At 44.8% G+C, this 68,455-nt stretch overlaps 1 protein-coding gene across 2 annotated transcripts; it reads left to right on the top strand.

Annotated features, from left to right (window-relative positions):
• Positions 1-17,315: 17,315 nt before the first annotated feature.
• Positions 17,316-47,069, top strand: LOC138663320 (zinc finger protein 84-like). Of its 2 annotated transcripts, XM_069749496.1 has the most exons (7): positions 17,321-17,368; positions 34,532-34,686; positions 34,816-34,995; positions 35,078-35,201; positions 35,285-35,382; positions 35,581-35,671; positions 45,433-47,069. In XM_069749496.1, exons 2-7 carry the CDS (start codon positions 34,609-34,611, stop codon positions 46,872-46,874), a joined length of 2,013 nt encoding a protein of 670 aa, XP_069605597.1. In that variant the 5' UTR covers positions 17,321-17,368; positions 34,532-34,608; the 3' UTR covers positions 46,875-47,069. The 2 variants fall into 2 exon arrangements, with proteins under 2 accessions (XP_069605598.1, XP_069605597.1); XM_069749497.1 differs by lacking the exons at positions 34,532-34,686; positions 34,816-34,995; positions 35,078-35,201 and having other exon boundaries at positions 17,316-17,368.
• Positions 47,070-68,455: the final 21,386 nt, after the last annotated feature.

Here is a 68,455-nt window from a genome sequence, read left to right as displayed (position 1 = left end):
AATCACAAAAATAGGAAGGCTCCTGTCTTTTGGGTGGTTGTTCTAAAAAAAATTTACTCTTAAAGGTCACATCTAGGATGCTGCTCCTAAATTCATAGGTTCTTATAAAATGATTAACATTTTGAATCCTATAATGGTTAAGTTGCTACTTCATATTGCCTCTAGGATAAATAATTTCTTCCATTCATCCTTGTGACACCCCGGGTAACTAGTTGTTACAGTGGCATTACTTTCCTCATGGGGAGGGAGAGTGATGCCACGCTTGGAAATGAGGAAGGATCCCTTTAACAGGTAACCAGCACATACAACACTGTTCTGATTCTAGGCCAGAAGGGGGAGCTCTGAACCCGGTTTCAGAGGAGCTTCCCTAGATATATATATTCTGGCCTGGGGGAGGAGTTAGTTAGATTGTGAGAATTGCAGCGCCATGTGGTGTGCAGGAGGAGTGGGGTGTGTTATCATGGGCGGAGCTTGGAAAAACTCACCAAAACTATTGTGTCTGAGAGATCAGTCCATCAACAAGAGAAGTCTGCCTCCTAGTCTGGGATGGCCGGAAGCATGGGAAAAGGAACTGCCCACAGAGGAGAATGCAGGAAGAGCAGCAGGAAGGTGTGTAACACCCCAGGTTCCTGGTTGTTACAGTGGCATTGCTTTCCTCACGGGAAGAGTGATGTCATGATTGGAAGAGAGGAAGGATCCCTTTATCAGGTATTCACAAACATGCAACATGTTCTTTCTCCAGGCCAGAAGGGGGAGCTCTGATCCAGTTTGTGGGTGGCTCCCCTAGATATATTCTGGCTGGAGGGTAAGTAGTCAGTCAGTCTGTGAGAGAGACAGAGGAAAGGAGCTGTGCAGACGAGAAGATCTACAGCTCCTGTGAGGAAAGTGTGGGGCCGTGCAGCCACATGAAGTGCTGCAGCTCCTGGAAAGGAGAGAGAAAAGGATGGAACAAGCTGTAGAGAGCGTGAAGGAGGAAAAGGAGCAAGGAGAGTTGAGAGCTGGAGAGAAGCTGCGACTGAGCTTCCTCCACGCTGAGCGCAGATTCTGGTAGCTGGCAGACTGAGGTTGTGGGGATAACTCTATGCCCCACGGCAGAAAACGGCAGACAGCAGATTGCAAGTCACCTGTCCACCATTAACACCCAAAGACACAGTAGTAGATTGAGCCCGGATCATGATAGAGATCCTGTAAAAAGGCTCGAGTTACCTTTGATGCAGGTAGTGTCCAACCTAAAGGGGGACAGATAGAAAATGTGAGGACCTTGTGTGAGGCCTAAGGCAGCAAGGGACTACAACACAGAGCTAGAAGGAAGGCTTCCAACCCCACCTGGTTTTGGGGATTCTAGACTCACTTCCAAGCCGGCCGTACCATACAAGAACCTGTGATCCGATACCCTGGACTGTGGCTGTCTACCATCTGTAAACCATTTAAAGATACTGCAACCCTGTGTCCTCCGTTTATTTTCCTGCACCGCACCATCCTTGCCAAACACATCGGGGGCCCTGGGGACCCAGCTTCACCTGTGGGAAGCCATACCATCCCTACTGCCATAACATCACCCCAGAGGACCCCTTTAAGCAGCATTGGTCATCCCTAACCGAGTACCACAGGTGGCATCACAAACTTTTATTATTTCACAAACCCCTTTAAAGACCTTTCACTTTAACATGGGCACACAGTGCCACGGACTGGGTCTCCACCGCCATGAAACCTTCCCTTTAAGTACTGGACCCGATACCGAATACCACACGGCCCTGGCGGGCGTTCCAACTTGGCGTCACGAACAGGATGGACCGACCCCTTTAAAATGGGTCTTGTGCACCTCAGACTGTGCTTAACTGTGAGACTATTAGAATGTAAACTGTGACCAAAACTGCAGCCATTACAGCACCATGTGATATGCAGGAGGAGAAGGTCATGTTGTCGTGGACGGCACCTGGAGGAACGGTGTGAAAACCATGGCCGCCCCTCATCAATACTACTATGTGAGAGAAGTATACCCATCAACGAGAGAAGTCCGCCTCCTGGTCTGGGATGGCGGGAAGAAGAGAAAGAACCGCCCATGAAGACAGGTGTGGTGGAGTGAAATCGTGGGAAACCAGACCGAGTAGGAAATGCCGGAAAGCAGCATGGCGGAGGGAGGTGAGCGAGCACTGGACCATGGGGTAGAGCAGGAGGGCTCCCCAAGCCTGGACCCACAACAACTGTACCAGCCACCGACATTGTATCCGGACCACCTGCGGAAAGAAGTGGAGGAACAAACCCGGCAGCTCATGCGGATGCAGCAGGAGGCTGTGGCCGGGTGGAAAGAGGCTTTCCTTGGGAACCTTACCAGATGATCGCTGTTATGATGCGGTGGTTTAGGAGCAACATGGAACGAGCTCTGAAGGAAGTGGTAACTGTACTGACCGCAGTCCCTAAGCTCAACACAACACTAGAAGTAGCCGTGGGATGCTCCTAACTCTCCCTATGCACCTCGTCACAGCCTAAGAGCTAACTACCCCTAAAGATAGAAGCAGGAAAACTATCTTGCCTCAGAGAAAATCCCCAAAGGAACGATTAGCCCCCCACAAATAATGACTGTGAGTGGAGAGGAAAAAGACATACACAGAATGAAGCTAGGATGAGCACAGGAGGCCAGTCTAGCTTGATAGATAGGACAGGATGGAATACTGTGCGGTCAGTATAAAACACTACAAAAATCCACGCAGAGTTTACAAAAAATCTCCATACCTGACTAAAGGTGTGGAGGGTAAATCTGCTTCCCAGAGCTTCCAGCAAGACAGAATTAATTCATACTGATAACGCTGGACAAACATAGAAAGCACAGAACGGATAAGTCCACAATCTGTGAACAGAAAAGTGCAAGCAAGAACTTAGCTTTGCTGAACTGGTCAGGATAACAGGGAAATCCAAAGAGATGTGAATCCAACCAGAAACCATTTACAAGTGGCACTGGCTGAAGGAAAGAGCCAGGCAGAAAAGACGATCAGTGGAAGCAGCTGAAGACAGCTAACTCCAAGGAGCAGCCATACCACTTGAAACCACAAGAGGGAGCCCAAGAGCAGAACTCACAAAAGTGCCACTTACAACCACCGGAGGGAGCCCAAGAACGGAATTCACAACAGTACCCCCCCTTGAGGAGGGGTCACCGAACCCTCACCAGAGCCCCCAGGCCGATCAGGACGAGCCAAGTGAAAAGCACGAACCAAATCAGCGGCATGGACATCGGAGGCAACAACCCAAGAATTATCCTCCTGGCCATAACCCTTCCACTTGGCAAGATACTGAAGCCTCCGCCTCGAAAAACGAGAATCCAAAATCTTCTCAACCTCATATTCCAACTCTCCCTCAACCAACACCGGGGCAGGAGGGTCAACCAAGGGAACAACGGGCACCACATATCTCCGCAACAAAGATCTATGGAAAACATTATGAATGGCAAAAGAGGCTGGAAGAGCCAAACGAAAAGACACCGGATTAATAATTTCAGAAATTTTATAAGGACCAATAAACCGAGGCTTAAACATAGGGGACGAAACCTTCATAGGAACATGACGAGAAGACAACCAAACCAAATCCCCCACACGAAGCCAGGGACCAACACACCGACGGCGGTTAGCAAAACGTTGAGCCCTTTCCTGAGACAACGTCAAATTATCCACCACATGAGTCCAAATCTGCTGCAGCCTGTCCACCACAGAATCAACACCAGGACAATCAGAAGGCTCAACCTGCCCAGAAGAAAAGCGAGGATGAAAACCAAAATTACAAAAGAAAGGTGAAACCAAAGTAGCTGAACTAGCCCGATTATTAAGGGCAAACTCGGCCAATGGCAAGAAAGACACCCAATCATCCTGATCAACAGACACAAAGCATCTCAAATAGGTCTCCAAGGTCTGATTAGTTCGCTCAGTTTGGCCATTAGTCTGAGGATGAAACGCCGAAGAAAAAGACAAATCAATGCCCATCCTAGCACAAAAGGCCTGTCAAAATCTAGAGACAAACTGAGAACCTCTGTCAGACACAATATTCTCCGGAATGCCATGCAAACGAACCACATGCTGAAAAAACAATTGAACCAGATCTGAGGAGGAAGGCAACTTAGGCAAAGGTACCAGATGGACCATTTTAGAGAACCGGTCACAAACAACCCAGATAACAGACATCTTCTGGGAAACAGGAAGATCCGAAATAAAATCCATGGAAATATGCATCCAGGGCCTCTCAGGGACCGGCAAAGGCAAAAGCAACCCACTAGCGCGGGAACAGCAAGGCTTGGCTCGGGCGCAAGTCCCACAGGACTGCACAAAAGCACGGACATCGCGCGACAAGGAAGGCCAACAAAAGGACCTAGCAACCAAATCTCTGGTACCAAAAATCCCAGGATGACCAGCCAACACTGAACAATGAACCTCAGAAATCACCTTACTTGTCCATCTATCAGGAACAAACAGCTTCCCCACAGGACAGCGGTCAGGCTTATCAGCCTGAAATTCCTGAAGCACCTGCCGCAAATCAGGGGAGATGGCAGAAAGAATCACCCCTTCCTTAAGAATGCCAACCGGCTCAAGGACTCCAGGAGAATCAGGCGAAAAACTCCTAGAGAGGGCATCAGCCTTAACATTCTTAGATCCCGGAAGATACGAGACCACAAAATCAAAACGGGAGAAAAACAGGGACCATCGAGCCTGTCTAGGATTCAGCCGCTTGGCCGACTCGAGGTAAATCAGATTCTTATGATCGGTCAGGACCACAACGCGGTGCTTAGCTCCCTCAAGCCAATGTCGCTACTCCTCAAACGCCCACTTCATAGCCAGCAACTCCCGATTGCCGACATCATAATTGCGTTCCGCAGGCGAAAACTTTCTGGAAAAAAAAGCACACGGTTTCATCAAAGAACCATCAGACTCCCTCTGAGACAAAATGGCCCCTGCCCCAATCTCAGAAGCGTCGACCTCAACCTGAAAAGGAAGAGAAACATCCGGCTGACGCAACACAGGGGCAGAAGTAAATCGGCGTTTAAGCTCCTGAAAGGCCTCAACAGCCGCAGAGGACCAATTCGTCACATCAGCGCCTTTCTTCGTCAAATCAGTAAGGGGCTTAACCACACTGGAAAAGTTGGCAATGAAACGGCGATAGAAATTAGCAAAGCCCAAAAACTTTTGAAGGCCCTTCACAGATGTGGGTTGAATCCAGTCATGAATAGCTTGGACCTTAACAGGATCCATTTCTATAGACGAGGGAGAAAAAATAAAACCCAAAAAAGAGACCTTCTGAACTCCGAATAGGCACTTAGACCCCTTCACAAACAAAGCATTATCACGAAGGATCTGGAACACCATCCTGACCTGCTTCACATGAGACTCCCAATCATCGGAAAAAATCTAAATATCATCCAAATATACGACCATGAATTTATCAAGATAATTGCGGAAAATATCATGCATGAAAGACTGGAACACAGATGGAGCATTAGAGAGCCCAAATGGATTCAAAATGGCCTTCGGGCATATTAAATGCAGTTTTCCATTCGTCACCCTGTTTAATACGAACAAGATTATATGCCCCTCGGAGGTCAATCTTAGTAAACCAACTAGCCCCCTTAATCTGAGCAAACAAATCAGTAAGCAAAGGCAAGGGGTATTGGAATTTGACCGTGATTTTATTAAGAAGACGATAATCAATACAGGGTCTCAAGGAGCCATCCTTCTTAGCAACAAAAAAGAAACCCGCTCCCAATGGTGACGAAGAGGGCCGAATATGCCCCTTCTCCAAAGACTCCTTAACATAACTCCGCATGGCGGCATGCTCTGGCACAGACAGATTGAAAAGTCGGCCCTTAGGGAACTTGCAACCAGGAATCAAGTTAATAGCACAATCACAGTCCCTGTGCGGTCGAAAGGAACTGGACTTGAGCTCATCAAATACATCCTGGAAATCCGACAAAAACTCAGGGACGTCAGAAGAGAGGGAAGAGGAAATTGACATCAAAGGAACGTCACTATGTACCCCTTGACAACCCCAACTAGTCACAGACATAGTTTTCCAATCCAGTACCGGATTATGTTCCTGTAACCATGGAAAACCCAGTACAACAACATCATGCAGGTTATGCAACCAGAAAACGGCAATCTTCCTGATGTGCTGGAGCCATGTACATAGTCATCTGCGTCCAGTACTGAGGTTTATCCTTGGCCAAGGGTGTAGCATCAATACCCCTCAAAGGAATAGGGCTCTGCAAAGGCTGCAAGGAAAAACCACAGCGCCTGGCGAATTCTAAGTCCATTAAGTTCAGGGCAGCGCCTGAATCCACAAATGCCATGACAGAAAAGGACGACAATGAGCAAATCAGGGTCACAGATAAGAGAAATTTAGGCTGTATAGTACTAATGGTAACAGACCTAGCGACTCTCTTAGTACGCTTAGGGCAATCAGAGATAACATGAGCCGAATCACCACAGTAAAAACACAGCCTATTCTGACGTCTGAATTCCTGCCGTTCTGTTCTAGTCAAAATCCTATCACATTGCATAGGTTCTGGACTCTGCTCAGAGGACACTGCCATATGGTGCACAGCTTTGCGCTCGCGCAGACGCCGATCAATCTGAATGGCTAGAGACATAGATTCGCTCAAACCGGCAGGCGTAGGAAAACCTACCATAACATCTTTAAGGGCTTCAGAAAGACCTTTTCTGAAAATAGCAGCCATTCCATTTAGTGAGCACAGACCTTTTTCTAAATTTCTGGCAGTATAGTTCTGCCGCCTCCTGACCTTGACACAAGGCCAACAGGGTTTTTTCTGCATGATCCACAGAATTAGGTTCGTCATACAATAATCTGAGCGCTTGAAAAAATGCGTCTACATTCAATAATGCCGGATCCCCTGTTTCAAGAGACAAAGCCCAGTCTTGAGGGTCACCACGTAGCAAGGATATGATGATTTTTACTTGCTGAATGGGATCACCAGAAGAACAGGGTTTCAAAGCAAAAAAAACAATTTGCAGTTATTTTTAAAGTTCCAAAACTTGGATCTGTCCCCAAAAAACAAATCAGGAGTAGGAATTCTAGGCTCTAAAGCCGGAGTCAGGACAATATAATCTTGGATATTCTGTACTCTTGCAGCAAGTTGACCCACACGAGAAAACAAACCCTGAACATCCATGCCAGAGCATATATCCTGAACTACCCAGATATCAAGAGGAAAAAAAAGACAAACCAGAGCACAGGAAAAAAAAATGGTTCAGAACTTTCTTTTCCTTCTTTTGAGATGCATTTAATTCATTTTTGGGCCACTTGTACTGTTATGATGCAGTGGTTTAGGAGCAACATGGAACGAGCTCTGAAGGAAGTGGTAACTGTACTGACCGCAGTCCCTAAGCTCAACACAACACTAGAAGTAGCCGTGGGATGCTCCTAACTCTCCCTATGCACCTCGTCACAGCCTAAGAGCTAACTACCCCTAAAGATAGAAGCAGGAAAACTATCTTGCCTCAGAGAAAATCCCCAAAGGAACGATTAGCCCCCCACAAATAATGACTGTGAGTGGAGAGGAAAAAGACATACACAGAATGAAGCTAGGATGAGCACAGGAGGCCAGTCTAGCTTGATAGATAGGACAGGATGGAATACTGTGCGGTCAGTATAAAACACTACAAAAATCCACGCAGAGTTTACAAAAAATCTCCATACCTGACTAAAGGTGTGGAGGGTAAATCTGCTTCCCAGAGCTTCCAGCAAGACAGAATTAATTCATACTGATAACGCTGGACAAACATAGAAAGCACAGAACGGATAAGTCCACAATCTGTGAACAGAAAAGTGCAAGCAAGAACTTAGCTTTGCTGAACTGGTCAGGATAACAGGGAAATCCAAAGAGATGTGAATCCAACCAGAAACCATTTACAAGTGGCACTGGCTGAAGGAAAGAGCCAGGCATAAATAGCCGAGCAGAAAAGACGATCAGTGGAAGCAGCTGAAGACAGCTAACCCCAACGAGCAGCCATACCACTTGAAACCACAAGAGGGAGCCCAAGAGCAGAACTCACAAAAGTGCCACTTACAACCACCGGAGGGAGCCCAAGAACGGAATTCACAACAGATCGCTAGCAACCTTGTCTGGCCCAGAGCAAGAAAGAATATCCAGAGCTTAGGAAGAAAAGGTAAGGGGTGAGACCCTGAACCTGGTGGCAGAAGGCCCAATGGCTAGGCCCGAGTCACTCCCACCGCTGTACACACCCGATCAGGGTTTTGGGTCCCTCGGTGAAATGTCACCATACGCCGAGGGTACCCCGGCCTCAAGTTCCGCTGCAACCCCTGCACCAGACGACACCCTGGTGGGCCCCTTACCGACCACGCCAACTCCATCGACTACACTGTGACCAGGGGGACGGCAGCCTGAACCAGATGACAGCTCCATTAGTTCCAGCCAGCGGGCCCTGGGCTAACTATACCAAACCCGTGGTCTTTAAAGAGGGACCCACAGTGGCGGATGTAATAGTGCTCCAAGGAGGAATCCCTATTATAACCTGGAGGAAGCACTGTAGACATCGGGAAAAGCAGGAGAGGCAGCAGTCCCTGGCCCGGCAGGCATAAGAGGAAGTAGAGTTTTAACTAAATGTTGCTAAGAGTTTAAAATGACTGCTAAAGTTTAAAATTTTGTTTGTTTAAAGAAACACTGAGACCATGGACTTTTAAACTTTAGCAGTCATTTTAAACTCTTAGCAACATTTAGTTAACTCTCTACTTCCTCTCATGCCTGCCCTGCCAGGGACTGCCGCATCTCCTGCTTTTACCGATGTCTACAGTACTCCTGCCAGGTTATAATGGGGATTTCTCCTTGGCGCGCTATCATGTCTGCCCCTGTGGGTCCCTCTTCAAACACCACGGGTTCGGTATAGTTAACCCAGGGCCTGCTGGCTGGAACTAACGGAGCTGTCATCTGGTCCAGGCTGCCATCTCCCTGGTCCCAGTGTAGTCGATGGCCTATCCCTCTGGGCCTTAGAGTCGGCGGGGTCGGTAAGGGGCCCACCAGGGTGTCGTCTGGCACAGGGGTTGCAGTGGAACTTGAGGCTGAGGTACCCTTGGCGTACGGTGATATTTCACCAAGGGACCAAAAACCTTGATTGGGTGTGTACAGCAGTGGGGGTGATTCAGACCTAGCTGTTGGGCCTTCCGCCACCGGGGTCAGGGTCGCACCCCTTACCTTTTCTCCGGAGTGCCGGATATTCTTTCCTGCTCCGGGACGGACAAGGTTGCTGGCGGTCATCCATTAAGGTACCCGAGAAAGGCCTCTTTCCACCCGGCATCAGTCTCCAGCTGCATCCACACGAGCTGCCGGGTTTGTTCCTCCACTTCTTTCTGCAGGAGGTCCAGATCCAACGTAGGTGGCTGGTACAGTTCTTGCGGGTCCAGGCTGGGGGAGTCCTTCTGCTCCACCCCACGCTCCGGTGCTCGCTCACCTCCCTCCGCCATGCTGCTTTCTGGTACTTCCTCCTTGGTCTGGTTTCCCACGGTTTCACTCCACCACACCTGTCTTCGTGGGCGGTTCTTTCTCTTCTTCCCGCGATCCCAGACCAGGAGGCGGACTTCTCTCATTGATGGGCATACTTCTCTCACATAGTAGTATTGATGAGGGGCGATCATGGTTTTCACGCCTTTCCTCCAGGTGCCGCCCACAACAACACGCCCTTCTCCTCCTGTGTGCCACATGATGCTGTAATAGTGACAGTTTTGGTGGCAATTTACAGTCCAATAGTGTCACAGTTAAGTACAGTCTCTGAGGCCAGCAAGACCCATTTTAAAGTGGTCGGTCCATCCTGTTCGTGATCAAGTTGGAACGCCCACCAAGGCCGTGGGGTACTTGGTATCGGGTCTGATATTTAAAGGGATGTGTCATGGCAGCATTTACCTGGTCCATGGCCCTGGGGACCCATGTTAAAGGAAAAGGTCTTTAAAGGGGTTTGTGAAATAATAAAAGTTTGTGACGCCACCTGTGGTACTCAGTCAGGGGTGACTGACGCTGCTTAAAGGGGTCCTCTGGGGTGATGTTATGGCAGAAGGGATGGTATGGCTTCCAACAGGTGAAGCTAAGACCCCAGGGCTCCCAATGTGTTTGGCAAGGATGGTGCAGTGCCGGAAAATAAATGGAGGACACAGGGTTGCAGTCTCTTTAAATGGTTTACTGATGGTAGACAGCCACAGTCCGGGGTATCGGATCACAGGTGCTGGTAAGGTCCGGCCGGCTTGAAAGTGAGTCTGGAACCCTCCTAGCCAGGTGGGGTTGGAAGCCTTCCTTCTAGCGCTGTGTTGTAGTCCTTTGCTGCCTTAGGCCTCACACAAGGTCCTCACGTTTTCTCTCTGTCCCACTTTAGGTAGGACACTACCCGCATGACAAGTAACTCAAGACTGTTTACAGGATCTCTATCACGATCCGGGTTCTATCTGCTACTGTGTCTTCGGGTGTTAATGGTGGACAGGTGACTTGCAATCTGCTGTCCGCTGGTTTCTGCCATGGGGCATAGAGTTACCCCCACAACCTCGGTCTTCCGGCTACCGGTATCTGCGCTCAGCGTGGAGGAAGCTCAGACGCAGCTTCTCTCCAGCTCTCAATTCTCCTTTGCTTCTTTTCCTCCTTCTCGCTCTCTACAGCTTGTTCCATCCTTTTCTCTCTCCGTTCCAAGAGCTGCAGCACCTCACGTGGCTGCATGGCCCCACACTTTCCTCACAGCAGGGGCGTAGCTAGAGCTTTTGCCGCCCGGGGCTGCTCCCGAGTTTGGCGCCCCCCCCCCCCCCTCGGCTCAATACACACAAAGGTTACCAAAATTAGGTCAACACACATGATAGGGTCTGCAAAAAAAAAAAACAAGTTCTGCTTACCTGACCGCGCTCCTGCTCTCTCCACGCAGCTGAAGCGTGCACTCACCGGCGACTGACAATGACGTCAGAAGCCGTCGACGTGTGCGCTGCGGCCGACTTCAGCTGCCAGCCTCCAAATGGCTGGTGGCTGTTGTTAACTATTGACGTACGGGCGCGGGCCCGCACGTCAATAGCGTTAAACAGCTGCAGCGCCGGCCGCGGTTTTAGAGGGCCCCGGGCGAAAGAGTCTCAGTGGGCCCCCCCTTTAACACATAGCATGATTCATGATGCAGATACAGCAGAGAAATATAGCATAGCCACATAGCATATAACACAGCCCACGTAGCATATAGCACAGCCACGTAGTGTATAACACAGCCACGTAGTATATAACACAGCCATGTAGTATATAACACAGCCATGTAGTATATTGCACAGCCCACATAGCGTATAGCACAGCCACGTAGTATATAACACAGCCACGTAGTATATAACACAGCCATGTAGTATATTGCACAGCCCACGTAGCATATTGCCCAGCCACGTAGTATATAACACAGCCATGTAGTATATTGCACAGCCCACGTAGCATATTGCCCAGCCACGTAGTATATTGCCCAGCCACGTAGTATATTGCCCAGCCACGTAGTATATTGCCCAGCCACGTAGTATATTGCCCAGTCACGTAGTATATTGCCCAGCCACGTAGTATATTGCCCAGTGATGGAGTATACAGCACAGAGCCACGTAGTATACAGACTTAAAATAAAAAATAAACATATACTCACCCTCCGATGAATTCTGGCCCTGTATCGCACGAGGCAGCTTCCAGTCCCAGGGTTGGTATGAGCGCAGGACCTGCGATGACGTTGCGGTCACATGACCGTGACGTCATGGCAGGTCCTTCTCACATACCATCCTTGGCACCGGAAGCTGCCGCTTGCATGGAGCGGGCACTGGAGCGTTGCGAGGAGCGGGAAAGGCGACGGAGGGTGAGTATAGCAGGTTTTTTCATTTTTTTATTATTTTTAACATGACATATTTTTACTATTGATGCTGCATAGGTAGCATCAATAGTAAATAGTTGGGGACACACAGGGTTAATAGCAGCGGTAACGGAGTGCGTTACACCGCGGCCTGTTACCGCTGCTATTAACCCTGTGTGAGTGGTGACTGGAGGGGATTATGGAGCGGGCGCTGATTGTGGGGAGTATAGAGCAGGCGCCGGGCACTGACTGCAGCGGAGGGACTAATCGGACTGTGCCCGTCGCTGATTGGTCGCGGCAGCCATGACAGGCAGCTGCCGAGACCAATCAGCGACGACAGACAGAGGCCGCGACCAATGAATATCCGTGAAAGAAAGAAAGACAGAAGGACAGACAGAAAGACGGAAGTGTGACCCTTAGACAATGATATATATATATATTTATATATATATATATATATATTTATATATATATATACACATATATACTTCTCACCTGTGTCTTGCCTCTCTGTTGTTTTCTGTCTCTGTTCTCACATCTTTTCTGTCTCCCGCTCTGATTTTCATATTTCCTTCTGCCTCTTCTTCCTGCTTGTCCGTGGCTCCGCCCCCGACATTTAGCCCCGCCCCTCCATGGCTCTTCACATTGTGAGAGCTGTGACGCTGCTGGAGGGGCAGGATCGGAGCTTCTGCTGCTGACTGCAGGTGCCGGGGTGAGTCACAGCGTGTGTGACTGTGTGCCCCTGCTACACTGCAGCCAGCAACTCTGCACGGCCGCACGCACTGCCAGCGCTCTGCTCCAGTCCTCATAATGCTGGGAGGAAGGAGCAGAGAATGAGTGCGCGCAGCCGTGCTGATAGCCGCCCCCACATTGTGCCGCCCGGGGCGGCCCGCCCCCCCCCCGCACCCCCCTTCCTACGCCACTGCCTCACAGGAGCTGTAGATCTTCTCGTCTGCATGGCCCCTTTCCTCTGTCTCTCTTACAGACTGACTACTTTCCCTCCAGCCAGAATATATCTACGGGAGCCACCCAAAAACTGGATCAGAGCTCCCCCTTCTGGCCTGGAGTAAGAACATGTTGCATGTTTGTGAATACCTGATAAAGGGATCCTTCCTCGCTTCCAATCATGACATCACTCTCCCCGTGAGGAAAGCAATGCCACTGTAACAACCAGGAACCTGGGGTGTTACACACCTTCCTGCTGCTCTTCCTGCATTCTCCTCTGTGGGCAGTTCCTTCTTCCTTGCTTCCCCCATCCCAGACTAGGAGGCGGACTTCTCTTGTTGACGGACAGATCTCTCGGACATAATAGTTTCGGTGAGTTTTTCCAAGCTCCGCCCATGACAACACGCCCCACTCCTCCTGCACACCACATGGCACTGCAATGGTGGTGGTAATGGTGGCAATTAACAGTTCAATGGTTTCATTAAAGCACAGTCTCTGAGGTGCACAAGACACAGTTTGCTGGGTCGGTCCATCCTGTTCGTGATGCCAAGTTTTGGAGTGCACTGCTATGGCCTAGGGGTACTCAGTACCGGGTCCGGTCGTCATTAAAGGGGTGGTCACAGTGGCAGCGAGCCGGTCCATGGCCCTGGGTGTCCAAATTAAAGGAAAGGTCTTTAAAGGGGTTTTTAGGAATAAGAATGTTCATAACGCCACCTGTGTTATTTGGTCAGGGGTGACCGATGCTGCGTAAAGGGTTCCATTCGGGTAATGTTATGGCAGCAGGGATGGTATGGATTCCCACAGGTGTGGCTGACTCCCCAGGGCTCCCGGTGTGATGGTATAGTAAAAAACAGAGGACACAAGGTTGCAGTCTCTTTACCTCTTTTCTGGTTTAAGGCATCTTCAGACAGGGCACCTACTGGGACGGTCCAGCCTTTTTGGAAACGACTCAGGAATCCCCCTAGCCAGGTGGGGTTGAAAGCCTTCCCTTCTGCACTATGTTGTAGTCCCTTGCTGCCTTAGGCCTCACACAAGGTCCTCATGTTGTCTCTGTCCCCTTTGGTGATAGGATACTACCCGCATGGCAGGTAACTCGAGCCTTTTTACAGGGTCTCTCAGGATGACTCTTGGCTCTATATGTTACTGTGCCTCCGGGTGTTATTAGTGGACAGGCGACCTGCAATCTCCTGTCTGCCGGTTTCTGCCGTGGGTCATAGGTCATAGACGTACCCTCACAACCTCGGTCTTCCGGCTCCCGGAATTCTGCCCTACAGCGTGGAAGAAGCTCAGTTGCAGCTTCCCTCCAGCTCTTTACTCTCTTTTGCTTATCTTCCCTGTCAGTCTCCTACAGACTGCTCTGTTTTTCTTTCTCTTTACAGGAGCTGCAGATCCACAGGTCTGCACAGCCCCAGATTTCCTCTCTCAGACTCTGTCTGCTTCCTCCCTCCTCACTCTCCTCTCACAATCTAACTAACTCCTCCCCCAGGCCAGAATATATATATCTAGGGAAACTCCCCTGAAACCGGGTTCAGAGCTCCCCCTTCTGGCATGGAGTCAGAGCAGTGTTGTATGTGCTGGTTACCTGTTAAAGGGATCCTTCCTCACTTCCAAGCCTGGCATCACTCTCCCCGTGAAGAAAGCAATGCCACTGTAACAACCGGTTACTTGGGTTGTTATAGGGGTGCATGGAAGAAATTATTAATCCTAGAGGCAATATGAAGTAGCAACCTGTCACAGGATTCAAAATGTTAATCATTTTATAAGAACCTATGAATTTAGGAGCAAGTAGATTTTTTGAGGACAACCACCCAAAAGACAGGAGGCTTCCTATGTTTATGGTTAGCACATCTCTTGGCCTGATCAACAGCTACCAAAAAGACCCCTTTTGACCTTCTTCCAGACCTTAATTAATGTGGAAGATAATCCCTCTTCCTCTGGCATGGAGGATTGCACCCCAGAAAAGTTCCCAAACAGTGGATGAAAACCCCTGCAGCAAAAAAATGCGAGGTCCCAGTAGCTGTAAAGGAATGGTTTCTAAGAACAAACTCGGCAACGTACAGAAATTCCACCCAATCTTCCTATTTAGCAGAAACAAAGCCTGAGGAAAATGTCAGCTTGATACTCAATCTGGAGCAAAAACTAAGCCAAATGCTAAGAAATTTATTAAGAAATAATGTTTTTGGGAACACATTGCTAAGGTTATATGCCCCTCTCAAGTCAAGTTTGGAAAACCATTTAGCCTCAGATAACACTGGTCAATGTAATTTTTCTGGCAAAAGGTTTTAAAACATATTTTAAGTCAATTTTGGCTGCTGATTACGAATATGAACTCAGTTTTTGGCTATGACATCAGGATTTCGAGATATTTTCAATTTTTGATGAAAATTACTCCTAATGTTTTATGATAAAAACACATGATTTTCTGTACTACATTTTGTATATTTTTAATCAAGGGATAACAAAGATTACAAAGTTTATGTACAGCAAATCAAATATACTTACAGAATTAAACTACAAAATATAAAAACACATATATATGGCACACAGATGAATGACAAATGGCAGTTATTTGAACTTTCTTTTCTTGGTTGATCTGTGATGTGCAGCTTCTGGGTTGTCTCTCATCAAGCTCCAGCAATAGTCAGCCATCATATGAGAGTCCCATCGGCCTTGATACCGTTCTTCTATTGTTTTAATGTCCTGATGAAAATGCTCCCCTTGTTCCTCGCTCACATCCCCAAGGTTCTCTGAAAAAAAAGTCCAAATGGCTGTGCAAATAGTGAACCTTGATACTCATTCTACATCCAAGATTTCGTAGACTCACTAGCAGCTCTTCCACAATCTCTTCATAGTTGTCTGCTTTCTTATTCCCTAGAAAATTCTGCACCACATTACAAAATGCATTCCAAGCTCTTTCTTCTGTCTCATTCATTGATGTGATAAAATTTCAGTCTCTCATAAATCTTCTTATTTGAGGTCCATCAAATATTCCAGTCTTTTTCTTCTCTTCAGTAAGAGCAGGAAAAGTTGAACATATATAGTTAAAGTATTCTCCACTGTGATTGAGAGCTTTGACGAACTGCTTCATCAATTCAAGTTTTATGTGTAAGGGAGGAAAGACAATGTCCTTCCTATCCACTAGAGGATCATGGATGACATTTTTATCGCCAGATGCTAAACTCTGTCGCTGAGGCCATTCAGTTTTCACCCAATGCTCTGCTGTAGCTCTACTGTTCCAGTAGCACAGAAAACAAGGGTGTTATCATAACAAATGGGAATTATGCATGCTCAAAGAAAACAAAGATATTCTCACATTTATTGGGAGACTAAATGAAAACTAAATTTACCTTAGTGAACCGTATAAACCGGCACTTTTCATACACTACTTATATTTATCATGGAATTCTTTAAAATGGGCTATATACCTATAGCGCAAAAACGTGATGTGATAGAGAAATTATAAGACCAGATTTGAATTCAGCACTCTCAAATTAGTTTAAAACTGTTCTTAAAGTCCATCCCAGAAAATGTTTTATTTTTTTTGTAGACCAGTGTAATTGGTTAAGCAGGTCAGGTAGAAGACAGGGATTGTGAACCGTGATTTTATAAATCTCTTGCATGTACACAACCCTCCATCCTTTTTTTAAGAAAAAAAAAACCACGGCGACTGGAGAGGTGCATGGCCATATATGACCCTTAGCCGGACTCTTTTGAATATAGTCTGTTAAGACCGTCCTCCCTGGAAGGGGTTAAATAAATGAGATTTCGGCATTTTATCTCCTAGTATGGAGTTGATAGCACAATCAAATGCGCCATATACAGCTCTGGCAAAAATTAAGAGACCACTGCAAAATGTTCAGTATGTCGGATTTTTCTCTTTATTGGTATATTTTTGAGTAAAATGTAAATTGTTCTTTTGTTCTGTGAACGTCTGACAACATGTCTCCAAAGTTCCAAGCAATATATTTAGTATTTTTTTCTGACAAACAAAAATGGTCAAAATTACAAAAAAAAAACAGTGTTTTCAAACCGTAAATAATGCAAAAAAAACAAGTTCATAATCATTTAGAAACAACAATACTAATGATTTAACTCAGGAAGAGTTCAGAAATCAATATTTTGTGGAATAACCATGATTTTTAATCACAGCTTTCATCCGTCTTGACATGCTTTCCACCAGAGTTTTTTAATGGGGTTCAGGTCTGGGGAATGGGCTGCCCATGACAGGGTTTTGATGTGGTGGTCTCTTAATTTTTGTCAGAGCTGTAGTAGACGTCCGGTAACTGGTGATAATTCCTTCATGTGTGGGGTCTATTTGTCTCCCGAGAAATCACACGTTACAGTCCACACATAACACTGTGTAGAAAAGGCGGCGCGGGGTAATTGTGCCAGTAGTGAGGGGGAATAATGGCGGAAACGTCACTGACTGAGGAGAAGTTTCCATGTAGAGTCTACACTCCGGATATCATTCACTGAGGCCCCTGATCATGTGACCCCTGACTCCTCCCCTCCTGTGACCTCATCACAGGTCCTGTGCGCACAGAGCAGCCATATATGTGGAGTGGGCTCTGCAGGTGGAGGTAGGTGTTGGAGGCCACATTACTTTGGGGGGGGGGGGGGCATTAACCCCTTCAGCTCAAAGACACTTTTGGGGTCTCTGTGTTGTGTGAACAGTGACGTAACAGCTGTAGACAGAATTCGGCTTCGCCGGTTCCCAAGTCCTCAGACACCTGCAGGATGAGAGGACAGAAGCCCAGAGAAGTTCTCCCACAATGCGATGATTCCTCTCCTGGCTCCAGCACCATAATGTAGATACTAGTGATGAGTGAGCGCGCTCGGCACTTGATCAAGTATCGTGTGCTTTGGCGCTATGCTCAAGAACCCGCCCGTATGTTTCACGGCTGTTAGACAGCCAATAAATATAGTTACATGGCTTGAATAATGACCTAGGTCCATCAAGTTCAACCTTCACCAATTGTTCATTTTGTCACTAATTTAACTATAACCCACAGTGTTACTTGTACTGAGGAAATCATCCAGCCATTTTTTAAAAGCTGTTATAGTGTCTGTCGTGCTAGGTGCATTAATCTACATTTATCAATATTAAACCTCATTTGATCTTATCCAGATGATTTTTAATATTGTAATTTCAAGGTCAGATTTTAATATCCTACATAGCTTGGTGTCGTCAGCAAAGACTGACACTTTACTCTCAATCCCATCTGCAAGGTCATTAATGAAGAGGTTAAGAAGAATTGGTCCTAGCACAGATCCACTGCTGAGTATATCCCATTTAGAGAACGTACCATTTATGATAATAACTCTTTGTTTCCTGTCATTTAGCCAATTCCTTACCCATCTGCATATAGTTCCCCCAGTCCTTGCTTCCGTAGCTTCGGTATAAGGCTGTTATGTGGTACAGAATCAATGTCTTTGCAAAGTCCAGATAAATCACATCATTACCAACATCCAGATTTGCACTCACCTCCTTATAGAAACACAACATGTTAGTTAGACAAGACTTATCCTTCATGAGTCCATGCTGGTTGTCAGATATATTATTCTCTGCAATATATCTCTGCAGGTCATCTCTTATGATGCCCTAAAAAACTTTGCACACTATTGATGTCAGACTTACCAGACGGTAGTTACCTGGATCCACCTTCTTACCTTTCTTAAAGGGAACCTGTCACCCCGAAAATCGCGGGTGAGGTAAGCCCACCGGCATCAGGATTCTGTAATGCTGTAGATAAGCCCCCGATGTTACCTGAAAGAGGAGAAAAAGACGTTAGATTATACTTACCCAGGGGCGGTCCCGCTACTGGTCAGGTCAGATGGGCGTCTCTGGTCCGCTGCGGCACCTCCCATCTTCTTTCCATGACGTCCTCTTCTGATCTTCAGCCACGGCTCCGGCGCAGGCGTACTTTGTCTGCCCTATTGAGGGCACAACAAAGTACTGCAGAAAGGTCAGAGAGGCCCGGCGCCTAGATCCCAAACCTGGCTGGATTGCAAGGGATTCTATAAGTGCGGCACTACGTCTTGCACCACTTGCGCTCACAGCCTGACTGGCAAAACTTTTACCAATTACAATAATACAAAGGAATTTAACATAAAAGAATTTATCAACTGTCACTCTGAGAATGTAGTGTATAAAATTGGGTGTAAGGAATGTAAGGTTGCATATGTAGGGTGTACAACTAGGAAATTAAAAACAAGGATATCGGAACACCTGAGAGATATTACAAATTTTAATATCATTAACAGAAATACATCTATGGTTTCAAAACATTTTACAACGCACCATGAAGGTAATATCTCTGCTATGTTCATTCCGGGGATTAAGCTATTAACCCTTTTCTGACATTAGACGTACTATCCCGTCGAGGTGGGGTGGGCCCCTATGACCACCGACGGGATAGTACGTCATATGCGATTGGCCGCGCTCACGGGGGGAGCGCGGCCGATCGCGGCCGGGTGTCAGCTGCCTATCGCAGCTGACATCCAGCACTATGTGCCAGGCGCGGTCACGGACTGCTCCCGGCACATTAACCCCCGGCACACCGCGATCAAACATGATCACGATGTGCCGGCAGTATAGGGAAGCATCCCGCAGGGAGGGGGCTCCCTGCGGGCTTCCCTGAGCCCCCCGCAGCAACGCGATGTGATCGCGTTGCTGCGAGGGTCTCCTACCTCCTTCCTCGCTGCAGGCCCCGGATCCAAGATGGCCGCGGCATCCGGGTCCTGCAGGGATGGAGGTGGCTTACCAAGTGCCTGCTCAGAGCAGGGCTTGGTAAGCCTGCATAGCTCTCAGACAGATCGGTGATCTGACAGAGTGCTGTGCAAGCTGTCAGATCATCGATCTGTGATGTCCCCCCCTGGGACAAAGTAACAAAGTAAAAAAAAAAAATCCTAAATAATGAAAAAAATATATATATATTATTCCCATAAATACATTTCTTTATCTGAATAATAAAAAAAACAATAAAAGTACACATATTTAGTATCGCCGCGTCCGTAACGACCCGACCTATAAAACTGTCCCACTAGTTAACCCCTTCAGTAAACACCGAAAGAAAAAAAAAAAAACAAGTCAAAAAACAATGCTTTATTATCATACCGCCGAACAAAAAGTGGAATAAGACGCGATCAAAAATACGGATATAAATAACCATGGTACCGCTGAAAACGTCATCTTGTCCCGCAAAATACGAGCCACAATACAGCATCATCAGATAAAAAATAAAAAAGTTATAGTCCTGAGAATAAAGCGATGCAAAAATTATTATTTTTTCTATAAAATAGTTTTTATCGTATAAAAGCGCCAAAACATAAAAAAATGATATAAATGAGGTATCGCTGTAATCGTACTGACCCGAAGAATAAAACTGCTTCATCAATTTTACCAAACACGGAACGGTATAAACGCCTCCCCCAAAAGAAATTCATGAATAGCTGGTTTTTGGTCATTCTGCCTCACAAAAATCGGAATAAAAAGCGATCAAAAAATGTCATGTGCCCGAAAATGTTACCAATAAAAACCTCAACTCGTCCCGCAAAAAACAAGACCTCACATGACTCTGTGGACCAAAATATGGAAAAATTATAGCTCTCAAAATGTGGTAACGCAAAAAATATTTTTTGCAATAAAAAGCGTCTTTCAGTGTGTAACGGCTGCCAATCATAAAAATCCGCTAAAAAACCCGCTATAAAAGTAAATCAAACCCCCCTTCATCACCCCCTTAGTTACAGAAAAATTAAAAAAATGTATTTATTTCCATTTTCCCATTAGGGTTAGGGTTAGGGCTAGGGTTAGGGCTAGGGTTAGGTCTAGGGCTAGGGTTAGGGCTAGGGTTAGGGTTAGGGCTAGGGTTAGGGCTAGGGTTAGGGCTAAGGTTAGGGCTAGGGTTGGGGCTAGGGTTAGGGCTAGGGTTAGGGCTAGGGTTACGGTTAGGGTTAGGGCTAGGGTTAGGGCTAGGGTTAGGGCTAGGGTTGGGGCTAGGGTTAAGGCTACAATTAGGGTTGGGGCTAAAGTTACGGTTAGGGTTTAGATTACATTTACGGTTGGGAATAGGGTTGGGATTAGGGTTGTGATTAGGGTTAGGGGTGTGTCAGGGTTAGAGGTGTGGTTAGGGTTACTGTTGGGATTAGGGTTAGGGGTGTGTTTGGATTAGTGTTTCAGTTATAATTGGGGGGTTTCCACTGTTTAGGCACATCAGGGGCTCTCCAAACGCGACATGGCGTCTGATCTCAATTCCAGCCAATTCTGCGTTGATAAAGTAAAACAGTGCTCCTTCCCTTCCGAGCTCTCCCGTGTGCCCAAACAGGGGTTTACCCCAACATATGGGGTATCCGCATACTCAGGACAAATAGGACAACTTTTGGGGTCCAATTTCTCCTGTTACCCTTGGGAAAATACAAAACTGGGGGCTAAAAAATAATTTTTGTGGGAAAAAAAAAGATTTTTTATTTTCACGGCTCTGCATTATAAACTGTAGTGTAGCACTTGGGGGCTCAAAGTTCTCACAACACATCTAGATAAGTTCCTTGGGGGTCTAGTTTCCAATATGGGGTCACTTGTGGGGGGTTTCTACTGTTTAGGTACATTAGGGGCTCTGCAAACGCAATGTGATGCCTGCAGACCATTCCATCTAAGTCTGCATTCCAAATGGCGCTCCTTCTTTTCTGAGCCCTCCCATGCGCCCAAACAGCGGTTCCCCCCCACGTATGGGGTATCAGCGCACTCAGGACAAATTGAACAACAAATTTTGAGGTCCAATTTCTCCTGTTACCCTCGGGAAAATACAAAACTGGGGGCTAAAAAATAATTTGTGTGGGAAAAAATTTTTGTTTTATTTTTACGGCTCTGCATTATAAACTTCTGTGAAGCCCTTGGTGGGTCAAAGCGCTCACCACACATCTAGATAAGTTCCTTAGGGGGTCTACTTTCCAAAATGGTGTCACTTGTGGGGGGTTTCAACTGTTTAGGTACATTAGGGGCTCTGCAAATGCAATGTGACACCTGCAGACCATTCCATCTAAGTCTGCATTCCAAATGGCGCTCCTTCCCTTCCGAGCCCTCCCATGCGCCCAAACAGTGGTTTCCCCCCACGTATGGGGTATCGGCGCACTCAGGACAAATTGGACAACAAATTTTGGGGTCCAATTTCTCCTGTTACCCTCGGGAAAATACAAAACTGGGGGCTAAAAAATAATTTTTGTGGGAAAAAATTGTTTTATTTTTACGGCTCTGCATTATAAACTTCTGTGAAGCCCTTGGTGGGTCAAAGCGCTCACCACACATCTAGATAAGTTCCTTAGGGGGTCTACTTTCCAAAATGGTGTCACTTATGGGGGGTTTCAACTGTTTAGGTACATTAGGGGCTCTGCAAATGCAATGTGACACCTGCAGACCATTCCATCTAAGTCTGCATTCCAAATGGCGCTCCTTCCCTTCCGAGCTCTCCTATGCGCCCAAACAGTGGTTTACCCCCACATATGGGGTATCAGCGTACTCAGGACAAATTTTACAACAAATTTTGGGGTCCAATTTCTTCTCTTACTCTTGGGAAAATAAAAAATTGGGGGTGAAAAGATAATTTTTGTGAAAAAATATGATTTTTTATTTTTACGGTTCTGCATTATAAACTTCTGTGAAGCACTTGGTGGATCAAAGTGCTCACCACACCTCTAGATAAGTTCCTTAGGGGGTCTACTTTCCAAAATGGTGTCACTTGTGGGGGGTTTCAATGTTTAGGCACATCAGGGGCTCTCCAAACGCAACATGGCGTCCCATTTCAATTCCTGTCAATTTTCCATTGAAAAGTCAAACGGCGCTCCTTCCCTTCCGAGCTCTCCCATGCGCCCAAACAGTGGTTTACCCCCACATATGGGGTATCAGCGTACTCAGGACAAATTGTACAACAACTTTTGGGGTCCAATTTCTTCTCTAACTCTTGGGAAAATAAAAAATTGGGGGCGAAAAGATAATTTTTGTGAAAAAATATGATTTTTTATTTTTTCCGGTTCTGCATTATAAACTTCTGTAAAGCCCTTGGTGGGTCAAAGTGCTCACCACACATCTAGATAAGTTCCTTAGGGGGTCTACTTTCCAAAATGGTGTCACTTGTGGAGGGTTTCAATGTTTAGGCACATCAGGGGCTCTCCAAACGCAACATGGTGTCCCATCTCAATTCCAGTCAATTTTGCATTGAAAAGTCAAATGGCGCTCCTTCGCTTCCGAGCTCTGTCATGCGCCAAAACAGTGGTTTACCCCCACATATGGGGTATCGGTGTACTCAGGACAAATTGTACAACGACTTTTGGGGTCCATTTTCTCCTGTTACCCTTGGTAAAATAAAACAAATTGGAGCTGAAGTAAATTTTTTGTGAAAAAAAGTTAAATGTTCATTTTTATTTAAACATTCCAAAAATTCTGTGAAATACCTGAAGGGTTAATAAACTTCTTGAATGTGGTTTTGAGCACCTTGAGGGGTGCAGTTTTTAGAATGGTGTCACACTTGGGTATTTTCTATCATATAGACCCCTCAAAATGACTTCAAATGAGATGTGGTCCCTAAAAAAAATGGTGTTGTAAAAATGAGAAATTGGTGCGTCACATATGCCTCCCTCGCCGGAAACATGCTATGAAGTATTCCTATGATACGCAGAAACCGGATGTGCGGCATCGGAATCCCCGGTCAGATGGAAGTGCTCTGTGAGACGCTTAATGGAACGCAAACAGGAGAAGAAAGGAGGTGGTACAAGAGGCGGTTCTCATCGCTGGAGCTAATTGGATAGGTAAGTATCATAATATGAAGAATATATCATGAAGTGACCTAGGAGACATCAGAGAAGATCATGTTAGATAGGAATTAAAAAAGGAACAAAACCATAACAAAACAACGGTATCTTAGCAACCAGAGACATGTGGACAAATAGGATAGGTGTTACAGACAAACTATCTTGAAGTAAAAATTAGAAAATAATAGGAAATATAGGGAGATATTTTTAATATCTGTAAATAACTGAGTGATCCCTTACTATAGAAATATAATTTTCCCAGTGGCTAATTATTTAACAGTAAAAGGGATTACAATAAACTTGTAACATCAAAATCCATATTAAGTCCCTTTGGTTCCATACTTTGTAAAAAATGGATCCAGTATGCTTCTCTGGCTAATAATTTTTTAATTAAATTACTACATCCGAGTGGAGCGCTGTTCATCTGCTACTGACCCCTTGTGACCGTCACCTTTCTTGGTATAAACAGATCCTTGGAGAGATATTTGTATTGTACTGTCCCCTTATATACTTATACATGGTTATTACATCGCCCCTTAGTCATCTTTTTACTAGACTAAATAATCCTAATTTTGCTAATCTCTCTGGGTATTGTTGTTTCCCCATCCCCTTTATTAATTTTGTTGCCCTCCATTGTACTCGCTCTAGTTCCATTATATTCTTCCTGAGCACCGGTGCCCAAAACTGTACATAGTACTCCATGTGCGGTCTATCCAGCGATTTGTACAGAGGCAGTATAATGCTTTCTTAATTTTAAATACATCTGGACCTACAGTACATCTATTCAGCAGCCAGCACAGATTATATCCACATTAATCCATTCGTCTACAGCATGGTCACTTGCTGACCCATAGATCTGCTGCAGCGGATAACTTTATATGCTTTATCAAAAGCCCCACCTGATGAGTAGAATTTGATTATATCATTATACTTTGCATTGGATAAGACCCTATTTGCACTGATCTCTCCAACAGCATTCCTAAGCTTAGGAAGATGACAGTCCTTTGAAGTACAAGGTCAGTTAACCCGAGATTTAAAACCTGGCTTCTCAGAACATCTCCATGGAGTCAGATGACCAGTGGGCTTTCACAAATGTATCCATGGGGCTCAGGTGACCGCAGGGTCCAAATCCTGACTTTTCCCAAATGTATCCATGGTTCAGTGATGGTCAATGGAGCAAACCTGCATGGACTGGGGCCATGTTCCCCTAAGCTGGCATCCTGTAGAATGACAATTCTGTGTCCCTTGTGATGGAGCTATGATGTCTTCATTGCTCTCCTGTAGAGAGTCTCTGGTTCTTTGGATGTTTGGATGTCTTAGCTGAATATCTGTCTCATGTTACAGAGGCATCTAACCTCTTTTTTATTGTTAACAAGTGTTTTTCAAGCCAGCATTCACAGGTAAAGGGGAAGAATAGTGATGAAACCAACTCTCATTATTTGATTATTTAATCCATTTGCATAGTTTTTCCTCCTCTGTTTTGCAAGCCAACAAGCTAGCTGGCATGAACAATGTATAATCAAAATATCAGCAAACATCATTATTCAATTATCCTGTGTCTCTAGTCATCCAGGAGAACAGCACAATATGTTACATCAAGTGTCAACTTACAAGTCAATATTACAGGCTTATACGAACAAACGTCTGTGTTTTTTTGACCAACAAGAAAGAAACACATACATTTAAAAGTCAGCAAACACATAACAGTCTATTCTTCCGGGCTTGCTGAAAATAGATGTTTGGTTAATTAAGAGGAAAAGCTGTTTCATCACAAAAGATTTATAAAAATTTTTGAGATTTAGTTTAATGTCGCTGGCAATTTGTTTCTCTTTGGAGAACTTTGCTAGCTTGATTTCTTTTTTACATTTCTTATTTAGATCTTTATACTCCTGGAATGTTATTTCTGTATTATTGCCTGCCATATACAGTAATGCCGTAGCCATGTTGGCTACTGGCATTACTGTGACTAGCTGGCCGCATTGAGTCACTGGGTTAATATAAGACCCAGTAAAATGATGCTCACCACAATGTCCTCTGGAAGCAGTTCGGGGAGAGTTATTATAGGAGAAAGAGCTTAGATTAATGTCCATTCCACCCTAAATATTATAAATGTTCACCCTCTAGTGCCTTTCATGCTGCAGTGCGTATTTAACATTTTTTAAACATATTAAATAATTAATTTAAAAAAATGATGTGGTATCCTCCCTATTTTTGTTAACCAACCAAGGTAAACCAAACAGCAGGGGGCTGATATTATCTGTCTGGAAAGGTCCATGAATATTGGCCCATTCCCAGCATAAAAATGCAAGCCTGCAGCCGCTCCCCAGAATTGGCGCATCACATTAGATTTACAAATTCTGGTACTTTGTCTGGCTCTTCCCGATTGCCTTGCTATGATAGCCATTGGGCTAATATATTTTGGGGTTGATGCCAGCAGTAAGCGGACATCAATTCCTGGGATTAATATTGGAGAGGTATCTATCACACAAAAATGTTTATTTAAAAAAAACTCCCTGACTTCCTGATTCACCAATTTATTGATTTTAAAAAAAGCCATGCTGGCCCAAAGTAGTTGTTATTATTATTATTATTATTTATTGTTATAGCGCCATTTATTCCATGGCGCTTTACATGTGAGGAGGGGTATACATAATAAAAACAAGTACAATAATCTTAAACAATACAAGTCATAACTGGTACAGGAGGAGTGAGGACCCTGCCCGCGAAGGCTCACAATCTACATGTGATGGGTGAGAATACAGTAGGTGAGGATAGAGCTGGTCATGCAGCGGTTTGGTCGATCGGTGGTTACTGCAGGTTGTAGGCTTGTCAGAAGAGGTGGGTCTTCAGGTTCTTTTTGAAGGTTTCGATGGTAGGCGAGAGTCTGATGTGTTGTGGTAGAGGGTTCCAGAGTAGGGGTGATACGCGAGAGAAATCTTGTATACGATTGTGGGAAGAGGAGATAAGAGAGGAGTAGAGAAGGAGATCTTGTGAGGATCGGAGGTTGCGTTTAGGTAAGTACCGGGAGACGAGGTCACAGATGTATGGAGGAGACAGGTTGTGGATGGCTTTGTACGTCATGGTTAGGGTTTTGTAGTGGAGTCTCTGGGCAATGGGGAGCCAATGAAGGGATTGACAGAGGGGAGAGGCCGGGGAATAGCGGGGGGACAGGTGGATTAGTCGGGCAGCAGAGTTTAGAATAGATTGGAGGGGTGCGAGAGGGTTAGAGGGGAGGCCACAGAGCAGGAGGTTGCAGTAGTCAAGGCGAGAGATGATGAGGGCATGGACAAGGGTTTTTGCAGATTCTTGGTTGAGGTATGTACAGATTCGTGAAATATTTTTGAATTGAAGTCGGCAGGAAGTGGAAAGGGCTTGGATATGTGGTTTGAAGGAGAGATCAGCGTCAAGGATTACCCCGAGGCAGCGAGCTTGTGGGACTGGGGAGAGTGGTCAGCCATGCACTGTAATGGATAGGTTCGTTGGGGAGGTCGCGTGAGATGGGGGAAAGACATTGAGGGATTCTGGTTAGTAGGGAGGTGATATCTGGTCCAGAGATGTAGATCTGTGTGTCATCAGCATAGAGGTGATACTGAAAGCCATGAGATTCTATGAGCTGTCCCAGGCCAAAGGTGTAAATGGAGAAGAGCAGGGGCCCAAGGACTGAACCTTGTGGGACTCCGACAGATAAGGGGCGAGGTGAGGAGGTGGTGTGTGAGTGGGAGACACTGAATGTCCGGTCTGTTAGGTATGATGAGATCCAGGATAGGGCCAAGTCTGTGATGCCAAGGGATGAAAGGGTCTGTAATAATAGGGAATGGTCCACTGTGTCAAAGGCAGCCGACAGGTCGAGGAGGAGGAGGACAGAGTAATGTCGCTTGCTCTTGGCGGTTAAGAGATCATTGGTGACCTTAGTTAGGGCAGTTTCAGTGGAATGGTGTGACCGGAAGCCAGATTTTAAGCGGTCAAAGAGGGAGCAAGAAGAGAGATCGGAGGACAGTTCAAGGTAGACGTATTGTTCCAGGAGTTTGGAGGTATAAGGGAGAAGTGATATAGGGCGATACAGAGGATGGGTCAAGAGAGGCCTTTTTGAGGATAGGTGTGATGGAGGCATGTTTAAGGCTTGAGGGGAAAACACCAGTTGTTAGTGATAGGTTGAAGAGATGGGTTAGGGTTGGGATGAAGATTGTGGTGAGGTTTGGGATGAAGTGGGATGGGAGCGGGTCAAGTGCACAGGTGCACAGGTTGTGAGATGTGATCTTGAGAGTAGAGTGGAGAGTTGATCTTCTGTAATGGTGGAGAAGTTGGTTTTGGAGGTGGAGGGCTGGGAAGTTGGGAGGAAGGGCTCTGGGGGTTGTTGACCAAAACTGTCTCTGATGCTATCAATCTTCTGCTTGAAAAATGAGGCAAAGTCTTCAGCTGATATAAGTGGGGAGGGAGGAGGTGCTGGGGGACAGAGGTGAGAATTGAAGGTGTTGAATAACTGTTTAGGGTTGTGAGACAGGGAGAATATGAGAGATGAGAAGTAGGTTTGTTTAGCTGTGGCGAGTGTAGTCTTGAAAGTAGTGAGGGACTGTTTGAATGCGATGAAGTGCTCGTTAGAGTGGGATCTTTTCCATCTGCGCTCAGCAGCCCTGGAAGCTCGACTCAGTTCTTTGGTCAGGCTGGTGTGCCAGGACTGTCTGTTGATTTTGCGAGCTTTGGTATGTGTTAGGGGGCAGCAGATTCCAAAGCTACAGCTATTGTGCTGTTATATAGAGCAGCAGCATCATCCGCATTGTGTATGGAACTTATGTCTGAGGGATTCAGAGTATGAATGTAGGTCAAGATGTTTAAGATTTCTGCGAGGGTGTGAAAGTTTGTGGGGTGGGGATTGTAGACATGGAGTGGAGAGAGATGAGAATGTGAGAAGGTTGTGGTCAGAGAGAGGAAGAGGTGAGTTAGAGAGGTTAGATAGGGAGCAGAGGCCGGTGAAAATGAGGTCCAGTGTGTGACCATCTTTGTGAGTGGCTGCAGAAGACCATTGAGTGAGGCCAAAGGAGGAAGTGAGAGATAGAAATTTAGTGGCAGCTGAGAGGGAAGTGTCAAAGGGGATGTTGAAGTCGCCCATGATGATAGTGGGGATGTCCGCGGAAAGGAAATGAAGTAGCCAGTTGGTGAAGTGGTCAAAGAACGTGGTGGTTGGCCCTGGGAGGCGGTAAATGACAGCCAGTTGGAGGTTGGAGGGGGAGTAGATGCGCACAGAGTGCACCTCAAAGGAAGGGAGGGTAACAGAGGGTGGCAGTGGGATTGGGGTAAAGGAGCAGTTATCTGACAGGAGAAAACCAACTCCTCTACCATGTTTGCTTCTGGGGCGGGGTATGTGAGAAAGGTGGAAGCCACCATAAGAGAGTGCAGCAGGGGAGGCTGTGTCAGAAGGGGTGAGCCAGTTTTCGGTGATGGCGAGGAAGGAAAGTTTGGTAGTAACAAAAGATCGTGGATGTAGGAAAGCTTGTTGCAGACAGAGCGAGCATTCCACAGATCTCCTGTTAGTGGGACTGGGGAAGCGGGGGCTGGGTGAATGGGTATAAGGTTAGAGAGGTTACGGAAGTTTGTGATAGAGCGTGGATAGGAGCTAGAAATTACTGTGGGAATATCGTGAGGAGGACCAGGATTTGAAGAGATATCACCAGCAGTGAGAAGGAGCAGAGAAAGTGTTAGCAGGTGGGAGCAGGAGAGGGCATGAGGTGGCTGTATGTGTTTGGAGACAGAGGATTGTATGTTAAGGAACAGTTCTGAGGAGGAGGTGAGATGGATGGGGAGGATTGAAGCAGAGATAAACAGTTCCTTACTTGGTGTGGGGCTTGGGGGAGGTAGCAGAAAATGAAGGATTATAGGGGTGAAAGTGAAAATAAACAGAAACATTGTTTACAGTGACTGGCCAGTTACCTTCAGTTCCCTTCAGGTTCAATTCAGGTTTTAATTCTATTGTAATCCACACTTTTAGGACACACTTATAGGAATCACACTGCAGACTGAAGTCTATGCAGACTTGAGCTATGCAATATATGTAAAACTAAGTGCGTTCAGGTGTGAAGCAGAGAGGAGTGGTCTCTGCTCATCATGGTCAGAGAATTAAGAGTGGACCAGATGCATACAATCAAGCCCGAGTAAACAAGGTCATAAATAACACAGAGTAAGCTGGAGTTAGCTGAAAGGCATACCATGAGAATGCTAGAAGCAGAGGCAAGTCTGTGTGCAAAGCTGGGTGATGTACTATGTGCACTTCATAGACAGACGGCAGGAGAGCAGGAAAGCTGGGTGGATGAACTTACCTGTCGGAAGAATAGAGATGCTTGTTAGAGTGCAATGGTGGCAGGTAGCAGGGCACAGTTTGTATACATCTTTCAGGTTTTAATTCTACTGTAATCCACACTTTTAGGACACACAGCAGGAATCACAAGCATTCTGACGCAGTCCACAAATGGAAACCTGAAAGGCCTAAAAAGAGAGACTTAATTGAATAAAGACAAGAGACAGTCACTCATTCACCAATTTATTAGCCCCACATCTCTGACATAGTCCATGCTGCTCCTACGAGGTCCACCAATTCTGTAGTACAACCTTTTGAGCCTTGTTCTGAGATAGACACTTCATAGGTCACTCCCGGTCAGACTGTGACCTGGAAGTCAGAGATGTGTCCTGGTGTCTTCTCAGTGCCCTTCCTATTCCATTTGAGCGCTCTTTCAATCCATTTCAGCAATTTTCATGCCCTCTTGTTAGAGTCTTCTGGAAAAAAATTTTAGTTTCTCACTGACTTTCATTATATTCGGTACTCGAGTCAAGCCTCTCCAACCTACTGGATTCGAGTAATGAGAACGCAAGCATTTTACTAGATACAATTGATGACACTTCAGGGAATTTGCATGAATATATGGCAAATACTTGCTGGATATTCTGCTTTCAGGACTGATTCCACCTGTATGTCCTATTAAAAAATTCAGGAGAAGATCCTGTCAAATCCGTGACGTACGATCCATCAGATGTCAAATGTCAGAACAAATGCACATACGTTACATAAAAATAATACATGACACAAGAATACAAGAGAAAAGGGATATAAATAAACGACCATCTCACAGCCATTGAATTACTGTATTATAAACTAATAATACTACAGTAGAAATATATTGCACAGGGGATATGGCAGCCAATTCCCACAAGAAGAATCCTGGAAACACAGAATTAGAAATGTTTCTTTCTCCACAGTTTCTATAGGACTTAATACATTCCTGATTCCGGAGAGTAATAGAAATATGGCAGAAAACAGAGGAAGAAAGTACAGAGAAGAAGCTTCATAGAAAGACATTCAAGTTACAGACGCCATTTAACCCTTTGGGAGAAACTGAATCCAGCACTTTACCGAGTAAATCCCACTAGAAGTGTAGCAGGAAAAGACCCCAAAATCCACAGGTGTCCCTTCTAATTGGGGGGAAACTATCACCTCTAATAATCCTCGGACAGTTCTGACGAACACGGAAAAGTGCCCCTTTATGGATGTGACAGAAATTCTGTTAAGTCACTTTAGCTTCATAGTATCAGCTCTAATCCAATGGTGAGAGAGCGATTTACCCTGAAGAGTCACAGATTACGGGGTTGTTATAAAATGTTATATTTAGGGGGGTTTTGTGTTTTCTCCTTATAAGAATCACGATGGTTTTGTTCCTTTTCCGCTGATAGATACAAACGACCCAACTATGAAAGACGAGAACCAAGGAAACCTGTATTACTCTCATAGTAATGTGCCCCTTTCTTGGCCCCTTCACAGTATAATGTTCCCACAGTATCCCCCACTAGGGTTGAGTGACTTTTACTTTTATAGGATCGGGTCGGGTTTCACGAAACCCGACTTTTTCAAAAGTCGGGTCGAGTGAAATCGGCCGATCCTATAAAAAAGTCGGGGTCGGGGTCGGCCGAAACTCGAAACCCAATGCAGTGCATTGGGTTTCCAATGGTTCCCAGGGTCTGAAGGAGAGGAAACTCTCCTTCAGGCCCTGCGATCCATATTTAAGTGTAAAATAAAGAATTAAAATAAAAAATATCGCTATACTCACCCTCGGACGCGCCCTGGTACTAACCGGGAACCTTCCTTCCTTCGTATCAGCGCTTGCAGGACCTTGCGGTGACGTCGCGGCTTGTGATTGGTCGCGTGACCGCCCATGTGACCGCTCGCGCGACCAATCACAAGCCGCGACGTCACCGCAAGGTCCTGCAAGCGCTGATTCTTAGGAAGGAAGGCTGCCGGAAAGAAGCAGGGCGCGTCCGAGGGTGAGTATATTCCTATTAGGAATTCCTATTAGGTATATACTCACCCTCGGACGCGCCCTGCTTCTTTCCGGCAGCCTTCCTTCCTAAGAATCAGCGCTTGCAGGACCTTGCGGTGACGTCGCGGCTTGTGATTGGTCGCGCGAGCGGTCACATGGGCGGTCGCGCGACCAATCACAAGCCGCGACGTCACCACAAGTTCTTGCAAGCGCTGATTCGAAGGAAGAAAGGCTGCCGGTTAGTACCAGGGCGCGTCAGAGGGTAAGTATAGCAATATTTTTTATTTTTATTCTTTATTTTACACTTAAATCTGAATTCTGATACCAATTCCCGATATCTTAAACATATCGGGAATCGGTATCGGAATTCCGATTCCAGATTCAGAAGATCGCCGACTTCATGGCCGACCCCACACAGGGGTCAGGTCGGGTTTCATGAAACCCGACTTTGCCAAAAGTCGGCGACTTCTGAAAATTACCGACCCGTTTCGCTCAACCCTATCCCCCACACATTATGATAGTACAAGATGTCCCACACAATATTCTTAGACCCAAACCACTAAATAATAAACCCTCACTTATCCCCATTCTTGATACCGTACAGTGCCAGTTTCTTGGCCCCCACACACACAGTATAATTTTTCCACAGTACCTGTGTGATGCCCCAGGGTCCTGGTCATCACAGTGGCATTGCTTTCCTCATGGGCAGAGTGATGTCATGTTTGGAAGCCATGAAGGATCTCTTTAATTAGGTAACCACAATACGCACAACATCTTCACACTCCAGGCCAGAAGGGGGAGCTCTAAACCTAGTTTAGGGTGAACCCCCCCTATAAATACATTCTGGTCCGGAGGGAAGGGAGATTAGGCAGTCTGTCAGAGGACAAAGAAGAGAGCAATCAGACATTGAGTGTCAGAAGGACTGAAGGAGCCATGTAGCCAGAGTTGCTACAGCTCCTGGAGAAAAAGAAAGAATACGAATAGAAGAATATTGTTAGCGAGCATGCAAAAGAGCGAAGCACAGGAGAGTGACACCAGGGGAGCAGAGCAGTGAATTAGCTACCTCCCTGGCAAGCACAGATTACCAGTAGCAAGAAGACCAAGGTTGTGAGGGACTCTAAGACTTACAGCAGAAAGCAGCAGGACAGCTGGATTATACATCACCTGCCTGCCCCAATACCCAGGACGCACAGTGGCACATAGAGCCCAAGTCATGATAGAGACCCTGTAAAAAGGCTTGAGTCACCTGCCATACAAGTTTGTGTCCAACCTTTATGGAGGACAGAGAGAACTGTGAGGGCCTTATCAGAAGCCATAGGCAATAAGGGACTACATCACCACCGTGCTATGAGGAAGGCTTTTAACTCCACTTGGTAAAAGGGGACTCTGAATTCATTTCCAAGCCGGCCGGACCCTGCCTGTACCTGTGATCTGGTGCCCTGGACTGTGGCTGCCTGAAGTCTTCAGTAAACCAGGTAAAGAGACTGCAAACCATTCTTTACTGCACCGCTCACCATCATCTATACAGCGGGAGCCCTGGGAAGTACCCGAATCTGGGAAGTTATACCATCTCAGCTACCATAACATCCATCAGAGGACCCCTTTAAGCAGCGTCGGTCCCCACTGACCGAATACCACAGGTGGCGTCACGAACATGTACTTTATTCAAAACCCCTTTAAAGACATTCCCTTTAACATAGGTGCCCAGGGCCACAGACCGGGTCACTGCCACTATGACATTCCCCTGTGAATACCGGACCTGGTACCGGGAACCCAACGGCCCTGGTGGGCGTTTCACCTGCATCCCCAATTTTTGAGGGGATATTTTTCATGCAATATATAGAAACCTGCTAGAAAAAACCTAAGATAATATAAAGAGAAAATAAAACACTGTACATGGAGATATTGACGTCAAACAACTCCTGTCTTGTTCTTACAAACAAGCTTTTATAAAAGCCTCAATTCTGTGAATCAGACATGAGATCTAACTTGATAGAAGACTACAGTGTGGGGAAGATGGGAAACCTTCATATAGACGGCCGGTGGTGATGGAGTCAGTGACGGACTCTGGACAAATATGTTTCTAGAGCCGAAGTAGAAGATGAAGATGTCGTCCTCCTCATGAAGTAGTTATTTCTCCTGTCATGTGTAATGAATATCTCCTGCAGTATTACTAATGCGGATTCCAGTGTCGGTAAATGAGACGAGAATTAGCGTTATGGAAGATGAGTCTATGAGAAACGTATTCAGCTGCCGACTCCTAGGAAGAAGCTGCTTGTTGTCTGTGGCCTAAATATATAGGTTTTACTAGTAGATGTCATGGAAGAAAGCGGTATGTTGTAAAATAATAAAAAATACCATTGCGGCTTGGGTCCCCCGCCAGTTTCTGAATTTCCTAGTCATTCCCAACGAACATGCGATTCCTACAGCCAATCAGTTGCTGAAGCAATGAGAAACATAGAAAGTCATTGGGAGCATGGAGATGTCATAGCCAGCAATTCAACTTATGTTCCAGTCCATAAAAGACTAGAGAATACAACATCTACACGTTCTATCTCCTCATGTGTTTCCCTTATTATCTCAAATACTTGTATTACACAGGATTTTTATGATGTTACATCGGCTCATCTTCTTCTCATTCAGGTTTCTACAATAGCAGATCCTCTCAGTAAAGATCTTCTACAGTATATAAGAGAATTTTCCTGAATTACCCATCAAGGATGGATATGAACAGAGACAAGATGTGGGAGAAAATATTACACATCACCCTAGAGATCCTCTTCCAGCTTACTGGAGAGGTGAGAGATTCTGATGACGTCACATTACATCATTCTTATCTATGGGAATAACAGATGGACAGAACTGGAGAGTTGATGTATCTGGAAATGTCTGTAGTGAAATTTATTAATGTGTATCTCCATAACCAGGATTACACAGTAGTGAAGAAGACCTCTAGTGAGCGCTGTCAGGACCCTGTGACTGAGGAATGGGGAAGACCCATGAGTCCAATCCCAAGGCCTCCATGTAACACCCTGGTATATGAGGACATCAATGACCAAAAGATCCTAGAACTCGCCTGCAAGATGATTCAGCTGCTGACTGGAGAGGTGACACTGCTGGGAATGTTAGGACATTATACAGTAACGCTATGAAGGGATCGGGGGATGACGGTATCATTGTATGTGTCAGGTTCCTATAAGGTGTCAGGATGTCGCCATCTATTTCTCCATGGAGGAGTGGGAGTATTTAGAGGGACACAAAAATGTATACAAGGACGTCATGATGGAGGTTCCCCAGCCCCTCACATCACCAGGTAATAGACAGGACTAAATATACATGGAATATTATTATCTGTATGTAAATAATAAATTCAGTCCCTGTATGTGTTTCCTTCAGATCTATCCAGGAAGAGGACAACACCAGAGAGATGTCCCCGTACTCTTCTTCCAGAGGACTGTAATCAAGAGGATCCCAATGTTCCTCAGGATCATCAGGTAGATGGAAAGAAGGTGTCATGAGATCTCCCCTATGATGTGTAGACGGCTGTGAAGGTCTTGTGCTCAGCTTTGTTTTATCCACCAGTATTATATGTTTTATACTTGTGTAATGAGAACGGTGTAGATGGCAGGATTAGAGCTGATCATAGATGTGACTTCTCCATCTGTCTGTGACTTTTACAATATTTGTTTCAGGGTGAAGATCTGACACATATTAATACTGCAGAGACAAATGTGAGGGGTGATGAGCGGTGTAAAGAGGAGATTCCTACATATAACTACCCAGGTGAGTAGTAACCACTAAATGCAGAGAAGTCACAGATTTTTCTCAGACGCCAGCTGCGGCTGCTTTATCGATAGTCTGTTCCGGTTGTATCACAATCGTGTGATCACCATTTTGCCTCTAGACCACAACATTCTGCTCCATTTGGAAATGTTGAAATTACAGTACTTTGTGAAATTAAATACTTTCCATAGAGCTTACAACCTGGAGTATCCCCCCCCCAGGATTAGTAGACACTGACCATTATCTGCCCAGATCTGTAAACTACAAAGCCAAATGACGTTGAAGGAGCTAAATAGTTGGAAAATCACTTGAAGAAAAATATTATAATGGGCCTGTAAGAGAAAGCGGAGGGTATTGATGCTATTGGCTTGCTACATCACTGATATTTTGTCGGGTGACTCTACATTCTCTCCCTTCTGTGCTGCTGAATGTGCTCATATGGTCCCTGCAAGATCAGATCCAGTCTTTCTGGCCAAACTTTGCTTTTATGATTGACAACATTAAATGTGTAGTCAGGGCCAAGTGGGATTTTATGTTCAAAAGCAACAGTTTCACCTTCATCCTGACTTTTCAATTTCTTTAAAACCAATTAACTTCAACGAGGATTATGATAAACTTCATACAAAACATTACACTTATCCCATGATATATTTCTAAGCTGTGCGTGGCAGATGGTTGTAATATACAGTTATTCATGTCTGCAGAAGATGTTGGCATGTCTCGAGCCCTGGTTTCATGGATTCACTCCACGTCATAAATTTCATTATGTTTTCAATCCTAAGGAATTCAGATTACTGCGCAATCTCTCCTGAAATGGGGAGTACTAATACTTTCTCTACTCTTATCTTTGACTATCTAATATTTATTCTTAAAACTCATCTGACAGAAAATTACGATAATTTAGATTGCCAAGAACCACCAAGCCCCATACTGTAACTACTTCAGAGAGGTTTCACCACTAATCACTCATTTTTTACTGATGAAATTTGTTGAGTTTGATCATTTCAGTAGATGTGTTATTGTCTATAGACACAGTTTTTGATCTCAGTAGTTAGTTAACAAAATAACCAGTTCCTGCAGCCAGTTTTGTGTTCCTAATCAGGGCCCACAAGTGTCACTTCATGTGGTGATAATTTTAGAATTCTTTACAAAATATAAGCCCACATTTTTTCACTTTCACAAAGGGTAATAGCAAACAGGTGGCCCTCACAAATTATTTTACAACTTCTCTTGTTTCCGACAATACCCTATATATGGTTGTACATTACTGTCTGGGCACATTTCAGGGTTGAGAAGGGAAAGAGCGCCATTTAGCTATTTGAATCCAGATCTTACTGGAATAGTTGGCAGACACAATGTAATAGTAGCAGTTTTTGTGGCCACCTGGCAGCCACCACAAACAGACTTGGCGCTATCTACTCCATTTTCCTGATCCCAGTGATTGTCTTGCTCATCACCCTTTAAAACCACAACATGGATCTGGACTTACATAGAGACCCCCCTAGCTCAGGCCACATTGTTGCCTGCTGTTCGGTGGTGTGAAATGGGAAGAATAATAGTCAGGTAGACAGGTCAGAACCAGTAAGGCAGGGAAAATACAAAATCAGAAGAGTAGTCAGCAAACAGGCCGGAATCACAACAGGAAACAAATACACAAGCCGTGAGCGTAGTATAGAGGACTGAACCAGAGGAGAACAAGGCTGTATCTGGCAGCTTCCTTCAATATGCTTCGAGCTTTCGTAGAATATGGTGCTATCCAATTGGCGGAATCAGGGAGCAGATTACTTCAGCCGGACAGCACATACACCCTTACTGCCAGACTGGATGGTACTACATGTCCCAGGCACCCTAATCTTAGTGGCTGAATTGAGCCTATGTCTTCCACAGCTTCTGGTACCAACATGTACTCCATTACCCGCCTGGCCTGCCTTATGAATAAGGACACTCCTTTTGACGTCATAGGAGCAGATCCTAGAACAGCTGTGACACACTGTTAGGGCTAGCGGAACGCACCAAATAATACTACTGATAGAGTATGGTGCGTTCGCAGCCCGGGGTCCACCGTGCAGAGATGGAACCTGCTGCCAAGTAATGACGGACTATATGGCGGTACTCATAGGTATACACACGTGGGTTAAACTTCACCCAGCGTGAAGGAAGCGATCCTGTTGCGTCACAGGACCACGGTACCGCACATAGAGCGCGAGCAAGTAGTCAGCGAACTCAACCCCAACTAGGATTGAAGTCCGATTAGACCCTTGCTGGCACAACACCGCAACTGGGTGTGTAAGGAAACCATATAACAATATTAAGGCACAAGAGTGCATGCGGTGCCACACTGACGAACGCCACTAACCACCCAGGCTTGGGTAAGGAAAGCACAGAGGAAGTGCACGGCGCCGTACTGGCGGTCACAGCAACTGGACGCTGTAATGTGTGATTCGTGCAGTAGAATAAGTCGGGCGCTAGATAGCAGCCATACACCTTCCGCGAACAGACATTCAATAGGGTAGGGGTATCCAAGGACGACTTGCACTCACAACATACACACATTAACAATTGTACACTAGCGCATGGCCGTGCGGTCATGCGCAGTTTATATAGCTGCAGCACAGGAAGTGGCCACAGAAACTTTGCCCTTCCAAGAAGTGCCAAGAGGACCAATGGAATGTGCTGCAGAGCCTGAGCACAAGACCCTCGATCTCCAACGGGAGATCTTGCCCTGGGCATGCTCAGTGTGTGCAGACAAGGACTTAGTCCCAGAGAAGTCCGCTCGCTGCTGACCAGCACTGGCTTTAATGGCAGAAGCTGAAGAAGCAGCAGTAACTCTCTGTACAGAGTGAGACTGAGCAAGACGCTGGGACCGACGTCCCTGCTGAGCAGGCTCCACTGCGGCTGGATAAGAATGGGAGACCGCAGCGGAGATGGCTCGAGATTCCCCCTGTGCAGAAGCGGGAACTCGAGACCTAACATTACCCCCCCTCCTAGGGCCCCCTCCTCCTTGGGCTTCGCTACGCTCGAAGGCAGCAATGAGCTGCGGGGACCGAATGTTTTCAGCAGGCTCCCATGACCTGTCCTCTGGGCCATAACCCTTCCAATCCACCAGATAGAACTTTTTGCCGCGTACCATCTTGCACCCCAAAATAGCGTTCACCTCGTAATCGTCCGTAGACGAACCCGATGTCCCGGCAGATGACTCGGAAAACCGGGACATGTACACGGGTTTCAAGAGGGACACATGAAAGGTGTCGGTGATACCCAAGCGTGGAGGAAGAGCCAAACGGTAGACCACAGGATTAACCCGTTCGAGAACCTTGAAGGGACCCAAGTAGCGAGGAGCAAACTTAGTGGACTCAACTCGCAGCCTGATGTTACGGGCGGAGAGCCACACCAAGTCGCCAGGAGCAAAGGTCGGAGCGTGGCGCCGATGAACATCGGCGGAGGACCTCATTCTCTCCTTGGAGGCCCGAATGGCATCCTGCGTGCGGTCCCAAATGTCCCGTGCCTCCACAGCCCAGTCTGCCACCCTGGAGTCAGCAGAAGACACAGGCATGGGCACAGGAACACGCGGATGCTGGCCGTAATTTAGGAGGAATGGAGTCTGACCGGTGGAGTCGGCTACGGCATTGTTAAGTGCAAACTCTGCCCATGGTAGCAAGGATGCCCAGTCATCCTGCCTGGCAGAAACAAAATGTCGTAAATATGTGACCAAGGTCTGGTTGGCCCTCTCTACCAACCCATTCGTCTCGGGATGATATGCCAAAGAAAGATTCAACTCAATACTGAGTAGACGACAAAGCTCTCTCCAGAATCGAGACGCAAACTGGGGACCCCGGTCACTAACAATTTTGTCTGGCATACCGTGTAGGCGAAAGATATGCTTAACGAACAAGACAGCCAACGCCCGTGCAGAAGGTAGCCGTGGAAGAGGCACCAAGTGCACCATTTTGGAAAAATGGTTGGTGATCACCCAGATAATGGTGCAATTACGAGACTTGGGTAAGCCCACCACAAAGTCCATCCCGACCATCTCCCAGGGCCTGTCCGCCACCGGCAGAGGATAAAGCAAACCAGCTGGCCGTTGCCAAGGAGTCTTGTTCTTGGCGCAAGAGACACACGCCCGAACATACTCTGCGACATCACGAGCCATATGCGGCCACCAGTATGTCCTCGCCAGTAACTCAGATGTCCTTTTGGTACCAAAATGTCCACCCACCCTGGACGAGTGTGCCCAAGAGAGAACCTCCGGTCGCAAACTGGACGGAACAAAAGTCTTGCCCGGGGGCACAGACTCTAGCGAAACCGGGGCCACAGTTCTCAAGCTCTCGGTGGGGACAATAAGCCGAGGCTCCTCCTCCTCCTCCGCAGATGATACAACGGAGCGAGAGAGAGCGTCGGCCCGAATGTTCTTCTCCCCAGAAAGAAAATGGAGGGTGAAATGAAACCGGGAGAAGAATAAGGACCATCTGGCCTGGCGAGAATTCAACCGCTGGGCTGTCTGCAGATACACCAAATTTTTATGGTCTGTGAAGACTTGGAAGGGAAAACGTGCTCCCTCCAAGAGAAGTCTCCACTCCGAGAAAGCCAACTTCATGGCTAGCAACTCCCTGTCCCCGATGGAATAATTCCTCTCTGCTGGTGAGAAGGTCTTGGAGAAAAAGAAGCAGGGATGCTTCCGACCTTGAGCATCCTTTTGGAAGAGGACTGCTCCAGCACCAACAGAAGAGGCATCCACCTCCATGATAAATGGATTATCAACATCGGGGCGATGTAGGATGGGAGCGCTAGCGAAGTGTGACTTTATAGAGTTAAAGGCCTTGGAGACCTCCTCAGACCACAATTTGGGATTCGCCCCCTTCTTGGTGAGGGCAACCAAGGGAGCTACCAAAGTTGAGAAGTGCGGAATGAACTGGCGATAATAATTAATGAACCCCATAAAGCGCTGCACCGCTTTAAGAGAATGGGGTTCCTGCCAGTCCATCACAGCCTGTAGTTTGGCAGGATCCATAGCCAATCCCTGGGCAGAGATGATGTCGCCCAGGAAAGGTAAGGACTCCTGCTCAAACATACACTTCTCCAACTTGGCATAGAGGGAGTTTGCCCGTAGGAGGTCGAAGACTTTGCAAACATCTCTCTGGTGGGAGTCAATATCTGGAGAGTAGATGAGAATATCATCCAGATAGACTACGACCGAGGTGGAAAGCATATCCCGGAAGATATCGTTCACAAAGTCTTGGAAAACGGCTGGGGCATTACAGAGCCCGAAGGGCAACACCAGATATTCATAGTGCCCATCCCTGGTGTTAAAAGCCGTCTTCCATTCGTCCCCCTCACGGATGCGAATCAGGTTGTAAGCACCCCGCAGATCTAGTTTAGTAAATACCCTTGCTCCCCGAAGCCTATCGAAGAGCTCAGATATCAAGGGCAAAGGATACTTATTTTTAACGGTGATGGCATTAAGACCCCTGTAGTCTATGCATGGACGCAATTCCCCATTCTTCTTCTGCACGAAGAAGAACCCTGCCCCAGCAGGTGACACTGACTTCCTAATGAATCCTCTTGCCAGATTTTCCTGGATGTACTGTGACATTGCCTCCGTCTCCGGGAGAGATAGCGGATAGACTCGACCCTGGGGAGGCTCAGCACCAGGCAAGAGATCAATAGGACAGTCATAGGGGCGATGGGGCGGAAGGATCTCCGCCGCCTTTTTGGAGAACACGTCTGCATAAGACCAATACTGCTTGGGGAGAGAGGAAAGATCTGCGGGTACCTCAGTAGTAGCAAGCTGAACGCACTCCCTCTGACACCTACCCCCACAAGATTCGCCCCATCCCAGGATTCTGCCAGAGGACCACTCGATATGAGGAGAGTGGTACCGTAGCCAAGGTATTCCCAACAGGACCTCATCAATTCCCTCAGGAATGACGAGCAGAGATATAATCTCCTGATGAGATGGCGACATGGACAGAGTAAAAGGGATGGTCTGGTGTGTTATCTGTGAGGGCAGTGTCGACCCATTCACCACTCGTACCGTTACTGGTTGAGCTAGCATAACCAGGGGTATTGCGTGACGTTGGGCGAAGGCAGAAGACATAAAATTGCCCTCCGCCCCAGAATCCACGCAGAGCTCTACCGAGTGGGAGAATGAGCCTATAGTAATTGTCCCTTTAAAGGACAATTTAGAGGCAAACGTCGCCGTGTCTAGTGTACCTCCACCTACTACCACTAGACGCTGACGTTTCCTCGACCGCTGAGAACATCTGGTGGCTGGATGTCCTGACTGCTGGCAAACATGACAGACCTTGAGTGCACAAGCGGTCCGGGACTTAGATCCCGCTTGTGACACTTCCCTGGCCTCATATGACTCAGGAACCAGGACCGGAGATTCCAGAGGTTTGGCGAAGGTAGGAGCCAGCCGAAACCTCTGCCTACACTGGGCTCGCTCTAACCTCCGCTCGTTAAAACGGAGGTCAATTCGAGTGGAGACAGTTATTAACTCCTCCAGTGTGGCAGGAACCTCCCTAGTTGCCAGAGCGTCCTTAACGTGGTCAGCCAGACCCCTCCAAAATATGGGGATAAGAGCTTTATCCGACCAATCCAGCTCAGAAGCTAAAGTGCGGAATTGGACGGCAAAATGACTGACCAAGGACTCACCCTGAGTTAATGCCAGCAGTTGGAGCGGAGTATCATGGGTGACTCGAGGTCCTAAAAAGACCTGTTTCAGAGTGCTCAGAAACAGCGGAGCACTCTGCACCACATGATCGCCACGCTCCCACAGCGGCGTAGCCCATTCCAACGCCCTGTCCGACAAGAGAGATACTATAAATCCCACCTTAGCCCGCTCTGTGGGAAAACGTGCAGCCAGGAGCTCGAGGTGAATAGAGCACTGACTCACAAATCCCCTACAAAATTTGCTTTCACCAGAAAATTTTTCTGGCAGCGGGAGGCGAGATAATGTCGGAGCAGGGGTGGCAATGGACAGGGTTGCTGCAGCCTTGCTAGCAGCCTGTACAGCAACTGCGGTAACATCCACAGCTGAGGTTGCGCTCTCAAGAGCTGCTGGATATACCGCAAGGATTGCTGTTTGTCCGTCATTACTAGCCAGACCCTGGCGCTAGTGTAATGTTAGGGCTAGCGGAACGCACCAAATAATACGACAGATCGTGTATGGTGCGTTCGCAGCCCGAGGTCCACCGTGCAGAGATGGAACCTGCTGCCAAGTAATGACGGACTATATGGCGGTACTCATAGGTATACACACGTGGGTTAAACTTCACCCAGCGTGAAGGAAGCGATCCTGTTGCGTCACAGGACCGCGGTACCGCACATAGAGCGCGAGCAAGTAGTCAGCGAACTCAACCCCAACTAGGATTGAAGTCCGATTAGACCCTTGCTGGCACAACACCGCAACTGGGTGTGTAAGGAAACCATATAACAATATTAAGGCACAAGAGTGCATGCGATGCCGCACTGACGAACGCCACTAACCACCCAGGCTTGGGTAAGGAAAGCACAGAGGAAGTGCACGGCGCCGTACTGGCGGTCACAGCAACTGGACGCTGTAATGTGTGATTCGTGCAGTAGAATAAGTCGGGCGCTAGATAGCAGCCATACACCTTCCGCGAACAGACATTCAATAGGGTAGGGGTAACCAAGGACGACTTGCACTCACAACATACACACATTAACAATTGTACACTAGCGCATGGCCGTGCGGTCATGCGCAGTTTATATAGCTGCAGCACAGGAAGTGGCCACAGAAACTTTGCCCTTCCAAGACCTGCCAAGAGGACCAATGGAATGTGCTGCAGAGCCTGAGCACATGACCCTCGATCTCCAACGGGAGATCTTGCCCTGGGCATGCTCAGTGTGTGCAGACAAGGACTTAGTCCCAGAGAAGTCCGCTCGCTGCTGACCAGCATTGGCTTTAATGGCAGAAGCTGAAGAAGCAGCAGTAACTCTCTGTACAGAGTGAGACTGAGCAAGACGCTGGGACCGACGTCCCTGCTGAGCAGGCTCCACTGTGGCTGGATAAGAATGGGAGACCGCAGCGGAGATGGCTCGAGATTCCCCCTGTGCAGAAGCGGGAACTCGAGACCTAACACACACCATCTGCAGAAGCTCTAATATGACAAAATTTCAGAAAATCAGAGCTGTAGGAATCCCCATAAATTGACTCCATTTTGGAAATTATAACCCTCAGGGAAGTAATCTATTGGAGTAGTGACAATTTTTGATTCCACAGGCACTTTCAGGAAATTGGCACACAGTGGATGTAGGAGAAAAAAAATTGCAAATATGCCATTTTATTACCCAAGTGATTTGCTATGAAAACTGTTGGAGGAAAAAAGCGCAATAGGGTTTTATCCGAGATTAAACAGTCAATGCAAGGTAAAAGCACTCACCAGAAGTAGCTTAAGACAATCATTGAAAAGATTCGCTGCTGCAGATCCACGGATCCACGAGGGACCGGCCGTTGAGAATACATTGTAGGAGAACATGGTCAAATTCTGCGCTGGTGAGTCATGTAGTCCAAAGGTATTGTTAAAAAGTGGTCTTTATTCAACGCGTTTCTGAGTTTCAAAGAACTCCTTCATCAAGAAATACCACATAAGAATGTCATTATAGGTCAGAAAATTCTTTAAATAGACAGACAGTTCAGGTACAATTCAAATCTCAGTGCCAAACAGGTCACCTGATTGGAGATGTCAAAGATCAGTGACTGAACACATGGTAGACACATAATCAACAGGGTATACAGTATATTCCCAAAGGAAAAACATTATATTCTCATATATTAGTGAAAATAAATATAACATTATTTTTTCTTTGATTATAGTGGTATGAAAATGAAAAAAAAAAGAGATGGAAAAAAAGAAAAAGAGGGGAGAAAAGAACGGATGAGAACTCATGAGTCAAAAGGAAGAATATACCCCAATGAGAACCACCATCCAAAGGAGCCACAATCAAATATGGTAGACACATAATCAACAGGGTATGTTCCCAAAGGAAAAATAGTGGAACATTGTTCTGTTGTTATTTGATTGTGGCTCCTTCGGATGGTGGTTCTCATTGTGGCATTTCCTGATGAAGGAGTTCTTTGAAACTCAGAAACGCATTGAATAAAGACCACTTTTTAAGAGTAACTTTGGACTACATGATACAGCAGCGCAGAATTTGACCACGTTCTCCTACATTGTATTTTATTACCCAACACATAGTGCCCTGATTGTGCTCCAGGATACACACACACCATAAATTAAGCGGGTTCTTCTCACTATAGTAATGCCAAATACATGTGGTTTGGGCATACTGAAAGGCTCAGAAGCGAGGGGGAAATTTTACTTGGGAGAGTGGTTATTGCTGGATTGGTTAATAGAAGCCATATTACTTTTCAAGAGCCTTTGAGACACTGATAATGTGGAAACCTGTGTTTTTCACTGATAGGTAATGGACCTGAGTGGGGACTTGTTTTTTGTTAGATGAATAGAAGTTTTTATTGGCATTAGGTTTGTCAACATAGCGTTTCTTTGTGGCTTTTTATTCCATATTTGGGAGACATAATGAACAAACAGTTGAACACCACACTCCACTGGTTCATCCTATGAGATTTTCTATTAGACTGTGAGCTGTCATTGTCTTGGTGAAGAATTCAATATTTTTGCATAACTTGCCATTTTTACAGACAGTTTAAGTAGAAATGTTAAATGACATTCAAAGATATTTTATTCAAACATAATAATTGGTTTATATCTTGGCAGATGACTTTACCGGGAGATCAGAGGAACAACTGGCATCTTCAATGTTTAAATCAGATGATTTTGAGATCCCACTGGATACAATTGAAGTTAATGCCATTACTCCAGATATACCATCATCCCTTCACAGCAAAGACCTATCATCTGATCCTTTCAAAAAGGTCCTGTCTTCTGATTCATTGGCGACAACTAAGGAAAATCGGAGTCACAAAATAAGCATTAAAAACGGAAATACTCCTAAATCAAAGAAGCCATTTTCATGTTCAGAATATGGAAACAATTTTCTCATCGAAAAGTCTTTTCTTATACATCCAGAAATTCACACAGCGGAGAAAAGATTTTCTTGTTCCAAGTGTGGAAAATGTTTTAAACATAAATCCCATCTTGCTAGACACCAAAGAAGTCACACATTGGAGAAGCCTTTTTCCTGTTCAGAATGTGGGAAATGTTTTAACGAGAAATCAGCTTTGGTTAAGCACCAGAGAACCCACACAGGGGAGAAGCCATTTTCCTGTTCAGAATGTGGGAAATGTTTTAACCAGAAATGCAATCTTGTTATACACCAAAGAACCCACACAGGGGTGAAACCTTTTTCATGTTCAGAATGTGGGAAATGTTTTAACGAGAAATCAGCTTTGGTTAAGCACCAGAGAACTCACACAGGGAAGAAGCCATTTTCCTGTTCAGAATGTGGGAAATGTTTTAACAAGAAATGGAATCTTGTTATACACCAAAGAACCCACACAGGGGTGAAACCTTTTTCATGTTCAGAATGTGCTAAAAGTTTTAATCAGAAATCAGGTTTGGTTATGCACCAGAGAACTCACTCAGGGGAGAGGCCATTTTCCTGCTCAGAATGTGGGAAATGTTTTAACAAGAAATGCAATCTTGTTTTACACCAAAGAACCCACACAGGGGTGAAACCTTTTTCATGTTCAGAATGTGGGAAATGTTTTAATCAGAAATCGGCTTTGGTTACGCACCAGAGAACCCACACAGGAGTGAAACCTTTTTCATGTTCAGAATGTGGCAAACATTTTAACGAGAAATTGGCTTTGGTTACGCACCAGAGAACCCACTCAGGGGAGAAGCCTTTTTCCTGTTCAGAATGTAGGAAATGTTTTAACCAGAAATGCAAGCTTGTTATACACCAAAGAACCCATACAGGGGTGAAACCTTTTTCATGTTCAGAATGTGGCAAATGTTTTAACGAGAAATCAGCTTTGGTTAAGCACCAGAGAACCCACACAGGGGAGAAGCCTTTTTCCTGTTCAGAATGTGGGAAATGTTTTAATCAGAAATCAGGGTTGGTTAGCCACCAGAGAATTCACACAGGGGAGAAGCCTTTTTCCTGTCCAGAATGTGGGAAATGTTTTAATAAGAAACATAATCTTGTTATACACCAAAGAACTCACACAGGGGAAAAGTCTTTTTCATGTTCATAATGTAGGAAATGTTTTACACTAAAATCAACTCTTTAACATCAGAGAAGTCACAAAGGGGAGAAGCCTTTTTCATGTTCAAAATGTTGGAAATGTTTTAACCAAAAATTGTATTTCTTAATGGGGTTGTCCATTACTAGGACAGCACCTTGTCATTCCTCATGTTTGTCCTATTTCAAATAAAAACACTCATACTCATTTTGCATGCCGGTGCTATTCAAGTGGTCTTGGCCCTCACATTCCCGGGGCTTATGTGAGGTTGTTACAGAACAAGGAGCCCAGCGCTGAATCAGCACTGGCTTCACTGTTCCTGCCTTCGAATGTATTTAACATCAACAGGAAGCCAAGGCTGCAGCTGCTCTCTGGCTTACTCTTATTGTTTGATATGTCCAAAAAGTGAAGACAGAGAACCAAGTTTAAGAATTCACTTGCTTTCAAAAAGCATTTGGTATTAGTCTTTTCCTTAATGTTCCCTATGATCTTTAACCCCTTTCTGCCATCGGACGGAATAGTACGTCCAATGGCAGAACCCCCGCTTTGATGCTGGCTCTGGCGGTGAGCCCGCATCAAAGCTGGGACATGTCAGCGCACCGCTGATCCCGTCACGTGATCGGGGGTCAGCGGTGCGTCGGCAGGATGACCAGGGGTCTCCTGGAAACCTCTATGGTTGTTGATGCCAGCTTGCTGTGAGCGCCACCCGGTGGTCAGCGCTCATAGCATTGCTGTAATTCAGATACGTAGGGGCAATCTGAGCATCGCCCCTATGTAGCAGAGCCGATCAGGCTATGCCAGCTTCTAGCTTCCCATGGAGGCTCTTGAAGTATGGCGAAAGTAAAAAAACGTTTTTAAAAATATGAAAAAAATAAAAAAATATAAAGTTCAAATTACCCCCATTTCGCCCCATTGAAAATAAAACAATAACAAAAGAAATCAAACCTATACATATTTTGTATCGCCGCGATCAGAATCGCCCGATCTATCAATAAAAAAAATTAACCTGATTGCTAAACGGCGTAGTGAGAAACAAAATTCTAAACGCCAGAATTACATTTTTTTGGTCGCCGAGACATTGCATTAAAATGCAATAACGGGTGATCAAAAGATCGTATCTGCACCAAAATGGTATCATTAAAAAGCCAGCTCAGCAGACAAAAAAGAAGCCCTCACCCAACCCAAGATCATGAAAATTGGAGACGGTACGGGTATCTGAAAATAGCGCATTGGTTTTTTTTTTTAGCAAAGTTTGGAATTTTTTTTACCACTTAGATAAAAAATAGCCTAGACATGTTTTGGTGTCTATGAACTCATAATGACCTGGAGAATCATTATGCAGATCAGTTTTAGCATTTAGTGAACCTAGCAAAAAAGCCAAGTATGGGATTGCACTTTTTTTGCAATTTTATTGCACTTGGAAAAACCAATGGTGTTGTTCTAAAGTACAACTCATCCCGCAAAAAATAAGCCCTCATAAGTCCATATTGACAGAAAAATTAAAAAAGTTATGGCTCAGGGAAGGAGGGGAGTGAAAAACGAAAATGCAAAACCGAAAAGAGCTCTGGGGGTTAAGGGGTTAAACATGAAAATGCCACAGTAATGTTGTTTCTGGACTTTTCAGCTGATTTGCAGAAACAAAGAGCTTCATTTATTTCAATTAAGAGATGCCAGAAAAGTTCCAATGTGATTTATTTGATGGCGTACCCAGCCTGACTGAGGGTAGTAGATGGTGAGAGGGCAATTTTCTTTCAGAATCTGATGGAAGCAGAGGAGTGGATTTCCAGGAGAGAAAGGCACCAGAAGCAGTAATGATAATGCATGTCAATATGGAAAAGTTTACCGTATGAGCACTGAATTTTATATTTCAGATGGAGATTATTGACTTGATTCCTGCAAGCTATTGTTTAACATTATTTGGTGATACTCATGTTTATAGCTAAGCACAAATTTTCCCCAAAGAGGATATCAAGAGATTATGCATTGAAAAGAACTCAAAATATCAATACCACACAACAAATCCTATTTGGGTATGAAAAACCAAAAAGGAAGGGTCAAGAGTATAGTTACCAAAATGTTATCAATTTATTAATATTAAAATTATACAAAACTACATTAATCCAGAGTAGCACTACCAAAGTATGGCGTTGTTAACAACTGAAAAAATAAATACAATAGATTGCAATTACTATGCTCTGTAATTAATGTCAGAGCACATTGAATACATAGGAGTCACCATTACCACAATCCAAGTAGTCCCATAAGGGGTCAAACTCCAAATGGAGAGGAGACATGGATATAAATCACTCATTTGAAATAAAGTGCCACAGTGCATATTAGTGCATATTAATTAAACAGAGTATCCATAGACAAGGTGCCAGTGCCATAACTTACTTGGTATATCACAAAATTTGAGCCCAGGCCTGCCGCCTCTACACGTGTTTCGCCAGTCTTCACCCATTTCTGCGGGTGCTAACGTCTCGATCCCTGGCCCAAAAACTAAGTTACCTCTAGGGTTCAGCAAAAACTGAGTGGTCGGACCAACAATTCTGTAGATGCCTTTTGTGAAAAAATTACTTTAGGGGTATGCATTGAATCTTTTGTAACTGTTATTAGTGCTTCGGATAGATAGAAAAGAATATGAGAGTTTCTACTTATGGCTATACTTAAGTTTAGGGAAGTTTATAGGCATCACCAGTTGTATTTCTATGGCCTTTATTGGTCAATGGTTCTAGACTTAATTGCAATTTCAGATGATTATAAGCATTGCATCTATACTTTATCGTTCAAGGGTAGTCTGTATACAGTGTGTTCTAAATTATTATGCAAATTATATTTTTCTCGGATTTTCCTAAATGGTCGGTGCAAATGACAGTCAATCTAATAAAAGTCATCACCCGTTAGATTATACATTGAATTTTATTGAAGAAACCTCCCAATGATAACAGTATAATCTCCAAAATAAATGAAAACTCAAAATGCACTGTTCCAAATTATTAGGCACAGTAGAATTTCTATACATTTGATATGTTTTAAAGAACTGAAAATGCTCATTTGTGGAATTTGCAGCATTAGGAGGTCACATTCACTGAACAAAAAAGCTATTTAATGCCAAAACCTCCTAACAGGCCAAGTTACATGTTAACATAGGAACCCTTCTTTGATATCACCTTCTCAATTCTTGCATCAATCGAACTTGTGAGTTTTTGGAGAGTTTCTGCTTGTATTTCTTTGTATTTCTTTGCATGAAGTCAGAATAGCCTCCCAGAGCTGCTGTTTTGATGTGAATGGCCTCCCACCCTCATAGATCTTTTGCTTGATGATACTCCAAAGGTTTTCTATAGGGTTGAGGTCAGGTGAAGATGGTGGCCACACCATGAGTTTATCTCCTTTTATGCCCATAGCAGCCAATGACTCAGAGATATTCTTTGCAGCATGAGATGGTGCATTGTTATGCATGAAGATGATTTTGCTCCTGAAGGCACGTTTCTGCTTTTTAGACCATGGAAGAAAGTTGTCAGTCAGAAACTCTAAATACTTTGCAGATGTAATTTTCACACCTTCAGGAACCTTAAAGCGTCCTACCAGCTGTTCCCCTGTGATTCTGGCCCAAAATGTGACTCCTCCACCTCCTTGCTGATGTTGCAGCCTTGTTGGGACATGGTGGCAATCCACCAACCATCCACTACTCCATCCATCTGGACCATCCAGGGTTGCTTGACACTCATCAGTAAACAAGACTATTTGAAAATTAGTGTTCATGTATGTCTGGGCCCACTTTAACCATTTCTACTTGTGACACTGTTTAAGGGTGGCTGAATATCAGGTTTATGCACCACAGCAAGCCTTTGAAGGATCATACACCTTGGGGTTCGAGGGAATCCAGAGGCACCAACAGCTTCAAATAACTGTTTGCTGCTTTGTAATGGTATTTTGGCAGCTGCTCTCTTAATCCCATGAATTTGTCTGGCAGAAACCTTCCTCATTATGCCTTTATCTGCATGAACTCTGTCTGTGCTCTGTTTCAGTCACAAATCTCTTCACAGTATGATGACGACTCTTAAGTTTTCGTGGAATATCTAATGTTTTGATACCTTGTCCAAGGCATTGCACTATTTAATGCTTTTCAGCAGCAGAGAGATCCTTTTTAGTTCCCATATTACTTGAAACCTGTGGCCTGCTTAATAATGTGGAACATAATCTTTAAGTAGTTTTCCTTTAATTAGAATCACTTGGAAAACTAATTATCACATGTGTTTAAGATTGATTTCAGTGATCCATTGAGCCCTGAGACACAATACCATCCATGAGTTTATTTGAAAAACAAAACAATTAAATCTTTATGACACTTAAATCCAAATTGCATAATAATTTTTAGCACAGTGTATGATGAATCTAAACATTCTAGAAGTGAATAGTATCCTGTCTTTATGGCATCACTTAAACTTCTTTCATGGAACATTAGTGGGCTGGGAAATGCCAGGAAACGGAATATGGTATTCTCCCAAATACGTAAATCGCAGGCGCTGATAATATGTCTTCTGCATCATTCCACAGGACCTCAGAAGACCACTAACGAAACTCAGTACAATAGTCTTCTGCTGTGCAGTTCCCCTGTGTCAGGTTCATGATCCTTGTCTCTGCCACCTTAACCCTGTCAGATTCATCATTGATCTGTCCCTAAAGTGTCAAAGACATTATAATTCCTACCCGCTGTGAAACATTCCCTGATGACTGGGGGCACAAAGTAAACAATAATTTACAACTCTCTTTAAAAATTCTCATCTGATCTTTTTCTCCCGAAAATTTGTCAGGGAGTGCTATAACAGGATCAGGGGGGCTCAAAGATACATCAGATGGTTCAGAAGTCATAACAGCGATATGAGGAGAGAGAGACCTAGGGACAGTAAGAGTACCAGAAATCTGGCCATGTAACTGAGCCTGTGAGGATGCCAGTTTGTGTTGTTCCAAGGCCAAATTTTGGACTAACTGAGTCAGATTTGCCACCTGATCACACAAAGTACGCAACGGATAAATAGGTGGGGAAAAAGAAATAATGTAACTGTCAATCTAATGTGACACGAGTCACTATAGTAAATATTAGTCCCAGAAGTGGAGAGAAAGACTACAATGCAGATAGTAAAAATATATACAGTACTACTTACAGAATAAGTAACGGGAGGTCAAACATTCCAAGGCCAGGTTCAGGAAATGGCACAGTACAACAAGACAGGGGTTCAAGAGAGGTCTGGATGTCTTCCTGGAGCATAACAATATTGTATCTTACAGTTATTAGGTTCTTTAGAAGGACGGAGATCTGGGGATTTATTCTGACAGAATATAGGCTGAACTGGATGGACAAATGTCTTTTTTTGGCCTTGCTAACTATGTTACTATGTTACTATAACAAGGGGAAGTCAGAGACGAAATCCAATTCACAAGGCGAAGTCAGGAAAACCAGAAAGACAAGACAGTTTACAGGGAGCAGTAGATAATAAAACTTGGCACTCATCTCTGAGGACTCCGATGAATGACAATTTTTTAATGCAGTCACAAATCAAATACAGACGTTTCGGTCATAAATGTACCTTCATCAGTAAACTGCAAAGGTCATAAACAATGTAAACAATACAACCTTATGCCATAATGTCCTAAAAGGCAACATCTTTCATCATCCACATTCTGGCAAAAAGTACAACATTAAGGACTTGCGACACCTCATACGTTGTATACCTGGTTAGGTGTCCCTGCTGTCTATTATATGTCGGAGATACGACACCACCCGTCAATGACCGCATCTCCAAACATAAGTCTACTACTATCAGGTTCAAAAACATGCTACTGCCATTACTATATCATTTTATCACAATTTAAATTGCAAGTAATCAAGCAGGTACCAGTACCCAGACTCGGGGGCAATCGCATACGCTCCCTCAAGAGGAAAGAGGCCTTTTGGATGCACGAATTGCAGACCCTATCACTAAGGGGTCTTAATAGGGAGTACAACTTGTTATCATTTATTTAATTCTATTTGATGTTACTTCATCCTGTTATCATTATCTTTAACCATCTTACTTATAACATATCTTCCTTCTGTCTTATGAACTACTGTTACTGTTCTTTCATAATACTGAAGATCTAAATGGTTCTTACATAACTATGTGTACATATATATGTGTATAAATATGTTCTTTCATATATACTCTGCTGGTATTTATTCCATCCATCCGGCTTGTTGACCATGTGCTATTGGCTAATTCTCTAAAAGTTGTATTAAGATATTTTTTTCCGTCATTAAATTTTAATTAATCAATTTGTCTTTTTCCCACAGAGCCGTTTGTACTGATCAAGTCTCGCAATTCATTACTCAAATTTTCTTCCCCTTGGATTTCCCTGCATCCTCCCTCCTGCTCAACTGCCATAGGATTCTAGTAGCTATCTGCAGCCAAACATTCCTTCCTCTCTCCTACACGTCCTTTTAGATCACTAGTACTACATAACGTGTACTTCCTATCAGAGAAACGCATATATTGCCGCCCAGTGGAACGCATACGTACACTTCCTAGCAGTGGAACGCATACATCGCTGCCCGGTGGAATGCATAGTCGTGTTACTTCCGGTACAAATTGTAAATTAAGGGTGCACCTTTGCTGCGTATCATAAGGTAAATCGGGTGCAGTGCCAAGTCCAATAGTATATATAACCAAAGAAAAGAAAAAAGAATGGACTAAACAAGGCCTGCACAACCGTATAATATAGAAGATAAACAACACATTTTATTTAAACACCACAAAAACAGCAAATAAAAACACTTAAAAATACAAAATGTATATAACACCCTAATACATCCTGATAGAACTGCAGCAAATATACATATATGTAGCCAGGCCTATATATATAATGTCACAAAATAACAGTGATATACATACCACACAACACTGGGAGATCAAAATGATACTCAATACCAGGGGGGGGTATATATAAAAAGCCCCAAATCCCCTGTAGGCGATCAAATACCCCGGAGTGTGGTGTAAAGAAAAACCTATCTCTCAGCTAGTAATATATACAATGTCCAAGAAAGGGCATAGAGAGATCCAAACAAAGCTCCCCAGCAAGAGATGAAAAGTGGCATGTGCCAAAAGTATACTCAGCTGGATATGGGATAAAATCCCTGGGAGCCAAGAGGCCACAAAGGCTAGAGTAATGCTGCAGATCCCATAAATGGACGGCAAATGGCAGGGAAAGGGTGTGGAGAGAAGACCCCACGCGTATCGCCGCCGCTGCGGCTTCGTCAGGGGAAGTATGGTAATGTGGTGACTATAGCACATATATATAGGGATCATAATCATGTAAACAGCCTACCGGTGTGTCGCATGGACCAGGGAGAAGGAGAGCGGAAGTGGCGTATAGCCGCACCGAAAGGAAAGTAAGGCGAAAGTAACGGAGGCCTCCGCAGTACAAGTATGGCGCCTGCGCAGACGCGGCTCAGAAAGTGAGCCGCACTGCGCATGCGCCAAGCACCAATATCCCATAGAGACCCACAGAGACAGAGCGAAAGGACGGAATCAGTCGCCGTGAAATGGATATAGGGGGAGAATACAATAGAACCGCCCAGGGCTGGCAATGTGCCACATCAAAGAAACCTATATGATGGAGAGTATAAAAAATGTTAAACATGTAGAAACAACATAATTCAAAGTACATTATGAAAAAGCTACATATGACTAACTCCACGCCATATCCAAAAATCTATACAATAGAGAGGTAAGAGTGATGTTGAATATGTAGACGTAACACCATCCAAATGTATAGCATATATACAATGAAAAATAGCCATTGTAGGTGGATACGAGGGAAGGGGGGGGGGAAGGGGGGAGGGGAAAAAGGGGACAAACTGATAAAGAAAAATGGGCTAAATAATACAGCAGCCATGTATATGAACAAGAGATGTACATACAAACATCTATACATATATATATATCTGCGCACATATACATACCTATATAAATGACCGTATGACAGTAAGTGATAAAAAAGTAAATACATAAGGACAAAAAAGAGAGACCCCCCTATCTCCATGAGCCGCAAAGTGTCCAAAAATTAATAATAGGAGACCACAACACAATGATGTGGAAACAAATCCAGAATGATGCCAGGTCATGTACAGGAAAAGTCCGACAATCCATATTTTGGTCCTGATGGTCCGAGTCCATTTAGAAGAGGGGTTTCCAATCCGACTACGGTCTTCCACCTATGATGTATCCAATCAACATATCACTTCCAGGTCATGTGCAGGAGAAGTCCAATGATCCATATTATAGTCCTAATGGTCCGAGTCCAATTAGAAGAGGGGTTTCCAATCCGACTACGGTCTTCCACCTATGATGTATCCAATCAACATATCACTTCCAATAGAACCATCGGATTTAAAGACCATCTTCAAAGCATGATGAGAAAAAGTCCCAGGCATCCATCAACCTAAAGCGGAGAGGTGTGGAATGAACACACACCTCTCTCAAAGCCAGGTCCTGAGATACAGGGCTTGGCAGGTCCTAATGTACAATGTATATATACCCCCCCTGGTATTGAGTATCATTTTGATCTCCCAGTGTTGTGTGGTATGTATATCACTGTTATTTTGTGACATTATATATATAGGCCTGGCTACATATATGTATATTTGCTGCAGTTCTATCAGGATGTATTAGGGTGTTATATACATTTTGTATTTTTAAGTGTTTTTATTTGCTGTTTTTGTGGTGTTTAAATAAAATGTGTTGTTTATCTTCTATATTATACGGTTGTGCAGGCCTTGTTTAGTCCATTCTTTTTTCTTTTCTTTGGTTATATATACTATTGGACTTGGCACTGCACCCGATTTACCTTATGATACGCAGCAAGGGTGCACCCTTAATTTACAATTTGTATTAGTAGTCTAGCCCTGTGTCCCAGGGCATCTTTTCCTAAGGGTGGCACACATCTATCTGGATGGTGCTGTGACTTTATATATTTTTATACATTTTTTTCTTGTTCTTTATATACCGGTTGTGGTTAACATGGATTGGGAGGCTAGGGAGGCGGCGTGGTTAGCCAAATCCTCTAAAATATTTGAGACGGCAGGAACTGCTGAACCACATTTTGATAATGACTTCTCTGCACTTTGTTCTGAGCTGACCAGGGCCCACAAGACAGGTGTAAGATTATGGTGGAACATGAGGAGTTTGGAGGAATATACTAAGTCAGGCTTTGTACCAAGGGGTCTTCGCATACCTATTTTTCCGGCTTGGGAGCCCTCTGCGTCTTTTAAATTACTCTGGGAACAAGGACTTACTCGATGCTCAGGCATTTTGATGAATTTATTACTTGAGCATGATAGAGCATTGTTTTCACAGACTAAAGATACGATTAAGGAATTGGAATCTAAGATAGCCAACCAGGATGTCGGTTTGGTTACGTCCTTTAAGAATAAACTAAAGGACACTCTGGACAAATATGAGATTGAAATAACACAGCGTAAGGGTAAAAAATTCCAGAGGGATAAAGCTGACTTTGAGCAGGGACTAGTCTATAAATGGAAACACATGGGCAATGCCCGTCGGCCTAAGAACTACAGGAGTGACCCCCTTCCATCGGCCCCGACATCCTTATACAGGGAAGAAAGCTCAAGTGATTTTTTGTCCTCCGCCGGCAGCGAGGTCGATCACGGACCAGACGCGGCGGCAAACACAAGCCATGCAACAAAACGATTCGTGCGGCACAGGGGCCATACCTCTCCCCATCGCCACAAGTATCCCACCAGGCGGAAGTAGAGGAGATGGAAGCTGGCCAGCAAAATACGTCTGAATCTGCATCTAGCTCGACAACATTGCAGGTTATTAATCTCTCAGATCATGTCCTTACATCTGTGGAATTTTCCGTACTCCAAAAGGGTTTATCGTTTGTGCCTACGCATACTGCTGACAAATTTACCCTTGTTAAAGATCTTTATTTGTTTTGCAGAAAGTTAACCTTCCAGGTCATGTACAGGAGACCCGACATCTTACAAACAATTTCTACAGATGATCGTCAGACTTTTCAAGATCTATTGGAGCTACTGGAGGAGAATGAAGCTGATCCAAATAGAAGGAAGTTTCCACATAGGAATAAATCTCTCAAAGCCCCTTCGTTCTCCTTGATACCGGCCATAAAAATATTCTTTGAGATGGTCAAACGAGATATCATGGCTATGCCTATCCGGGTAAGTGGGCCTTCCAATTTGAGTATAGAGGAAAAACGTGCCCTTATGGCCCTACAGAACAACAGGGACTTTATTATCAAAGAGGCGGACAAAGGGGGCAATGTAGTTTTATGGTCTACCCAACTTTATGAAGCTGAGGCTAAACGCCAACTGAATAATTTACAGTATTACCAAAAGCTTCCATCTGACCCCACCTCTATTTTTCTCTCCAAGTTTGAACAACTACTCCACAGAGCTTTACAACTTGCCATTATTTCACCGCAAGAGAAACAATATTTGTGGGTGGCCAACCCGGTAACGGCTACATTCTATATGTTGCTGAAAATCCACAAGGACAGCCTCAATCCTCCCGGCAGACCCATTGTGTCCAGCGTCGGCAGTATGTGTGAGAGGGCAGGTGAGTACCTGGATTTCTTCCTTCAGCCCATTGCCTCATCTCTTCCGTCATTTGTTCGCGATTCCTCACACTTTATTGATATTTGTAGTCAGGTTATACTTCCTACCGATTTTTTATTAATTACTTGTGATGTGGAATCGCTATATTCAAATATCGACCACAAAGATGGGATAGGGGCATTGGCCTATTTTCTGGACAAAAAGACCTCCATGGACAGGGCTCATGATTCATTTTTCCTTGATTTGATGTCATTCGTGCTCCATCATAACTTTTTTCTGTTTGACAGGGTCCATTATTTGCAGCGATCAGGCGTGGCGATGGGCGCGAGATGTGCACCAGCCTATGCTAATATCTTTTTAGGCTGATGGGAGGATAAAATCGTTTATTCCTCCCCACTCTTCACTGCCCACGTACACGCCTGGTATCGCTTCATAGATGATGTCTTCATCATCTGGAGGGGCACTAAGGAGGAGTGTGCTGTATTTTTTGATAATTTGAATTCCAATCTGCATAATATTTTTCTTACCTACTCCTGCTCTGCCAGGGATGTCACCTTCTTGGATCTACGGGTATTTCCACACGAACAGCATCTGGCGACTGATCTTTTCCGCAAGCCCACGGCAACCAACTCGCTTTTGGAATTTTCCAGCTTCCATCCATGGCATACAAAGGTGGGTGTACCCACGGGCCAGTTTTTGCGCGTTCGGCGCAACTGCACCCGTGATGGTGATTTTTTAATCCAGGCACGTGAACTTTCGGAACGCTTCAGACACAGAGGCTACCCTAAACGTGTCATTTCCACAGCTTACCAAAGAGCGAGGGGGCAGGATCAGAAGTCGCTCTTATCATCCAAGCGGCAAGGTCAGGAGATGCAGACAAGATTCATCACTGACTTCAATGACAATTGGAGACAGGTCAGTGACATCTTGTCTAGACACTGGCAGATCCTTAGGGTAGATGCACAAACGTCGGAGGTCACAAGCAATAGACCCCTGCTAACAGCAAGACGGGCACCTAACCTCAGGGATCTCCTCACTAGGAGTCACTTTAAGAGACCAACTGTGAAACTAAATAGAGGTATTACCCTGAGGGGGTCTTTTCCGTGTGGGGATTGCAATGTTTGCCCTCATATGACTCCGACTCGTGACTTTTTTGTACATCCTACACTTCTCAGCAGGCATCCCCTTAGGGCATATATCAATTGTAGGTCTAGGGATGTAATTTACGCCCTCACCTGTCCTTGTAGGATGGTGTATGTTGGGCAGACTACCCAGGAACTTAGGAAACGGGTACAGAAACACCTCTCCACGGTACATCTAGCAGCATCAGATCTAAGGAAGAATAGGGTTCTTACCCCGGTGGCCGAACACTTTTTAGTTAAACATGGGGGCTCCTCGGCTAACCTTCAGGTAGTGGGCCTGCAAAAACTCACCCCCAACGAGAGAGGGGGTGACAAACGCAAACTACTTTTGCAGATTGAATCTAGATGGATATTCAAACTGCAAACAGTGGCCCCCTCAGGTTTGAATGAGGAGCTCCTTTTTACAGGCTTCCTGGGGTAATTTAGCCATTTGGGGCTTCCCTGCTACCATCATATCTTTGCTTCTTTGTTCTGATATGCATTATTTCAGGGATTTTAAGGTGTTTTTTTCTTCTCCCTTATTTGTACATTAGGACCTGCCAAGCCCTGTATCTCAGGACCTGGCTTTGAGAGAGGTGTGTGTTCATTCCACACCTCTCCGCTTTAGGTTGATGGATGCCTGGGACTTTTTCTCATCATGCTTTGAAGATGGTCTTTAAATCCGATGGTTCTATTGGAAGTGATATGTTGATTGGATACATCATAGGTGGAAGACCGTAGTCGGATTGGAAACCCCTCTTCTAATTGGACTCGGACCATTAGGACTATAATATGGATCATTGGACTTCTCCTGCACATGACCTGGAAGTGATATGTTGATTGGATACATCATAGGTGGAAGACCGTAGTCGGATTGGAAACCCCTCTTCTAAATGGACTCGGACCATCAGGACCAAAATATGGATTGTCGGACTTTTCCTGTACATGACCTGGCATCATTCTGGATTTGTTTCCACATCATTGTGTTGTGGTCTCCTATTATTAATTTTTGGACACTTTGCGGCTCATGGGGATAGGGGGGTCTCTCTTTTTTGTCCTTATGTATTTACTTTTTTATCACTTACTGTCATACAGTCATTTATATAGGTATGTATATGTGCGCAGATATATATATATGTATAGATGTTTGTATGTACATCTCTTGTTCATATACATGGCTGCTGTATTATTTAGCCCATTTTTCTTTATCAGTTTGTCCCCTTTTTCCCCTCCCCCCTTCCCCCCCCCCCCCTTCCCTCGTATCCCCCTACAATGGCTATTTTTCATTGTATATATGCTATACATTTGGATGGTGTTACGTCTACATATTCAACATCACTCTTACCTCTCTATTGTATAGATTTTTGGATATGGCGTGGAGTTAGTCATATGTAGCTTTTTCATAATGTACTTTGAATTATGTTGTTTCTACATGTTTAACATTTTTTATACTCTCCATCATATAGGTTTCTTTGATGTGGCACATTGCCAGCCCTGGGCGGTTCTATTGTATTCTCCCCCTATATCCATTTCACTGCGACTGATTCCGTCCTTTCGCTCTGTCTCTGTGGGTCTCTATGGGATATTGGTGCTTGGCGCATGCGCAGTGCGGCTCACTTTCTGAGCCGCGTCTGCGCAGGCGCCATACTTGTACTGCGGAGGCCTCCGTTACTTTCGCCTTACTTTCCTTTCGGTGCGGCTATACGCCACTTCCGCTCTCCTTCTCCCTGGTCCATGCGACACACCGGTAGGCTGTTTACATGATTATGATCCCTATATATATGTGCTATAGTCACCACATTACCATACTTCCCCTGACGAAGCCGCAGCGGCGGCGATACGCGTGGGGTCTTCTCTCCACACCCTTTCCCTGCCATTTGCCGTCCATTTATGGGATCTGCAGCATTACTCTAGCCTTTGTGGCCTCTTGGCTCCCAGGGATTTTATCCCATATCCAGCTGAGTATACTTTTGGCACATGCCACTTTTCATCTCTTGCTGGGGAGCTTTGTTTGGATCTCTCTATGCCCTTTCTTGGACATTGTATATATTACTAGCTGAGAGATAGGTTTTTCTTTACACCACACTCCGGGGTATTTGATCGCCTACAGGGGATTTGGGGCTTTTTATATATACCCCCCCTGGTATTGAGTATCATTTTGATCTCCCAGTGTTGTGTGGTATGTATATCACTGTTATTTTGTGACATTATATATATAGGCCTGGCTACATATATGTATATTTGCTGCAGTTCTATCAGGATGTATTAGGGTGTTATATACATTTTGTATTTTTAAGTGTTTTTATTTGCTGTTTTTGTGGTGTTTAAATAAAATGTGTTGTTTATCTTCTATATTATACGGTTGTGCAGGCCTTGTTTAGTCCATTCTTTTTTCTTTTCTTTGGTTATATATACTATTGGACTTGGCACTGCACCCGATTTACCTTATGATACGCAGCAAGGGTGCACCCTTAATTTACAATTTGTATTAGTAGTCTAGCCCTGTGTCCCAGGGCATCTTTTCCTAAGGGTGGCACACATCTATCTGGATGGTGCTGTGACTTTATATATTTTTATAAATTTTTTTCTTGTTCTTTATATACCGGTTGTGGTTAACATGGATTGGGAGGCTAGGGAGGCGGCGTGGTTAGCCAAATCCTCTAAAATATTTGAGACGGCAGGAACTGCTGAACCACATTTTGATAATGACTTCTCTGCACTTTGTTCTGACCTGACCAGGGCCCACAAGACAGGTGTAAGATTATGGTGGAACATGAGGAGTTTGGAGGAATATACTAAGTCAGGCTTTGTACCAAGGGGTCTTCGCATACCTATTTTTCCGGCTTGGGAGCCCTCTGCGTCTTTTAAATTACTCTGGGAACAAGGACTTACTCGATGCTCAGGCATTTTGATGAATTTATTACTTGAGCATGATAGAGCATTGTTTTCACAGACTAAAGATACGATTAAGGAATTGGAATCTAAGCTAGCCAACCAGGATGTCGGTTTGGTTACGTCCTTTAAGAATAAACTAAAGGACACTCTGGACAAATATGAGATTGAAATAACACAGCATAAGGGTAAAAAATTCCAGAGGGATAAAGCTGACTTTGAGCAGGGACTAGTCTATAAATGGAAACACATGGGCAATGCCCGTCGGCCTAAGAACTACAGGAGTGACCCCCTTCCATCGGCCCCGACATCCTTATACAGGGAAGAAAGCTCAAGTGATTTTTTGTCCTCCGCCGGCAGCGAGGTCGATCACGGACCAGACGCGGCGGCAAACACAAGCCATGCAACAAAACGATTCGTGCGGCACAGGGGCTATACCTCTCCCCATCGCCACAAGTATCCCACCAGGCGGAAGTAGAGGAGATGGAAGCTGGCCAGCAAAATACGTCTGAATCTGCATCTAGCTCGACAACATTGCAGGTTATTAATCTCTCAGATCATGTCCTTACATCTGTGGAATTTTCCGTACTCCAAAAGGGTTTATCGTTTGTGCCTACGCATACTGCTGACAAATTTACCCTTGTTAAAGATCTTTATTTGTTTTGCAGAAAGTTAACCTTCCAGGTCATGTACAGGAGACCCGACATCTTACAAACAATTTCTACAGATGATCGTCAGACTTTTCAAGATCTATTGGAGCTACTGGAGGAGAATGAAGCTGATCCAAATAGAAGGAAGTTTCCACATAGGAATAAATCTCTCAAAGCCCCTTCGTTCTCCTTGATACCGGCCATAAAAATATTCTTTGAGATGGTCAAACGAGATATCATGGCTATGCCTATCCGGGTAAGTGGGCCTTCCAATTTGAGTATAGAGGAAAAACGTGCCCTTATGGCCCTACAGAACAACAGGGACTTTATTATCAAAGAGGCGGACAAAGGGGGCAATGTAGTTTTATGGTCTACCCAACATTATGAAGCTGAGGCTAAACGCCAACTGAATAATTTACAGTATTACCAAAAGCTTCCATCTGACCCCACCTCTATTTTTCTCTCCAAGTTTGAACAACTACTCCACAGAGCTTTACAACTTGCCATTATTTCACCGCAAGAGAAACAATATTTGTGGGTGGCCAACCCGGTAACGGCTACATTCTATATGTTGCCGAAAATCCACAAGGACAGCCTCAATCCTCCCGGCAGACCCATTGTGTCCAGCGTCGGCAGTATGTGTGAGAGGGCAGGTGAGTACCTGGATTTCTTCCTTCAGCCCATTGCCTCATCTCTTCCATCATTTGTTCGCGATTCCTCACACTTTATTGATATTTGTAGTCAGGTTATACTTCCTACCGATTTTTTATTAATTACTTGTGATGTGGAATCGCTATATTCAAATATCGACCACAAAGATGGGATAGGGGCATTGGCCTATTTTCTGGACAAAAAGACCTCCATGGACAGGGCTCATGATTCATTTCTCCTTGATTTGATGTCATTCGTGCTCCATCATAACTTTTTTCTGTTTGACAGGGTCCATTATTTGCAGCGATCAGGCGTGGCGATGGGCGCGAGATGTGCACCAGCCTATGCTAATATCTTTTTAGGCTGGTGGGAGGATAAAATTGTTTATTCCTCCCCACTCTTCACTGCCCACGTACACGCCTGGTATCGCTTCATAGATGATGTCTTCATCATCTGGAGGGGCACTAAGGAGGAGTGTGCTGTATTTTTTGATAATTTGAATTCCAATCTGCATAATATTTTTCTTACCTACTCCTGCTCTGCCAGGGATGTCACCTTCTTGGATCTACGGGTATTTCCACACGAACAGCATCTGGCGACTGATCTTTTCCGCAAGCCCACGGCAACCAACTCGCTTTTGGAATTTTCCAGCTTCCATCCATGGCATACAAAGGTGGGTGTACCCACGGGCCAGTTTTTGCGCGTTCGGCGCAACTGCACCCGTGATGGTGATTTTTTAATCCAGGCACGTGAACTTTCGGAACGCTTCAGACACAGAGGCTACCCTAAACGTGTCATTTCCACAGCTTACCAAAGAGCGAGGGGGCAGGATCAGAAGTCGCTCTTATCATCCAAGCGGCAAGGTCAGGAGATGCAGACAAGATTCATCACTGACTTCAATGACAATTGGAGACAGGTCAGTGACATCTTGTCTAGACACTGGCAGATCCTTAGGGTAGATGCACAAACGTCGGAGGTCACAAGCAATAGACCCCTGCTAACAGCAAGACGGGCACCTAACCTCAGGGATCTCCTCACTAGGAGTCACTTTAAGAGACCAACTGTGAAACTAAATAGAGGTATTACCCTGAGGGGGTCTTTTCCGTGTGGGGATTGCAATGTTTGCCCTCATATGACTCCGACTCGTGACTTTTTTGTACATCCTACACTTCTCAGCAGGCATCCCCTTAGGGCATATATCAATTGTAGGTCTAGGGATGTAATTTACGCCCTCACCTGTCCTTGTAGGATGGTGTATGTTGGGCAGACTACCCAGGAACTTAGGAAACGGGTACAGAAACACCTCTCCACGGTACATCTAGCAGCATCAGATCTAAGGAAGAATAGGGTTCTTACCCCGGTGGCCGAACACTTTTTAGTTAAACATGGGGGCTCCTCGGCTAACCTTCAGGTAGTGGGCCTGCAAAAACTCACCCCCAACGAGAGAGGGGGTGACAAACGCAAACTACTTTTGCAGATTGAATCTAGATGGATATTCAAACTGCAAACAGTGGCCCCCTCAGGTTTGAATGAGGAGCTCCTTTTTACAGGCTTCCTGGGGTAATTTAGCCATTTGGGGCTTCCCTGCTACCATCATATCTTTGCTTCTTTGTTCTGATATGCATTATTTCAGGGATTTTAAGGTGTTTTTTTCTTCTCCCTTATTTGTACATTAGGACCTGCCAAGCCCTGTATCTCACTTCCGGTGACACATTTCCGGTCACGGCGTGGATGCTACTCCCACTCCCTGACTTTTTTAGGCTCTCACACACGCTGCCCTCCACCCAACGAGTGGTGGATACCGCGATGGATAGGGGCACAACTGCCACCACCCACCACCGGTAAGAACTCTTTTCATAATCCCAACACTATTGCTTAACCTATAATTCTACAGTAATGACATATATATATATATATATATATATATATATATATATATATATATATTTCTACAATTTTTTTATAGACGTATCCTCAAAACAAGATTTTATGGGCAAATTGCCACTACCCATCACCGGTAATACTTTTACTTCATATTTTCTTTCACAATTGGTGCAGAATCCAACCAGAGGAGCAGCACTTTTAGACCTAATACTATCTAATAGACCTGACAGAATAACAAATCTGCAGGTGGTTGGGCATTTAGGAAATAGCGACCACAATATTGTGCAGTTTCACCTGTCTTTCACTAGGGGGACTTGTCAGGGAGTCACAAAAACATTGAACTTTAGGAAGGCAAAGTTTGAACAGCTTAGAGATGCCCTTAATCTGGTAGACTGGGACAATATCCTCAGAAATGAGAATACAGATAATAAATGGGAAATGTTTAAGAACATCCTAAATAGGCAGTGTAAGCGGTTTATACCTTGTGGGAATAAAAGGACTAGAAATAGGAAAAACCCAATGTGGCTAAACAAAGAAGTAAGACAGGCAATTAACAGTAAAAAGAAAGCATTTGCACTACTAAAGCAGGATGGCACCATTGAAGCTCTAAAAAACTATAGGGAGAAAAATACTTTATCTAAAAAACTAATTAAAGCTGCCAAAAAGGAAACAGAGAAGCACATTGCTAAGGAGAGTAAAACTAATCCCAAACTGTTCTTCAACTATATCAATAGTAAAAGAATAAAAACTGAAAATGTAGGCCCCTTAAAAAATAGTGAGGAAAGAATGGTTGTAGATGACGAGGAAAAAGCTAACATATTAAACACCTTCTTCTCCACGGTATTCACGGTGGAAAATGAAATGCTAGGTGAAATCCCAAGAAACAATGAAAACCCTATATTAAGGGTCACCAATCTAACCCAAGAAGAGGTGCGAAACCGGCTAAATAAGATTAAAATAGATAAATCTCCGGGTCCGGATGGCATACACCCACGAGTACTAAGAGAACTAAGTAATGTAATAGATAAACCATTATTTCTTATTTTTAGTGACTCTATAGCGACAGGGTCTGTTCCGCAGGACTGGCGCATAGCAAATGTGGTGCCAATATTCAAAAAGGGCTCTAAAAGTGAACCTGGAAATTATAGGCCAGTAAGTCTAACCTCTATTGTTGGTAAAATATTTGAAGGGTTTCTGAGGGATGTTATTCTGGATTATCTCAATGAGAATAACTGTTTAACTCCATATCAGCATGGGTTTATGAGAAATCGCTCCTGTCAAACCAATCTAATCAGTTTTTATGAAGAGGTAAGCTATAGGCTGGACCACGGTGAGTCATTGGACGTGGTATATCTCGATTTTTCCAAAGCGTTTGATACCGTGCCGCACAAGAGGTTGGTACACAAAATGAGAATGCTTGGTCTGGGGGAAAATGTGTGTAAATGGGTTAGTAACTGGCTTAGTGATAGAAAGCAGAGGGTGGTTATAAATGGTATAGTCTCTAACTGGGTCGCTGTGACCAGTGGGGTACCGCAGGGGTCAGTATTGGGACCTGTTCTCTTCAACATATTCATTAATGATCTGGTAGAAGGTTTACACAGTAAAATATCGATATTTGCAGATGATACAAAACTATGTAAAGCAGTTAATACAAGAGAAGATAGTATTCTGCTACAGATGGATCTGGATAAGTTGGAAACTTGGGCTGAAAGGTGGCAGATGAGGTTTAACAATGATAAATGTAAGGTTATACACATGGGAAGAGGGAATCAATATCACCATTACACACTGAACGGGAAACCACTGGGTAAATCTGACAGGGAGAAGGACTTGGGGATCCTAGTTAATGATAAACTTACCTGGAGCAGCCAGTGCCAGGCAGCAGCTGCCAAGGCAAACAGGATCATGGGGTGCATTAAAAGAGGTCTGGATACACATGATGAGAGCATTATACTGCCTCTGTACAAATCCCTAGTTAGACCGCACATGGAGTACTGTGTCCAGTTTTGGGCACCGGTGCTCAGGAAGGATATAATGGAACTAGAGAGAGTACAAAGGAGGGCAACAAAATTAATAAAGGGGATGGGAGAACTACAATACCCAGATAGATTAGCGAAATTAGGATTATTTAGTCTAGAAAAAAGACGACTGAGGGGCGATCTAATAACCATCTATAAGTATATAAGGGGACAATACAAATATCTCGCTGAGGATCTGTTTATACCAAGGAAGGTGACGGGCACAAGGGGGCATTCTTTGCGTCTGGAGGAGAGAAGGTTTTTCCACCAACATAGAAGAGGATTCTTTACTGTTAGGGCAGTGAGAATCTGGAATTGCTTGCCTGAGGAGGTGGTGATGGCGAACTCAGTCGAGGGGTTCAAGAGAGGCCTGGATGTCTTCCTGGAGCAGAACAATATTGTATCATACAATTATTAGGTTCTGTAGAAGGACGTAGATCTGGGTATTTATTATAATGGAATATAGGCTGAACTGGATGGACAAATGTCTTTTTTCGGCCTTACTAACTATGTTACTATGTTACTATGTTACTATGTTACTATTTACACTCCTTAACTCCATACCTCATCATTCTTTACACCCATATTTTTACATTATAGATTACTTTTCTTGCTGGCTGATACCCCACGGCTAAAATAAACTTTTTTTATGCACCCACAGTATAGGTGAGCCTAATATGTGATTTAATACCAAGGTCCATTACTGACATACTTACCCATTTATTATTTATTATTATATACATTTAAAGGTCATTGTTCTGACTGTCCCCTGATTTTTGACCCGCTTCCTCTCGCATATTTCCTGCCATTCTCTGGTAAGTGGGGTCATTGGCATTTTCCCTTTTTTTTTGATACCATGTAGTATAAAGGTACCTTCACACATAACGATATCCTTAACGATATCGTTGCTTTTTGTGACGTAGCAACGATATCGTTAAGGAAATCGTTATGTGTGACAGCGACCAACGATCAGGCCCCTGCTGGGAGATCGTTGGTCGCTGAGGAAAGTCCAGAACTTTATTTCGTCGCTGGATCTCCCGTGGACATCGCTGGATCGGCGTGTGTGACACCGATCCAGCGATGTCTTCACTGGTAACCAGGGTAAACATCGGGTAACTAAGCGCAGGGCCGCGCTTAGTAACCCGATGTTTACCCTGGTTACCAGCGTAAAAGTAAAAAAAAACAAACACTACATACTTACCTACCACTGTCTGTCCCCGGCGCTGTGCTCTGCACTCCTCCTGCACTGGCTGTGAGCGTCGGTCAGCCGGAAAGCAGAGCGGTGACGTCACCGCTCTGCTTTCCGACCGCTGTGCTCACAGCCAGTACAGGAGGAGTGCAGAGAAGCAGAGCGCCGGGGACAGACAGCGGTAGGTAAGTATGTACTGTTTTTTTTTTACTTTTACGCTGGTAACCAGGTTAAACATCGGGTTACTAAGCGCGGCCCTGCGCTTAGTTACCCGATGTTTACCCTGGTTACCCGGGGACTTCGGGATCGTTGGTCGCTGGAGAGCTGTCTGTGTGACAGCTCTCCAGCGACCAAACAGTGACGCTGCAGCGATCCGGATCGTTGTCGGTATCGCTGCAGCGTCGCTGAGTGTGAAGGGGCCTTAAGGCTAATTTCATTTAATTGTTTCCAGCACTTATATACTTGTGCTCTTGAATATGGACATTTCCCTTATACTGCTTCTACTTACCTTAAACAGGTATTACCTTTATATTAACATAAGATATATTACTCACA

Source organism: Ranitomeya imitator, chromosome 2, assembly GCF_032444005.1.
Source record: "Ranitomeya imitator isolate aRanImi1 chromosome 2, aRanImi1.pri, whole genome shotgun sequence".
NCBI lineage: Eukaryota > Metazoa > Chordata > Amphibia > Anura > Dendrobatidae > Ranitomeya > Ranitomeya imitator.
The sequence above is the reverse complement of the archived record's forward strand: the minus strand, read 5'-3'. Positions and strand labels throughout refer to the sequence as shown.

Coding starts and splice junctions, on each gene's coding strand:
- LOC138663320 (XM_069749496.1), top strand. CDS start 34,609: ATGGATATGAACAGAGACAAGATGTGGGAGAAAATATTACACATCACC. Junction 34,687..34,815: donor TCTTCCAGCTTACTGGAGAG/GTGAGAGATTCT, acceptor CTCCATAACCAG/GATTACACAGTAGTGAAGAA. Junction 35,672..45,432: donor TCCTACATATAACTACCCAG/GTGAGTAGTAAC, acceptor ATATCTTGGCAG/ATGACTTTACCGGGAGATCA.